General features: G+C 43.9%; 1 long non-coding RNA gene across 2 annotated transcripts; it reads left to right on the forward strand.

Annotated features, from left to right (window-relative positions):
• The first annotated feature begins 11112 nt into the window (after positions 1-11112).
• On the forward strand, positions 11113-48172 carry LOC125616943. Of its 2 annotated transcripts, XR_007347738.1 has the most exons (4): positions 11113-11319; positions 11684-11904; positions 47599-47919; positions 48125-48172. It is a non-coding gene; the product is annotated as an uncharacterized LOC125616943 (long non-coding RNA). The 2 variants fall into 2 exon arrangements; XR_007347737.1 differs by lacking the exon at positions 48125-48172 and having other exon boundaries at positions 47599-48116.
• The last annotated feature ends 23917 nt before the right edge of the window (positions 48173-72089 follow it).

Raw genomic sequence — 72089 nt, forward strand, 5'->3', positions numbered from 1 at the left:
TAGCTATTTTGAGGGAAGATCAAGATGATGTTTTACTCTGGGCTTGATGGCACATACCTGTAATTCTAGTGACTTGAGAGGAGGAGGTGGGAGGATTGTAAGTTTGAGACCTGCCTTACTAAGCAGTTTAGTAAGATCCTATCTCAGTATAAAAAACAAAAAGGGCTGGGGACATAGCTCAGAGGTAAAGTCCTGTGGGTTCAGGATTCCCAATATCTATTTGTGATCTTATTGTAGAGTTTTTGAGATCTAATTAAGGTTTTGGGATTGAGATTCTCTATCCCAATGGCTCAGTCCATGCCTTTGTTTATCACATCTGAGTGGGAGCCTTAATGATTTTGGTTCTAGAAACTCCATAGTCAACGGTGGTGTTCACCTGTAACCCCAGCTACTCAAGAGGCTGAGGCAGGAAGATTGCAAGTTAGAGGCCAGCTTCAGCAATTCAGTGAGACCCTGACTCAAAATAAAATTTTAAAAAGGAGCTGGGGATGTAACTCAGTGGTAGACTCCAAGGCCAATTAGATGAAGGGCCCCAGAGACCCTGTTCTGGTCTATTTCCTTGAATCACTCCAGGCAGTTTGAGGATTTGAGGATGGTGGTGGGGTTAAGTCCACACCTTGCTACCATAGAGCCTGGGGAGAGGCCACAAATCTGGCATTTCCATTTCTCAATATGGGAAATAGAGTCTGCCTTCCACCAGGATTTATGTTCTGGGGAAATAAATCCAGATTTCTATTCCAAACATAGGAAGAAGTTTTCAAGGATGTTTAGCTGAAAACAATGACAAATGCTTTTCCCTGATCCCATTTTACCCTCTTCTGTTGTCTAATAAGCATGAGGTTTAAAAGATTAATCCCATCTCTGAAGGCAGCCCATACTTTATTTAAATGGAGTTTAAATAACTCAATCCCCTTTGCTCATGATTTGTTTAGAAAATCAGATCAAACCATTTACCAGTTGACATCCCTCTGACCTTAGACATTCAAAACACTTTGGTCTAAAGAGAATGCAAGATTCTTGAGTATTCTAAAACTGTTTCTCATGCTCTGGAGAGCTAGAGAAAGATGATAGTAGTATCTACTGTGTGTGATACCTGGAGCCATTTTGATACCATTATGAGGATGAGATTGCAACAGGATGCTGAGGAAGGGAAGAGATTACTGGAATAACCAGACTGATATAATCTGCTGGATTAAACCAACCCTGAAGACTGATTTATTTGCAGATTTACGGTTAGGAGAGCCAGTGTACTTATTGTATAAGCCAATTTGAGTTGGGAATTTTTGTTTTTTGTAACTGAGATCATCCTAACTGATTTAATATAGGAATTTCTGTGTTTATGGCTCCTAATAGACCAACTCTTCATCATACAGACTTTTGGGTGACATTTAATATTCAAACTCTGAAGTAATATCCGAAAGTGATATTCCTTTATAATAATTGTTACTGTCCTGCAAGATGGGAGTGTCTAGAAGATGGATTAAGATGACAACACAATAAATATAATTATTAATAAGAAAGGAAATGAATATTGATTGAAAGAAGGATTAAAATATAGTTTTTAGGGGCTGGGGTTGTGGCTCAGCAATAGAGCACTTGCCTAGCACGTGTGAGATGCTGGGTTCGATCCTCAGCACCTCATAAAAATAAATAAATAAAATAGAAAGGTATTATGTCCAACTACAACTAAATATATATATATATATATAATTTTTATAACTATAAATTTTTAGTTATTTTATAACTATATATGTTTTTAGTTACCAAAATTTTTGAGTATAGTATATTGCAATGCAATTACACATAACATAAATACCGGAGGCATTATTAAGTATTTAGAAAATATTTATACAAGTAAACTATTTATGCCTCTCCCACTCTTTCCCTCCTATTGATCTGTTTTATTACTATAAGGCTTTGAAAAGAGCCTGGAGAATTAGAATAAGATCTTAGGTGGGTGAATTTGCTTTACTGAATCTTAGGTTTCCAGTCCTGTGAAACAATTTTCATAAGTATCAAATTAATTCCTACATGTGAAAAATCATCATGAAGCCCAGGGCATGAAGAGGCAAGCTTTATATTTGTCTCTGTGTTTCTCAGATTTCCAATACTGTCACAAATACCCAAGATAACCAGCTTATAAAGAGAAGAAGTTTATTTTGACTCATAGTTTTGGTGATTGCAGTCCGTGTTCAGTTTTCACTGTTGTGTTGGGCCTGCATGATGAAAGCATGTGGTGACACATAACCACTCATCCATGGTCAGGAAGTGATAGACAGAAAGAGGAAAGGGTCAGGGTCCCAATATTCCCTTCAAGAGCATGCCTTCAATGACCCGAAGCCCACCATCTCTTAACATCTCTTAACAGCACCTGGGGACCAACTCTTCATCAGACAGACTTTTGGGTGACATTTAATATTCAAACTCTGAATTCCAGAGGGTTAGAGGGCCACACCTGTCACTAATGAATTTTAGTACTTATATGAACACTTCATTTCCTATAATGGTAGCTGATTTTCATATTAAAAAAAAAAAAAAAGATCCAGCCATGTGCTTCTTCAGATCCTGCAGCTTCCTGATTAGTATTCTTTATGTATTGGTAGATAACTGAGCGTTTGTGATAACTAACATTCATGAGGGTGAACAGAGGTAGCAAAGCACTTTCACATGCACAATCATACCCGAGACACCCAGGTGCTCTGCAGCTGAGGACAACATTATGGGCACAACTTTGTACCAGTTGACAGCTAGTTAGTGGCAGGAGGAGAGTTGTGATATTTCTATGTGAATCTAATTTGACGTATCTGTCTTTCCTCTGACCTTGGGGAGGTTTCTTGGCTGTGCCATGCCTCACTTGCCTTTTCAGTAAGATGGGGATAATAATAGCATAGGTCTGTTTTGAGAATCACTTGAGATCATATTTATAATGTTCCTACTAGGATCTAGCTCTTAGTAAGCCTTATTAAATGTTTTTAAAACAATAAATAAATATGTTCTTACTCCCTGTTGCTTTCACCATCACTGTGGTGAATTTTTACTTTCAAATATTTCTCCTCTAAAATTCATGACTTCTTGATTTATTTTATTCTTGCCTGCTATGCATGAAAGAATGTGTTATGGTGGAATGTGGTGGGTTTTTTTTGTAAAGGATTTTAGATTAGTCATCGGCAAAACTATGGCCAAATCCAGCCCACCACCCTCTTTCAAAAATAAAGTTTTATTGAAATACAGTCTTTCTCCATTTAATATTTTCATATGCTTCAGTGGCAGAGTTATTTAGTTACAAAGAGAAGATTTGGCCTGTAAAGCCTAAAATAGTTATTATCTGTCTTTTTGCACATAGTTTGCAGACCCTTGCTTAAGATACATATTTTAGAGACATACTTGGGAGTTTTAAGTCTTCAACAGAAAGGAAATAATGCACTTTTTAAATTTAAAGAAGAAAAACATTTCCTTTTTTTTCTTACTGGATGACAAAAGAGAAATATAAATGATTTCTATAAAAACCATTTACCTACATAACTATATCACACATATGGGGTAATTATTATTATTATTAATGTTAGATGATAAAATTGTAGATTGTCATCACCCAATCTCTGCTCGCCAAGAAACTGCAGATTCACCTCTTTTGTATTTGAGGTGGCTCACTTCCCTCCTCTAACTTGACTTGGGATCCAAGGCTGTCCTTGGACAACAAAGCACTGACTCATTTCCCTGTTAGGGCGGATCAAAGTGACTTGGGGCCCAGGTCTTATGCTGGCCCCAGCCCCATCGCACAATATGCCCTGGAGAGCAGTCTCCAAGTTTTGTTCTGGGCTACACCAGCCGCTACACCAACAGTTCTCTGCTCTTTGACTATAGCATGTCACCCTCTTAATCTCAGATACTCGTCTTCTGAATTTGGCTGGTAAGAAATTCAAGGAGGACCGTTAGGATGGATCAGGTCAAATCCATTATGATTTTTTTTTTTCTGGAAAGATAGTTCAGGACACAAGACAAGAGCCTGCCACATAGATACCAGCAGTGTGAGTGCCCCGTGCAGAGCAGTATCATTGTGTATTTTTAATGTTCTGATGTTTTATATTTTGGAATGATCTACGAGACAGTGACTGCCTCAGAGGTATCTATCGCACATCTAGTTCTGGCAGTGAATGGCTTTCCCCAGAGTCCCTGCCTACACAGATCATTTTAGGCAATTTATCTTTAAAGCTTCTTGAAATTATCCTAGGATTCTCCTATAATTCTTACGGCTCTTAGAATCTGTCTGCCCTGGACATAATTCATATCATTTTCTAATGCAATGACATATGTTCATAAATCCGTAATGTCTGTTACTTTTCAGATTGACAGCTTTTGTGCTTATTATCTATGACCTTTTCATTGACTTCTTTCGCAAAGCCACATTATTGCCATCCCAGCTTGGGTAAGATTTAATACCTGATATTTCCTCCATCCATTTATCAGAATCATTCAGAACTCCCTCTCCCCTGCCCCCACACAAAGTATAAATTCGAGGATTTTTCTTTAAAACTTATTGCCTGGAATATTTTTTTCTCTAGTACTCACTTTATTAAAGAGATATCATCACCTAAAGTAGCTGTTCCAACCCCTTTCTGCATCCTGATTTAGTTTTTGAGTTTTTCATTATGAAGCTTTTAAGGAAATGTCCCAATATATTGCAAATAAAAGGAGTTCCTTATTTTATTAGTTCTTTATAAATAGTACTTATAATAAATTTTCCTACTAGAAAATTTATGCATTGTTTCTAAGATGTTTCTATTGAAAGTTTAATAGTATGGAAATTAAAAATTTTAAGCTCTATTTTAAAAAAGACTAGGGGATATCTTTTTAATAGCTTTGAAATCATTGTGACTTTCTGTGACAAATTGTTAAATTTGAAGTATAAACTTCTTAATCCAAGGGCAACAAAGATATGGATCTGAAGGGCTCAGCACTCCTGCCCTTGTGGGGTTTGCAATTTCAGCTGAGCCTGACAAATCTATTTATTTATTTATTAAATCGTATTTTATTTATTTTTATATGGTGCTGAGGATCGAACCCAGTGCCTCATGCATGCGAGGCAAGCGCTTTACCATTGAGCCATAACCCCAGCCCCTGACAAAGTTTAAAAAAAAGAAAATTGTAACATGTGACATGCTAAGGGAGCTTCTGCTCTGGGTGATGGTGTCACTCAGGAGGGCTTCCTGGAAGAGGTCAGAAAAGTCTTAAATCAGAAGCACAAGATGTTGCCGGGTGGGGAAATAGGTTCCAGGAGGAAAGGAACCTGGTTGTGCCAGGTGAAGTCACTTCTGGGTGATCTCTAGCAAGCTCCCAGGAGGGACAGAGGAGATGTCTCCACACTCATGAGTAAGTGTGCTTAGGAAGCAGCTGGACTAGACCAGCACTAACTGGTTTTCTCAGAGACCAGCAGGCAGGTCTAGAGGCAGGTTCGGGGAACAGGAAGAGATCTAGGACCTCTGGTGAAAGAAATAAATAGAGCTGCAGACAAAGAAGCTCAGAGGGAATAGGTACAAGCATGTAGGTAAATCATTAAACAACACGTCTCAGTGTTTGCTCCTAGGTTTCTAACTGGGCCATCAGAGTGTTGGAGACAGGAGAAGACAAGGTTCCTGTAGTAGGACGATTACACAGTGGCTCTGTGGAGTGAGACACTGATGTAGTGCACACGTCTGCAGGCTGAAGGCAATGAGCAGAGGAGAACACTGCTTCCTTTAGTTCTGTGGGTTAAGTCTAATTTTAGGAAGCAGCACAACAGATATTTAATAAAAACGGATGTTTCTAAGCAGATTGTGTGTGTGTGTGTGTGTTTTCAAGCCTTTCCCCCCTTCCTGGTCTCAAGCAAAGCTTAAAAAACAAAAAACAAACAAACAAAAAAAAACAAAACCCAAGTTTTCTTCTTTTAGTGACACGGTTTTCAGTCCAGCATGCATCGCTGGCAAATTGGTCTCCCCTCTCACCCCCAGATCCAGGGTATTAGCTTAAGCACACAGTACTGTAGTGGTTATGAGCAAAGACCCTGGAGCTGCTTGGTGTGAATCCTGATGCTACCATTTATTCATTAGCTTAAAGCACTAAATGGGGCAAGTTGCCAAACAGCCATGTCTCTGCTTTCCCATCTGTCAAATGGGGTTAATGATAACAGTGCCAACTTCATAAGTTTTCACCAGAGATAAATGTTGACCTCCACAGGTGCTTGGAGGAGCCCCTGGCACATGACAGCCATAATCTTCCTAGTGGACAGCCCCATCGGTCAGCTGCGTCTAGGGGCGATGCCCAGAGCACTGAGACATTTCTCTTCAGTCTCTCTCTTCCTTCTTTTCCTCACTGCCCTCCAACCTCACCACAGTTGGCCCCCAGGGCCCGGCTTCCCTTGTTCAGAGGGAAGATGACCTGTGCTGTGTCAGTCTGTGGTAGCAGGAAGCAGACCCCATGGTGAGGGAGGATATCTGGCATAGAGGGGGTAAGAATGAGAAAACCCGGGGTCAGTTCCTCCCTTGCTGCTTACCAGTCACCTGTCTTTAGGGAAATCTGAAAGTACTGCGACTTTCAGTGTCCCCATCAATGATGTTGAGATGTGTACCTCATCCCACCTGATCACCGCGAAGGATGTAGGAGCTGTTAGTTATAGAGGCCTTTGGAAAACTGGGAAGTGCAAACACATAGGGTTGTTTTCATTAATCCAAAGACCCGCCCATGGATAGTATTAGTGTTTCCTGGTCTTAGTGTATTATATAGTCCTTGTAATAGGACTGTCTAATAGTCCTACTACAGGAATCTTGTCTTATCCTGACTTCCCTCCCTCTTTCAAAAAAAATCTTAATTTTTATTTGACATCTGAGTTTACATATTTATGGGGTACAATAATGATATTTAATACCTGGGTACAATTTGTAGTGATCAGAGCAAGGTATTTGGCATATCCATCACTTCAAAGTTTTATCGTTTCTTTGTTTTGGGAAAATTCAGAATCTTCTGTATAGCATTTTTTGGGGAGCAGGGGATACCAGGGATTGAACTCAGTGGCACTTGACCACTGAGCCACATTCCCAGCCATATTTTGTATTTTATTTAGAGACAGGGTCTCTCTGAGTTGCTTAGTGCCTTGCCATTGTTGAGGCTGGCTTTGAACTCGAAATCCTCCTGCCTCAGCCGCCCGAGTCACTGCGATTACAGGCATGTGCCATCGCAATTGGCCCTGTGCCAGCAATTTTTGAATCTATAACTAATTAATTAATGTCAATCATAGTTACCCTCCTGTTTTATGGACCATGAGACATTATTCCCCCTATACCCACCAATGTCACTTTGTCCCTTCATTTCCTTTTTTCTGGCTTTTGTGGAAGGAGTTGGTAATATTTGACCCATAAAATACTACTCAGGCTACAAATATCTTTTATTATTTTAAAATGTTTCCTGATTTGCTATTGTAAGTGGATTATTTTAGCAAATGCCTCTAAAATATCCATTAATTCAATCATACAGTTTTTCTATGCTAATCTCTTTACTAGGTTCTTAATATTGAAACATCTTTATATTCTTAGAATGATCTCTTCTGTTATTTCTTTTTTTTAAAATTTTTCTTCTGTTATTTCTTCACGGCACTTCTAGACGTAAAATTCTGCATCTTTGTATGTATATGTGGTATATCAATATGGCATATATATATGTTGTATGTATGTGTGTAGGTCAATAAATATGGTTACATATACATTATTAGTATGCTGATCCTATAAAGGGAGAAAATGAGCTAGATAGACTCCCCATCTTTTCCTAGGCTCCGAGACAGTGTATGTGTGTGTGTATGTATATGTATATATATATATATATATATATATATATATATATATATATTTCTTTTCTAAAGACCTGGTAGAATCTACTAGAAATGCCCTCTGGACTGGCTGCCTATTTTAGAGGTAGATCTTTAAGTATCTCTTATTTTTGTTATAGTTATGATTCTGTTCAAATTTCCTACTTTTCCTCAGATGAATCTTTATATAATTAATATTTTCCCAGTAAAACAGTTTGCTTTATCGAGGATTTTTAAGCTGTTGCCATAAAGATAAACATTCTTACAGTTTTTGACTCACAATTTTGTCTTTTTTCCTCTTCTTTCTTCTTGACAGGCATGCCATAGGTTTGCTGTACCACTGTTTCTTTCCAAGAACCAATTTAATCCCTCAATCTATTGTCTTTTCATTTCCCATTTTTATTAATAATTACTCTCTCTCTCTCTCTTAATTCCTTCCTTCAGCTTTCTTCAGAATTATTTTGTCTCCCCACCCCCACCCCTCTACCTTCCTGAGTTAAAAGCTTGGTCGATTCATCTATCCTCAACCTTTCTGATTTTCTGCCACAAGCACATAAACCTGTATATTTTTTCTCTGAACGCCGTCTTCGTCTATCCCATGGGTTTTGATATGTATGTATTGCTGTTATTGTGATTCTGTTCTAAGGTGCTTAGAATTTGTTTTTATTTCCTTTCAAACCTAAGATTTATTTTGTAGAATGCTTAAAAACATCCAAAAGGGTAGATTTTGGTTGGTTATCGTCCTTTCATGGTTTTTTCTAATTCTATTCCATTATAGTTCATAAATATGTACTGTTAGCGTCTTACTCTTGGGAATTTGTTGTGATTCTTTCTGTGGCTTAATACATTTAGGGAATGTCTCATGGGGTTTGAAACAATATGTAATTCCTGTGGGACAAAACTTGTTTTCCTATGTATATTTTTTAGATTATAAACATTAATGCTATTAGGGCTTGCTGAGCCTCATTCATTTTTATCATATTTGATCAGCCAGTTTCTGAGAAATGTGTTTAAACTCACTCGAGGTGAGGACTGGTCAGCATCTCCTAGTGTAGCCATCAGGGTTGTCCTTATAGACTGTGAGACTAAGGTTGTGAGACTAAGGGGTTGGATGCATAAGCTTTTATGACTCATATTTGGTGGATTACAATTTTAATTATGATGTGTCTGTTCAGGGGTTTTCATTTTTAACTTATTTTGTGGGAAACAAAGATTGTGAATATCACCTGGTGGGCCTTTCCCTCTCCTTCCCATCTCTGTTTCCAGCCTTCCTGTGCCATTTTCCATAAATGTGGTTACTGGTTGACCTTCTTTCTGGGGCAGCGGAAGTGGTCATAGGATCCCCACAAATCCATGCTGTCCCTACCTAGTGATGGAAAGTGCCTCCCTGTTAAGGATTATTTCTCCAGTCCTCCTGGTGTGACCCTGTGATGATTCTCAGCAATGAAATGCGAGCAGTTGTGATAGGAATCACTAAAGGCTTATTTTCTCTGCTTAGGTTGGATGATCACTCAGTTGGAGATGATTTTGCAGAGAGATAGAGGAAGCAGAGGGCAGCTTCAATTTGCTTATTTTGAGCCCCCGATGATCTAGGGGACCAGAGATGTCTGAGTCATGGTGGTGCTGCCAGTGACTTGCCTGATGTTTGTCTTCTCCATAACTATAAGGGCCCTGCCTACCGAGTCAGCCATTGGTCTCACTAAAACTTGGCTTATAGCAGCCACTTTATTACTATTTATTGCATGAATAAATGAAGTGCTGGCTCTCTTTTCTTTCATATTTACTTTCTGGTGAGCCTATGAACTGATTCTTTTTCTTTCTGGTTTTTTTTTTTTTTTGGTACTGGGGATGGAACCTGGGGCACTCAACCACTAAGCCACATGCCCAGCCCTATTTTGCATTTTGTTTAGAGACAGGGTCTCACTGAGTTGCTTAGTGCCTTGCTTTTGCTGAGGCTGGCTTTGAATTCGTGATCCTCCTGCCTCAGCCTCCCTAGCCGTTGGGATTAAAAGCGTGTGCCACCATGCCTGGCTTCAACTGATTCTTTTAGTAAGTGAATCTCTGCTTAAACCAGGATCTGGGTTCTGTTGCTATAATAAAATTCCAGAGGATGGGAGCTTTATAAAGAAAAGATATTTATTTGGTTCCTAGCTCTGGAAGTTCAAGAGCACAGGGTTGGCATCAGCTTAGCTCTGGTGAAGCCCTCATGGTATATGACATCATGATGGCAGGAAGGTGTACATGAGTGGCAAATGGTACACATGGGAAAGGGATTCAGGGAAGGTGTCAGCCTCCCTTATAATACTCATTCTCATGAGAAAAAATCCAGTCCCATGAGACCTGCATTAGTCTCTTTCAGGGATGGTGTCCTGTGAACTACCTTCTACTAGGCCCCAACTCTTAAAGGTTTTACCACCTCTCACATACCACCACACTGGGGACCCAGCTTTTAGCACACAAGTATTTGGGGGACAAACCACAGCATCAGGCCATGATATTTCTTAATAAGAACCCAAAACAATGAATCAGGGAGTGAGGCCAGAGGAAAGGAGGAACTCTCTGTGTCTTTAAGCTGTGTGTTGTGTAATAAGAATCTAGACAACCTGTGAATGAGAATAATAAAAAGAAGTCACATATATTAGTAATAACAAAAACCACTTGTCTGAGTGCCTGTTTTGTGTTAGGAACCAAACCGGGCCTTTTTCATACATTCTCTCCATGAATCTCCATGGCAGCTGCCATGCAGATTTTATTCTTGCTATTTTATAGGTGAATCAACTGAGGATCTGTGCAGTAAGTTGCCCAAGAATGGGGAATAAGTATGTGGCAAGGTCAGAATTCAAGTCTGCCTCATCATCTTCACCCCAGCTTCAGTTTCTACTATCCTGTATAAAAAGAATCAGCATTCTGGGGTTCAAGGCTCAATCGTGTGATTTTAAGAAGTCATTTAATTTCCCTGAGCTTCAGTGTCCTTGCCCAGGGAATGGGGATAAAGACGGTACAGATTCTCAGTCCTTCACAGGATTTTTGTGAAGAACACATGGGGCTGGGTAATCATAATGTTTTGCAAACAATCACCCACTGCAGATATTGCTTATTTTAATGGTGTACAGGAGAAGCTCACCTTAGTCTTTAAAATTCCAAGGCTGGCTATAAGATTTTTGACAGGCAACCTCTCAAACTTCTCAGAGGAGAAATGATGCTTGAATGTCTCACGAGAGCGATCTCATGCGATGTTGTCTATTTTAAGTATTCAACTTTCTCTCTGGTGTTATTTGTAGGTGGGCCAACATGCACCAAGTTTCTGTTCCTCAAATCAGCTTTTTAATTTGCATTAGGTAGAAGTATTGTACAAACTTATTTTATTATTGCCAAACTTTTTATATGCCTTTGCTGAGAGGGAATATGGGGATGCTGGAAAAGGCCTTGATGGGAGTCCTGGGGATGGAGCCCTGGCCGTGGCACTTAGCAGCCATGAGAACTTGGTGAGCTACTTCCCCTGCCTGCTTCCCAGGTCCTCATTTCTTCAAAGCAATGTAGAGGGCTCTTTTCATAAGGATCCTCTCATTGCGAGACTTGAAAATGACTGCAAAGAGCAAGGGCCTAGGTTTGATCCCTAGCACCAAAGTACAAAGCAAACTAAAGTTGTTCACAAAGAGTCTTGGGTCATTGCGTTAAGCACAACTGAACACCTGCTGTCAGTGTGTGCATCTCAGCATCACGGCCCGCAGTGGAATCTATATTGAGTTAGGTCTGGATGATTCTTTCCTTCTGTTTGCTTTAACACTTCTTAACCTACAATTGTTTGTTTATGACAGCCGTCCCCTCCTTTTCATTCTACGGGTGCAGGTGAGATGCAAATATGCGTTTTGAGCTGTTGGCTGGTTGCAGTTGACAGATGGGAGGCTGAGGAAATGAGGAAGTACATCGTGGAGCTGGCAGCTCTGCAGGCAGGAGGGGTGAGTGGACACCCTAGAAAAATGGGGCCAACAGCTGGGCGAGATGGAAAGAAGATTGGGCTCCAGGAAGAGGACTGGGAGAAGGGCCTGCCCCAGAGGTCTGTGACTCAGGTACTGAAAAGAGCAGTCAGCCGACTGGGTGTGGATGGGCTCACATTAGGGATTTTTTTTGTGGGGGAGGGGGTACTAGGGACTGAACTCAGGGGCAATCAACCACTGAGCCACATCCGCAGTCCTTTTTTTTTGTATTTTATTTAGAGACAGGGTCTCACTGAGTTGCTTAGCACCTCACCATTGCTGAGGCTGGCTTTGAACTCAGGATCCTACTGCCTCAGCTTCCCGAGTTGCTGGGATTAGAGGTGTGGGCCACCATGCCCGGCTGATACCAGGTTTAAAAGAAAAGTCAGGCCTTGCCATTCTTCTGCTCAAAACTCTTCAATGGATTGCCATCTCATTTAAAAACAAAAGAATCTGGAGTTCTTGCTCCACAAGGATTCCATGGTCCAAGCTTTGCTATTTCTTCTTATTTTCTTTAACTCTTTTCCTTGCACCCATGGACCAGAAACACTGATGTTCTTAGATTTTTTTTTTTCTGCCATGCCTTGGATCAAACCCAGGGGCTTGTGTCTCCTAAGTAACATCTCCAGCCTCTTGGAGTTCATAGCAGGTGCTGGGTTCTGCCTTGGAAACACCCTTCCCTTTGTTCAAGCCTCTGCTGCCATTTTGCCCTCTCAGAGGTCTTCTATGATGGGGCCAGCCACACTCCAGGCTTTCTTCCTCCCTTGTCCGAATTATTTTCCCTGTAGTGCTTCCAGCCTCTGGACCTTCTGTTGTGAATGGGACTGTTTGAAGTCTGTCTCCTCCACGGGTATGTGAGCTCCTCAAGGACGAGGGGCGGTGCTTCGTTCTGCATGGTGTGCTGTGTGCATCTTGACTGACACAGTATGGGATGAATGAGTGGAGGGGTGAAGGAACGAAGAGATGGGAGCCAAAGTGATGTCAGACGTGTTGGAACTGTAAACTCTGGGAACTGCTCCTGGCTCCTGGGACTCTCCTTGGACTCTTGTTCCCCCACATCTCAAAGTTCTACTTTTCCCACAATTTCACAGAGAATTTTTGGTGGGATAGATGCATTGAGAAGGAAAGGGAGGTGAGGGGCAGAGGTGCAGGACCCAATCTTTTCTCCAGCAAAGATGCTGTGGAGGAGACCAGCCCAATCCCTGCTGGAGAGCGCCCAGCGCCAGCAGGTTGTGCTGGGGCCTTGCTGGCTTGATTCTGGACAACAGAGGCTAAGCAGTAGCTGCTGGGCTCTTCCCCAGTCCAGCAGTGTTAGGACTGGTGGAGGTCTGTCCCAGGGAAGGGGAGGACACCATGGACCAGTAGAAAGGACATGTCAGACTCGTGAAATCTTAAGCAGAACCCCAGTTTTTCACTTATTTCTGAAAAACTTAGAAAGGTATGATCCTCATCCATTAGCTAAAATATGTGTGGACTTCAAAAATCAGACCATGTAGATGATCAATAATTATTCCAAAGTAACTCAGTGACTCATCCTATCCCTCCCTCCATGCCTCACCCCCCTTTTCTTGTGGTGATGGGGATCATGCATGCTGAGCAAATGCTCTACCATTGACCTGCACCCCCAGCCTTGGTTCATTCTTTTCTGAACACCAGGAAGCATGTCATCACCAACAGCAGCCCTATCCCTCTTTTCTCACTCCCACTCACTGCAGATGTACACCAGCATATCCACACTGTATGTGCTACTCACCTGTTAGTCGATAGCTGTCTCAGTTATTATATCAACTGTCCGGGTATCACAGTGCTTATTATATTCAAGTAATCCTTATTTTGCTTAATAATTGTCCCAAAGTGCAAAAGTAGTAATGCTGGCATTTTTTTTTTTACAATATATGTTACAATTGTTCTATTTTATTTTTAGTTATTGCTATTAATCTTTTACTGTATCTAATTTATAACTAAACTTTATCATAGATGTGTATACACAAGAAAAGATACAGTATATATAGGATTTGGTAATAGCTACAGTCTCAGGCACCTGCTGGGGATCTTAGAATGTATCTCTTGTGCATAAGTCATCTTTCCATGTGTTAGTCATCATTCTATGACTATAACAAAATGCATGTGATAATTAACTTATAAAGAGAAGAGGTTTATTTTGTTTCTGTTGCTCTGGGCTTGTGATGAGATGGCACATCATGGTGAGAGCATAGGGCAGAGCAAAATCAGTCTCCTCATTGCTAGGAAGCTAGAGAAAGAGGAAGGGGCCAGGGTCCCACAATCACCTTTGAGGACCTGTTCCCATCATCTGAGGCCTCCTCATTAGGCCCCACCTCTGAAAGCTCCCACCACCTTCCAATAGCTCCACCCTGGGGACCCAGCTTACCTCTCAAAGCAGAGAGGCAGATGGCTTCCCGTGTACCTTGCTTTCCCTCTGCTGAGGCTGCCCCAGATCACACAGGAATGGGTCAGAATCTCAGAGTCCATGGATAGGAATGGATGCTTCTCCCAGAGACAGTCTCTGATGCACAGGAGAGGCACACCTGGGTGCTGGGGAGAGGGTGCCCAGCAGGAGGGGGAGGCCAGAAGGTCTGTGGGCTGAGAGGGGCAGCGAAGGGGAGCAGAGTTTGCCAGCCAGGTATGGACACTCAACCATGCAGGACAACTGTGTGAACCTTGACTCCACGTGTGCGGCATGGTGGCTGGAGGGGAGACTTGTCCCTGACCCGGGTTAAGCTGAACATTCCCTCTGAGCTAAGGTGACAGCCACAGCCATGGTGGCCCTCAAATGTGAAGCTGCCATTTGCCCTTCCCCTGAGAACCCTGCCCATTGCTGCCTCTTCTGCTGGGAGGTCCCAGCTGTACCATCACCTGTGCTGGTGATGGCTGCTCCGTGGAAGCGTTCCCTGGTTACGGACTGAGGACTGACGGATGTTTTGGTCATTCCTGGTGTTTGGAGGCATGGGAACACTGCTGCAGAGCACCTGCTGGCCCAGCTCTCCTTGTGCCCGTGGGTGGGAGGGTGTTATGGACTGGATGTGTCCCCTCACCCCACTGGCTCCATCCCACCCTGCCAAATTCTAATCCCCAACGTGATGGTATTAGGAGGTAGTGGCCTTTTGGAGGTTACAGGTCCTAAAAGTGGAAACCCCATGAATGAGATTTGCACCCTTATAAAAGGGACCCCACAGAGTTCTCTCATCCTTCTTCCTCTTTCCACCACGAGGGCCTATCGTGAGTGGTTGGCTGTGACTTGGAAGAGTCATCACTAGAACTAGAACATATTGGCACCCTGATCTTGGACTTCCAGCCTCTGGAACTGTGAGGAACAAGTTTCTATTGTTTCATGGCCAGCCTTTGGGACTTTGTTATAGTGGCTTGAGCTGGCTGGGGACAGAGCTTCCTGAAGTCACAGCTCTGGGTTCTCATGTGAGCTCTGCTGTAGTCTACAAATTAAAGACGTTCTCTAAAAGCATCCAAGATAGACCTTGTCAGAACATCCACCTCTGCACTTGGATTCCCACGGATTTACAAGGGTTGTTCACGAACACATTTCTTTTCCTCACTAAAGGGGGATATTATAGCAATTCCTGAAATCAGTTCCTGCTGGGGGTCCATGTTTCTCAGAGCAGTTGGTACTCCAGGAGGGAGAAGATCTGATATAGACCTGTGGGCCGATGAGGATGAGGCCATGTCCTTGGTGCAGGAGGCTGGCCAGGTCTGCAGGGGGAGATGTGGCCTCTCAGGAAACCTGTCTGCCCTTTCTGCCCTTCTCCCCGGGGGCCGTTTTGTTGACCTGTGTAGGAGGTAAAGGAAGCCAACGGTTTGGGGAAAGTCCTGCTGATACAAAACAAACCATTTCAAACTTAGTTTCCAGTTGTCAGCAGGAAGCACCATACGGGCTGGTTGTGTTCAGACCTGCCTCCAGCCTGATGTGAAGAACAGGTTGTCACCTGTTCTTGCTCATAAGCAGCTCAACATTTATGTCTAGTTTTATAGGTGCCAAGGGCCCATTTCCGTTCATTACCTGCTATGCCACACAACAATTCTACCAGGGCAGATAATGACGCCCAATTCACAGACAAGGGGAATTGGGTTTGAAGTGTGTGGTACCTTTCCCAGAGCTAGCTCCTTTCCACTGAATCAAGGGAACATGTTGCAATTCCCAAGTCACTGACTCTTAGGTGCCTTCTAAGCACTGTGAGCGGGGTTGGTGTAAACCAACTCATAACGCAGGGGTTCTTTCCCCCCAGAAGCATGCTCCCTGCTAGATCTAGGGGCCTCTCTAGGAAGGTCCCTGATGATGGCCTCTGCTCTGGTATCCATGTTAACCTGGCAAGGGGCTTCTCCCCTCGGCTATGGCCAAGCAGATTCAAGGTGAAAGATATGAAGAAAGGGAATGTTCATATAGAGGGGGCGGGGGGGGGGCGGGTAACAAGTTAATCCAATCATTTCAGAAACAGCTTGTGAGCATCTAGGACAGCTGGAGCACACTGCCACCTGGAAGCCCCTGTGCAGGTACCAGGCCACACACATAACTCCCTTGGAGGCTTCTTTTCATTCCCTTTTTTTTTTTTTTTTTGGTGGTGTTGAGGATTGAATCCAGGGCCTTGTGCATATGAGGCAAACACTCTACCAACTGAGCTATGTCCCCAGCCAACTCTTTCTTTTCTTTTCTTTCTTTCTTTTTTTTTTTGTTACCTGGAATTGAATCCGAGGGTGCTTAACCACTACACTGAGACATCCCAGACTTCCTTTTTTTAAAAAAAAAAAATATTTTGTTTAGAGACAGGGTCTCACTAAGTTGCTTAGGGCCTCGCTGAGTTGCTGAGGCTGGCTTTGAACTTGCGATTCTCCTGCCTCAGCCTCCCAAGCTGCTGGGATTACAGGCATGAGCCACTGTCACTGCACCTGGCTCTTTTCTTTCTTTCTTTCGGGAATTGAACTCTTTCTTTTTTTTTTTTTTTTTTTTTTTGGCACCAGGGATTGGACTAGGACACTGGACCACTGAGCTACATCCCCAGCCCTTTTTGGTTAGCAAGTGGAACAAGCACAGTGGAACGCCATCCATATAATGCTCAGAAATCCACAAACTAAGAGTACCTCCAGGGAGCATACGAATGGAGTGAAACTTGGAGTGAAACTACTGAAATAAAGGAGGGAGGGCTAATTGCCCAAACAGAAGGAGTGGTCTCCTTGGACAGGGAGGGAGGGCCAGAGGCCAGGGAGGGATCTGCATGAGCTTCTGCTGCTTGGGTGATGTTTGATTTCTTGAACTGAGTCGTTGGTCCATTAGGATTAGTTCTGTTATTATTCTTTAACTTTTGCATCTAACAGTGCGCGCGCGCGCGCACACACACACACACACACACACACACATAATGTGCCTATATATGTAGTATGTAGGAATATCTATATATGCAGACATACGTATATACATTTGTTCTTGATTTTGTATGAATTAATTAGTATTGGAAAAATACACAAATTAAACCACTTCTGAGAGACTCGACCCTTTCCCAGAGCACCGCACTTTCCTGCCTAACTTAAAGGCCCTTCACATTCTGTCCCCTCCAGACTCCTAACATCAGCCACACTAACCTTGCATTGTGTCAGGGACTGTCCGAAGTGCCTTATGTTATCCCACCATATTTAATTCCAATAACAACTCTGCAAGACAGGAACTAACTACCATCATTCGTATTTTATGTGTGCGGACACTGAGGCCCAGAGAGGTGAACTGAACAGGTCAAGTTCGTGCGGCTGCTAGGGGCAGAGGCAGTGCCTGCGCCTGTATGGTCTGATGGGAGAGTGCGAATGCCGGACGGGTCGTCCTCTGGCTTTCCCTCTGTCTGCTGGTGCCTTTCCTCTCACTACTTCACGACCTTCCCACCAGGCCTTACCGTGTGTGCTTCTTGGATGGGAAAGGTCTTTCCAGGTATAGACTACAGAGTATCGCGACCACGAACTTCTACTTAAACAAGGGTCAAATAAGTGGGGCAAACTCTGAATCGTAACACTCACTCTCAGAGCGTTACCATTCTCTTCCCCAATCCTACAACCTTTCTAGTTGTGTCAAGCAACCTGGCTCTGATTTATATATGCCCAGTTTGGTTTAAGGATGTCTCTGGGAAATGGGAAGAAAGTTTTGTGAGCTGGTCTCTATTCCTCAATGAGATGTTAAATTCCTTGTGGGCAGGGACGAAATCCTGGGCTCCTTATGCCTCCTTTCATCCCCAGGTGTGAATATGGTTCTTGGTAAGTTCCTAAAACATGGAGAAAGGAGCAGGTAATTTGAGAGCTCTAAGACTACAAAAGTATTGGCACAGGAACTTGGGCCTTCAAAGCCTTGTGTTCGGGGGTCCCTGGGCACATCCAACTTTGCAAGAGGTGCTGTTTCTCACCCATGTGAAGGACAGAGGTTTAGAACTTCTGCCTGAAGCAGGGGAGAAAGACCTTTAGTGACTTGGGGCTCAATCTCCCCACCCCCAAACCCTCCAACAGGCTGTGTTGCCTAAGACCAAAATGCATCAGCACCCCAGCAGGTGAATTTAACTTCAGCCTCTGTGGACTCAGAGAACTTGCCTGTCTACTGCCTTGTCTGTCTCTGAGAACCCACTGTGCTCTTGTCTAAGGAGCTCAGGAGAAGATGGCGTTGTGCACACGTTTGTGGAAAACAATTTTGAGGGTTGGTGAAATATGTTCCACTTGATCCCTCTCTTGGGTAGTTAAAGTGAAGGGAGCATCTTCCTTTTTCAATCTCATTCCTTTAAACCCTCTAAGGTTTCCCCATTTATACCAAATTAATGCCATGTAACTAGAAGCCATTAATATAACCCCAAATGTAATTCATCTCTCTATTCTTCCTCCTGCGTTAATGCTCTATTGCTGCTATAACAAATTATCACAAATGCCATGGCTTAAACCAGCCCCAGCTCATTATCTGACGGTCTTGGAGGTCGGAAGTCTGATGTGGGCCTCACGGAGCTGAACTCCCTCTGTGAGGAAGATGCAGAACAGATTCTTCCTCTCTCCAGCCTCTGGAGACCTCAGCTCTTGCTCCTTTCTCCACCTTCAACATCCTGACTGCCATGTCTCTTAAGGACACATGGGATTAAATTGGGCTCATCTGGATAATCCAGGATCACCTCCCTGCCCCAACATCCTTGATTGTAACCCCTTCTGCGAAGTCTCTTTGCCAGGTAAGGGAACATATCCACAGGTTCTGAGGGTAAGGGCATTAGTGTCCTTGGGAGCTGAGTCTGTCTACCACATTCTGCTAATTTTTAGGAAGAGTTTGAGGAATGAGGTAGGGAAGTGATTGTGTGACCAGGAAACGTGATGTATGCAAGTCACCTGTGTCCCGCAAACTCACCATGTTTCCCTGAAAGTCCTAAGTCAAGAAAAGCTGCAGGGAAGTTTGAAAGGAAGGGGGTTTGGGGGAAGCTGTAGTCATCCCCTCTTGAAGTGTTCCGATGGGTGGTGGATTGTCATTCCAGAGGAAATGTTGGCTGGTATGTGGAACATATTTGCACTCCTTGACATGAATCTTGTTCTTCTCAGTGACTGTTACAGAGTGGGGCAGACTGGAAGTGTCTGGGACCTAGAACCAGACCAATGGCCAGGATGAGGCAGGTCCCTGGCAAATGCTAAGGAAGGGTCTAAGGGTCGGCACATCCAGTGGGCATGCAAAGAATGGCTACTGGAAATCAGGGGCAGATGTCTCTGTGCCCAAAGGTTGGGTAGTCCAGCAGCAGTCTCAGGGAAGCCTGTGGAACAGGACTCTGATCCTTAGGAAAGGCGGGTGTTGTAATTTGAATCTTAAATATCCTCCAAAGATCTATGTGTTAAAGGTTTGTTCCCTGGGGTGGTGGCTTTGAGTTTGTTTCCCAGGGGGGTGGCTTTGGGAGGTGGCAGATACTTGAGGAGGTGGTGCCTATTGAGAGATTTTAGGTCATGGGAGTGTGCCCTTTGAGGAGTTGCAGGACCCCAGTCTCTTCTTTGTTTTATACCTCAACCACGAGGTAAGCAGATTTGCTCCACCATGTACTCCTGCCATGATGATCCTTGCCACAGGCCCAAAAAGCAATGGGGCCAACTTATCATGGACTAAAACCTCTGAAACTGTGAGCTAAAATAAACCTTCTCTCTTTATAGGTTGATTGTCTCAGGTATTTTGTTATAGTAACAGATAATGAACTAACACAAGTGCTGTAAAACTAAGACAGAACCAAGACCTTGAAGAATACTGATGCAAGACCCAAGACTGAGACAAGGACAGGCTCAGAGAACATTGCAGAAACTGGGATTATAGGGGCAGATCATGGCAGTGCCCCTCAATGGTGGGTCTTTGTCACTGTAGAGAAAGTACAAGCCTGTATGGTGTTTGCACTCAATTCTGCATGGAATGGGACTTCCTTAAATACTTCAGGGTGTTTGCCATCCCTGGTTCCTTCCTCATAGATGCCAGGAACCACCCTAAGCCGTTTTACCAACCACAGATGCTCTCAGACAGTTTTAAATGTCCCCTAATGGGTTCATAATGCTCCTGAGCCTAGGTGGTAAGCCAGCCAGGCCTAGGAGTGAGGAAAGAGGCATTAGTGTTGTTGAGAAATGGATTTTTTTCGAGGCTTCTGTGTGCAGTTCCTCTATTCTCCCAGCCATCTCCCTTCTTCCTTCCTTCTTCTCAACACTGCCCTGTTTTCTTTTCCACGACATCAGCACCAGCTGAGAACCTGCTGTTTTCTGTGGGTGGTTGCAAGAGGACCCTAGATGACTTTCCTTCCTCCTGCCCCTCCCTCCCCTCAGTGGGGCTCTGCATGCCTCCTGGATCATCCTCAAAGCTCAGGTCTCATCATCTCTGCTATTGTCCAGTTAATGAGTCCTCTGGGGTCCTCCCAGCCAGCCCACTGAAGGCCAGGTTTGGCTGGTGCTAGGGCCTTCAGCCAACCTTGCCGGGCCCCCTCCAGCTCTCGTTCCAGCCCTGGAGTCTATGAGGCTCTTGGTTTTAATGGTCCCTTGTACCTGGCACACCTTTTGTCACTTCTTTCTGCAATCTCTACGTCACCGAGGTTCTCCCTATGTTATGGTTTAGACATGAGATGTCCCCCCACCCCAAAAGCTCATGTGTGAGACAATGCAAGGAAGTTTAGAGGTGAAATGATTGGGTTATGAGAGCCTAGACCTAATCAGTGCATTAATCCACAGACAGAGATGGACTGGGTGGTGACTGTAGGCAGGTGGGGTGTGGCTGGAGGAAGTGGGTCATGGGGGTCATGGAGAGACGTGCCTTTGGGGCATATATTTTGTCTGTGGTGAGAGGAGTCTCTCTGTCTCTCTCTCCTTCCTGGTGCCGTGTCCTGAGCTGCTTTCCTCCACCACCCCCTTCCATCATGGTATTTACCTCACCTCTGGCACCCAGTGATGGAGCTGGCCATCTATAGATTGAGACCTCAGAAACCGTGAGCCCCCAAATAAACTTTTCCTTCTCTAAAATTGTTCTTGTCAGGTTTTTTGGTCACAGAAGCAAAAAGGCTGACTAAAACAACCTAAATCCTTCCTTTTGGGTATCTAGATCTTTTCAGGCCCAGTTTAAATGCCACTCTACCCAGACATCAGGAAAGCATACCAGCTAAGTACTGATTCAATACTTTTATTTTGTTCAGTGGAAAAATCTGAGTTAATGGACAAACCACTCTGAACAGCAGAGGGCTCTTATGTACGTAGCACACGACTTTGCCTGCATTAGAGCAATACCACAGGTGTGCAAACCACTGTCACCATCCCTGTGCCTTGATAGGTATGAATTATGTCAGGTCTAGTTGCTGTGCTAATGGACACAATTTCCTGGTGCTTTTAAAAGGAGCAAAATGAGACAGAGAGTCTGGGGAAAGTGTTGTAGCAACTCTAAAGGGAGATACAAATGGAAAATATTATTATTAATCAGTAAACCCGCAGGAGCAGTAACTGCCCCTTGAGATTGCTGTAAGATGAATGCACGGAGGCTCACAGAGGTGCCACCAGCTGTGAAGTGCCACCAGCTGTGAAGTGTCACCAGCTGTGAAGTGCAGTGCAAATGCTTGTTGTTTGCTACCAACTTGCAGGGAGCACTGTTCCTCCAGCTTGTCCTCTCTCCAGAATTTCAGACCTGCATCTCTACTGCTAGGCGTGAAACCCCTCCCTAAGGTTCAATAGGCACCTCAAAATTAATGGGGCTCAAACAGAACTCTTGATCCAGTGTCCACTCAACAACCCAGGCCCCAGATCAAATCCAGGATTCTGTTCTTTTCCCCATTTTGCTAATTGAAAGCAAGACCTGCCCACTCTCCTTCCAAGGCTCATCCTGACCCTGTCCTCCTTGCTCTGTCTTCTCAGCTTCTAACCTGACAGAAGCCACCATGATTGCCAGCCTGACCCCTGCCAGGAGCCCCCTAGTGGTCCTGTCTTCCTCCTTCAACCCATTTCTCAGACAGCCAGAGTGTCCTTATAAAAGGAATCAAATCATGACACTCCCTTGTTCTGTGCCCCCTGGGGGCATGTCCATTACACAAAATAAAAATCCAGATCCTTGCCCAGGCTTTGAAGGAGCCACCTTGTCAGGTCCCTTCTGACCTTCATGGACTCCCCCCCCTACCACTCTCCTTCCTGTACTCCATCCCCACCCTTTCTGTCCACACTGTGGACACTACACATGTTGATTCCTCATTTTCCATGGCTGGCTTCCTTGATGCAGCCAATTCTCAGCTTAGATGTCTCCTCAGAGAGGCCCTCGCTGATCTCCCAATCTAAACCCTCCCTACCTGAACTATCTATGAAATAATCGTCACCAACCACATCATGCAATAAACCATTGACGTTCAAATCCCGTCTTGTGATACAACTCCATTAGTAGGGTCACCAAGGTGGTGCACCATTACTTCTTTGGCATTAAACAATATAAGAAAAGAATAAAGAAAAGGTTTTTAAACATAAGCAAAAGCACAAATTGTAATAGGGATATCATAATTAAGGATATCAACCTTAATGTTGCCCTTCCACTCAACATTGATGACTCCTCTTGGTGATTTTAGAATCTGGGGGAAAATCCACACTAGATATGACTCTGGATGAATTATCCATGGAAACCAAGAAACTGATGATGAATTACCAATGTGGAATCAGAATTCTTGCTGTAGGGATGCCCCTGACACATTTCATATGTTCATTTCCATAGTTATTTATCTCCAAACATTTGCTTAGCATCTCCTCTGACAAACGCAGAGGAAATCATGATAGATAAAACCAATCCCCACTCCTTTCCCCCGCATCCTCTCCACTCACCCCCTCTCTTATGTTAAATATAATCCATGAATAAATAAAACTTTCCAAGCTTCTTCTTGAATGCCTGTCTTGTTTATTTGGGAGGAAATTGCAATTACTGGGTAGTTGAACTGTCATCATTGTGACTTCAAATTAATGGGGCTCAAACAGAACTCTTGAGTTCTGTTTAACCAATGCATGGTCTTTGGGAAGATGCACCTCAGCCTTTTAAGGAGAGAATCCACTGTCCCTGTGGAAAAATCACCCAAGTCCTTACATGCCTTTTGAAGTCTTCTGGAAAATTAACAGGGCAAATAGGACTGCTTGGGAACCTCCTGCCTTCAGACATCCTCCTCCTGACTCAAACGCATCTACCTTATGTCAGAGACCAGCCCTCCAAACATAGACACTCCCTCCCCAGCCTTGCTTCCCTCTCCCTGCCCATCTCCAGTGAGAACTGGTAAATCTAGGGAATAATGTTTGATGAAGGTAATTTATACACATGTATGAATGTTGGATGATCTTAAATCCTCTCAGTTGTACTTTTCTTTTGAGAAAGAACATTAATGGAACTCTTTTTAGGAACAAATTATTAGGAGAATTCGTTTAATTCATATTTTAGAGCAGGATGGTGGGAGGAACCTCTTTGTTTCTTTCTGCTTACTAGCTGTGTTACCACAGGCAAGTGCTAAATTTCTCTGTGCTCAGGTTCTTGTGTGTAAAAATAGCCATCAAAAAAATACCTACCCCATAAAGCTGTGTCAGCTCATTATCATCACCACCATCACCACTACCACCACCATCATCACCAACATCATCACCACCACCACTACCATTATCATCACTACCATCATCACCACCACCACTACCATCACCTCCACCACCACCATCACCACCATCATCACCACCACCATCACCATCATCACCATCACCACCATCATAACTACAACCATCATCACTATCACTACCATTATCATCACTATCATCACCACCACCACCCTTACCGTTACTACCACCATCACTATCACCTTCATCATCACCATTATTACCACCAACAATATCATCATCACCACCACCAGCAGTAGCCACATCATTTCCCCACCTTTCTTCAGAAGGTCTTAGAGCTAGTATTGGATTCTAATAGCATTGAATTCAATTTTAGGTAAGTTTGCAGTTTACTAATGTCTCCACCAGGGGGCAGGCCATGGAAAAGAAACATTGCCAAAGTTAAAGTTAAAGGCAAGAATTTACCCAATTCTTAACATTTTGAGCTTTATATATGTAAATTCTTCCATACTGCTCCTGACAGAAACCAGCCTTTATGTATCTGCTAGATGGTTGATTTTTGCTTTATTTCTCTGTCAGTGAGTTTCTCTTGTTCAGTGAAATGCGCATGATTTTGAATATTTGAATCCAGTATTCCCCCTTTGTTCTACATTCTAAAATATTTTGCAAACTGTGGGAAAATGAAACTTGATATGAGTCAGTTGCATTTTTTTTCCTGCCTGAAAGCGATTTTGATTTTAGGCTTCAGACAAAGGTGAAAGACGTGCAGAACAAGATTGCTGACTCTGCAAACACCCAGCATGCAGGACACCCTTTCCTCCTCTCCTGCTCAATGATGGCATCGAGAGGGCGATTGTCCTTGCTAAGACAAAGGCAGAGAGAGAACCTTCCCAACAGGGCCCTTCAGTGAGCTTCTGGCAATCAATGGCATTTGAGATAAAACCAATTTGGTGGAATAGAGAGGGCTGGAGAGAATCTCAGGTGCAGGCACAGTTGGAATGGAAGAGTAATGTCTCGTGTTCCACAGCACCGGGCCGTGAACTGTGGTTGACAGCAATTAATTGAATGTTTTAAAATTGCTAATAGAGGCGATTTTGAATCCTCCCAAAACAGAGAAATGTTTTCTTGAGGTGATAGGTATACCGTCTACTCTTGTCTAATCACTACACATTATACACACAGATGGAAATGTCACACTGGATCCCAAAAGTATGTATAATTACCATGTGTCAATTAAACATAAATATATTAAATGTGAATTCGGGTGGAGTTTAATATATTCAACATCAATGAAGATGTTCTTCGTTCTTCTTCCATCACTCTTCATTCACAGTAGAGTGGACAGGGCATCCCATTGTAAGGATAAATGTGCAGTGATGCCTCATGAGAACAATTCTATCCCCAGAGTGTTTAGAAACCTGTGGGGTACTTTTTGGTAAGCACAGTGTTGGGGCTGTGCCTGGCACTTACTAGGTCAAACCCCAGATTGCTAGCCATCCTGCAACGTGTGGGGTTTTCTCTCATGATGAGGAATTGTCTCCTAGCCTGCATTATTTTTGAATGTTTTGTTGGTCATTCATGTAGATGAAAAACCTAATGATAATAATCTCATGCCAGACCTGAACTCCATTTTCTATCTAACAAATTATTATTTTATTAACTTAAATTTATTTTTATTCACTGTATAAAACATTAAGTCATACATATTTATGGAAAATCATGTGACATTTCCAGCTGCTTGTTACATTATGTAACATTGAAATCAGGTTTAATGCAAATTGTATTGGTACCCTTTTAATACTCCAGGTGTATAACTACCAGATAAATTGAAACAATGTTGTGTTCACGTTTCTGAAAACTGCCTCATCAAAGACAACTCTGTTATGGGATTTGAGTTGCTGGTTGGCATGCACTGGTCGCTGTCCAGTTCACAGGGAGTTGACAGGTGAAGGCAGGCATGTGACTTCTTATGGATGTCTCCATTTAGACAGGCATGAGCACTTACACAGATGTGTGGCCATCAGCATGGTAAAATACGTGGTTCAAGTATTTTATCTTTAAAGAGGGTTCACTGATATAGACAAAGGGTTGCTTTTCTTATTTCTGTTGAGGTGGGTGTTGGAGGCACTGTGTGCCGGTTTGGTGTGAAAAGCTGAGCTGGGTGGGATGAGTATGTGTAAATCTGTGTCTTTAGTTTTTTGTCATTATTGTTTCTGTTGTGGTTGATAATTGTTTTTTGTTTTTTTTTTTTTTTTTTAGTGCAAGAGATTGAACCCAGGGATTTGCTCTGCTGCGAGTAGACCTCCAGCCTGTTGTTTTTCTGATAGTGGTAACTGACACAGGCCAATCCACTTCCACTCTTCCACTCTCTCTAGGTCCACACATTGCCAAAAGCATAGATTTGGGGGAGACATGTCACCTAGAAAAGGCAGCACTATGGTTCAGGAACGAGGTAAGAGTCACCAATTGACACCCATGAATTCAGGCATGGATGAGTCTTCATTTCTATCCCAGCTCACAAAGGATTTTAGTTTTTTAAATCAATCTTAATTGTATGGCCTCTAAAATAGACTTAGAAATGATATCCTGTGACTACATCTTCTTCCTTTGTCAATATTGGTTAATTCAACAAATACTTATTAGCTTCTATTTTATGCCAGAGGTTTGGGGTGCTGAGGATACAGTGAAGAACTTAGATCCTTTTTGATAGAGCATTCTCCTAGGGATTTCTTCTAAGGAAATTATGGGGAAAATGTGCGAAGGTGGATGAAAGATACATTATCAGAACAACAACAACAAAAATTATCTAGATGTTAAAAAACAACAACAAAAAATCTAGACATTAAAGAACAGAGGACTGATTTTGGAATTTAATTACATTTTATACTAGGAAACTATGCAGCCATTAAAATTAAATTTATAATTACTAAGATGAAGGAATAAACTGGCATACTTAGTGAAAAAGCTGATTATATCATTCAATTCAAAACTTCTATATTTTACATGCATGTATTTATTTTTGTTTTTGTTTGGAAAAATCTCTGGAAGCACATGCTCCAACAATAAGTTGCATTCACTAAATTTCTCTTTTTAATTTTTTCCCAAATAATCGTGCATTGACTATGTAATTTCAGAGTTGATATACTTTTCCTAAACATTTAAAGGAAACAAAACTAATGTATATATTTGTTGCATTAGTTTACAAGGGTGGCCATAACCAAGTACCACAGACTGGGTGGTTTAAACAACATAAATTTATTATTTCACAATTCTGGAGGCTGGAAGTCCAAGATCAAGGTGTCTGCAAGGTTGGTGTTATGGTTTAGATATGAGGTGTCCCCCAAAAGCTCATGTGTGAAACAATGCAAGGATTTTCAGAGATGAAATGATCAGATTATGAGAGGTGTGACCTAATCAGTGGATTGATCCATTGGTGGATTAATTGGGTGTAGGATGTGGCTGGGGGAAGAAAGTCACTGGGAGCATGCCTTTGGGATTTACATTTTGTCCTTGGTGAGTGGAACTCTCTCTTTGCTTCCTGGTTACCATGTCCTGAGCTGCTTTTCTCTGCCACACTCTTCTGCCATGATGTTTTACTTCACCCTGGGCTCAAAGCTATGTGTCAGCCAACCATAGATTAAACCTCTGGAACCATGAGCCAAAATAAACTTTTCCTCCTTTAAATTGTTTTTGTCAGGTCGTTTGGTCACAGCGATGAAAGTGCTGTCCAAGACAGCTGGTTTCTTCTGGGGCTTTTCCCCTTGCTGGTAGATGGCCACTTTCTCTGTGGGTCTTTATAGGATCCCTCTTGGTGTGTCTAGGTCCTCATCTGTTCCTAAAAGGACATCTGTCCTATTGCATCAGGTCCACCCCACTGACCTCATTGTAACTTATTCTTCTCTTCAGAGATCCTGTCTCCCATGCAGTCACCGTCTGAGGCACTGGGAGTTAGGGCTCCAGCCTGGGAATTTTGGGAGGACACAAGCCAGCTCACAAGGCTTGCCTTCTAAATAGGAGAAGGAGGCCCGTAGCTCTCACATGAAGTTCCTTCTGCTTTAAAAACATGCTCGCAGCATAAAGATATGATCATGCCAATAATTATTTTATAGGATGATAAAAATTATTTTACAAATTTAGACATCGATTTCCAAAACGGCTCTGGTGACATGAAGAGGACTCAAGGGCATGCTGCTTGCAGTCTCCTTCCTTGGCGGGCTCCTGGTCTGTGGTGTTGGAATGGAGACTCCCTTCCTTCACCTGAGGGCAACAGTTGGTCAACCCACAGTAACTGGGCACCCACAGGGCATGGTACATTCTACTAGGTGTGGGGCACATTAAAATAAACAGAAACTCAACTCATGCCCCTAAGGAGTTTTTAATTTCCTGGGGGCACAGAAATTCTTCTTGCTGAACCCGGAGACACCAAAGAACAGGGAAACACTTCTGGTGAGATTGAGAGATGGGCAGTCTAACGTTTTTGTGGAAGTGACATGTTATGTAATTAAGTGACCTTAATATAATAATGGCACAGTCATGATGGGCCCATTGGCCTCTTGACTCTGGCCAGTACTTTCCCGTTAGACCACTCCACGGCTGCCCGCCATGAGCTCCATCAACTGCAATGCAAAGAGTGTTCCAGTGTTGAGGGAGTGGAAGAAAGTGTCCAATCTGGCCATCACTAAAGGCATTTCAAATGTGTTTTGAAGGAGGGAAGGGACATGATTGAGAGGAAAGGATCAGGTGTGTGGTCATGGCCTGGCCATCCTCTCAGTCTAAGAGTTGGCTTGCAGAGTGGGATGGAAAACAAGGGTCTCCTTGAGGCCAGGATGGGATCTCAGCCAGGCCTGAGTGAGGAGCAGAGGGTCTCCCATGGGAAAGGGCCAAGTCTGCATAACTCAAGGGGAGGGGCTTCACAGGGTTGCCACAGGGCTGAGATCACAGCAGAGAGGTGACAAATGAGCCCCCCTCAATGTTCCATAGCTGGTTTCAGTGCTGTGTATGTCTTGGCATAGTTTGTAGAGGTTCAGAGTTTTCTTGTGGGGACACTAAGAAGTCCTTAGGTATGCTTCCATGATATCCAGGGAAGTGGAGTGGATTAGCTCCTGGTGGCATATGTGTGAGCATGTATGTAAAGTAGCATGTGTGTGAGGGAGGGAGTGTGGACAGCATGTGCAAGTGAGTATGTGTATGACTACGTGTGTTGTGTGTGTGTGTGTGTGTGTGTGTGACAGAGAGAGAGAGAGAGAGAGAGAGAGAGAGAGAGAGAGAGTAATGTAAGAGAGTGTAAATGCCTGTACATTAGCTATGGAGGTCAATGTATTTGTTTCTTGTTGCTACTGTAACAAAATTACCACACATTTTGTGGCTTGCAGCAACACACATTTGTTATCTTGCAGTTTGGGAGGGTAGAGATCTAAATGGGGCTCACTGGGCTAAAATCAATTTGTGAGCTGGGCTGTGTTCTTTTTGGAGGCTCTAGGAGAGAAACTGTTTTCTTGCCTTTCCCAGCTTCTAGAGGCTGCCAACATTCCTTGGCTTGTGGCCCCTGCCTCCATCTTCAGTTAGCACCATGACTTGCTTAAAGGCTGCTCCTGATTTGGTGGCCCTGCAACAGTGTTGGAGGTGGGGCCTGTGGGTGTTTGGATCATGGAGACTGAGCCCTCATCAATGAATCAATGCCTTTCTCTTGCTGGTGCAGGAGTTCAGCCTCCTTCCCTCTCTTTTGAACCTCCCGCTTGCCCTTCCACTTTCTGCATCCTTGGAATTGGCATGAGGTTCTCACCAGAAGCCAAGCCGATGCTAGTACCCTGTCTTGGGCTTCTCAGCCTCCAGAATCATAAGCCAAAATAAACTTCTTTTCCTTATAAGTTATCTATTCTCAGACATTCTGTTATAGCAACAGAATCCAGATAAAAGAGCAACAGTAGGTGGAGTCCTTCTCCTATTGAATACTCTGATCTGTTCTTCTACCTCTCTCTTCCACTTTTAAGAATTCTTGTGATCACACTGCCTGCCTGGACAATGCAACATAATCTCTTTATCTTAAATTCAACTTAATTAGAAACTTTAATTCCATCTGCAGCCTGAATTTTCTTTTGAATTGCAACCTACCACATTCATAGGTTCTTGTGATTAGCAGGAGGACAATATTCTGCCCACCACAGTCACCACTGTAATCACTAGAAGGTCTTTTATAAAGTAGAAGTCCTCTTCCCCTTTGTCCAAATGTGAACATGCTGGAGGGGCAGCAGGAAGAGGGCTGGAGGAGCAGGTGTATTTCATATGACTCTGATTGAAGCTCACTGTTGAGATTCTCTGGTTGAGATGCCTGAAGCAGTCGGGACTTGTCTTTTCCCAAATAGCAGTGATGGAAGGGGCTGCTGTGATGAACTCTCTAACCCATTCATTTTTCATTCACAAGGAAACGGAGAGCCAGGCTGGAGAAAGTTCTCCTCCAAGGTCTCCCAGCTCATGGGGGTGGAGCTAGCCCCCCACCAGCATCCTCTGAACTCTGCCCACTGCTTGCTTGTGCTGCTGGCCCGCTCATCAATGTTACATGATACATTATTTCCCTGTCTTTTCCAACCAAAAGAGATGTGTGTTTTTGACCTTCAGAAGGCATTGAATTCTCTTGACTAACGTCGTGTATGTGCATGTGTCTGAAAAGCAATTACAATTGTTGGATCAGATGCTTACACGGTGGTTTTGCTGCATTTTCTGCCCAAGGCGTATAATGAGACAGGAGGGAAAACTATGTAAATGTGCGTGGCATTCAATCTGGACAGTCCTGATATCAAGAAGATGCAGATAAATTGGAGGAGGTCCAGAGGAGATCAGCTAAATGATGACGAAGGGGAAGAAAAGATGGAAGGAGCTAAGTAGGGGTCGCTTCACTCTGCAGTCATGTGGTTGGAAGAAAGCAGGCTCCAGGACTCCTATGAATATTTTCAAGCTACAATGAAAAGGGAACAGAATGGCTTTCCCATACTGGTGGGTCTAAGGAAATGTGCTGGGTGTAGTTACAAAGAGAGAAGATGCCTTCATCCTAACACAAGGCCATCAAATCATTTTACTTAACGCTCTGCTGACTGTAACTTCTGGACATTTCTGTTTTTCACTTTGCTAAGGTGACCAACTGTCTTGGTTTACGTGGGACTGAGGATTTTCCTGACATGTAGGACTGTCAGTGCTAGATCCAGGATAGTTATGAAGCAAAGTGGAACAGTGGGTCACCCAGCTGGAGAATAAAGTAGACCTAACCCATCTGTCCACCTTGGGGACACTGGCATACAAGAGTGAGTTACTACCAGTCCTGTTTGCATGAGGATTCCAAATGGCCTTGGGGGAAATGGTAGAAGGATCCCTAGTAGTCATGGTGGAGTCTCAGAATACCTAGTTGTGCAGTTCTGCTTATCTGGAGAAGGCAAAGCTGCTGACCTTGGCTGCAGTGAAGGGAAATCTGGATTTTTCAGAAAGAGAGGGCATGCGGCTTGAGGTCACTTGGTATGACTCATCCTGGGGCTCTTGTTCAGGTGGATTAACTAATATGTTTGATGCAGCCTTAGATAGTGTCCCTCACGCCACCTCCTGCCTAAACAGAAACAGCAAGGCTAACTTCTAGGGCCCTGAAAAGTTATACCCACCGAGAGAGGCCAGCATGCTTACTGAGGGCTCTGGGAGCCATGCAAGAAGGGTTTGGACACTGGAATTGGTAGCAGGAAGATTACTGGTCCCTTTTTAGTATCAAAAGTGGCAGCCATGAAGTCAGGCCATCAGATAATGGGAAAAAAGAATAAAAACAGAGCAAAATTTTATAATAAGAAAGAATGTGAGGCTTCTCCAAAAAGGGAGGATCTTTGGCAGAAACTTAGAAGCACAGAAACAAAACTTCATGAGTCTTTTCCTCCGTATCAAAGAGGGTCTGTCAAAGTCTAGAGTCCTTTTCTTCCAAAACAGAGAGAGACTGGGGTCCCCAATGCTCTGTGGTTGAATAATCCACTGGAAGGATTAAACAAGAATCAGAATCAAAACAGATTGTTGACGGGTGGAAAGAGAAAGAAGGGAAAGAGGTTTAGTCCAAGGCAGCCTCCTCATGGATGTCAGACCTGAGGTGTGGGTCAGGTCAGGTCAGGTTCCAGAACGGGCATTTCCTTATCCCACAGTATGGTGAGGTGACTGTGAGATAAAATGACTGGCTGACTTCAGCAGAAAAGCAATTTTCCATAATAAGGAGCTCATAGAAGAATCAGGAGGGCTGAAGGAGGCAGAGCTAGAAGGCAAAGTGGGAAATGCCTACAATCCCACCCCAGTGAGGGCATGGGTGCCCCAACCCACCCTGCGTGGCCAGGTGGCCAGCGCAGCTGAGGAGCTGGAGGCCTCTGATCACACCCCTCTGCCGGCTCTGTTGCAACGTCTTCCTTTATCTCAGTCCTCCTGCCATCGTGACACACACGTGCTGAATCCTCTGCCATTCTGTCTTGGTGGCAACAGTGGCTGCTCATTTGAAGTCCATGTGGATGTGTCTCGTCCCAGGAATCGAGTCCAAGTCTATCATAGGTGGCTGCCTTCACACCCTTCAGAGACTCATAAAGTAGAAGAATTAGGCTGGACAGTCAGAAAAAATGACAGTTGCCCTTTAGAGTGAGCCCTTCGGTGGTCCTCTGTCAAAATATACAGGTCCTGCCTGTCCTACACTCATGCTTCCCACCTAATATAAGACAACTGTCATTCGTACCATTGGAAACATGCTGTCAGCTCTTAAAGTAGATTTGGATCAAAATTCCATTTTTGGGTGTCCATCTTGTGGTTCGGGATTGCTGGGCCAGGACAATTCTTCATCGATTCCCTCCTGATTCCATCTCAATGCTCTGTAACCTCTGGGGAAATTTATACAGGTAATCATTACCATATATCCCTTATACAATTGTGAGAAAAAGGGAGAAGAAGGGGGGGGGAATGGTTAAAATGTTAGCATATATATTTCAGCAAGGAAAAATAGTGCTGATTTCCATATCTGGTCAAGAGGTTAAATTTGGTAAATATTGGGCTGGGGATATAGCTCAGTTGGTAGAGTGCTCATCTTACATGCACAAGGCCCTGGGTTCCTTCCCCAGCATCACAAAATAAATAAACAAATAAATTTTGTTAGATATTGTCTTCCCTTCTCCACTACCTTATGTCATTTGAAGTCAGCCAACACCTTATCTGGTTGGAGTTCTGCATCTGATAGGACGATACAAATCTTCATTCCAAGAGTTCTTGGTGGGGAGCGGGTGTAGCTCAGTGGCAGAACACTTGCCAAGCATGCGTGTGGCCTAGATTCAATCCCCAGCACCAAATGAACACACAAAAACCCCCAAGAAGACCAAGCATTCTGAGATCTTGCTGGTCACGCCTGAAGAGGGTTTCTGCATTTCTCCACTGACGTTTGCCATTGAATATGGTGGCACTTAGGAGATAGCACAGGAATCCCCTGGTTTCCTTCATCTCCAGATTGGCCTCAGTTTGTAGCAGCAGCCCTATGTCCCCCTTGAAATCAGGGACAATCAAAACCATCATTGCATCTTCTTTTGTGTGTGTGCGCGCGCGCCCGTGCGTGTGTCTGTTTGCCCAGCTATTCTGGGTGACGATCATGTAGGATCAGTAAAAGACACCTGCAGCAGCCCACTGACTTGGTTCTTTTCTGTAATGTGTGTTCCTTGGATAGAAGCAACAAGGTTGGTGTTGTTGACCGAAGCATGGTTGGTGAGAAAACAAGATCATAAGTGTCCAGCTCTCTCCATGGGGACAAATGCTGATACTTCAAGATGAAGGGGGGGTTCAATACTGCCAATCTGCCACCAGGGGTCAGGCTGTTGCCTCCAGGGAAGGAGCTCCTTGCAAGTGGAGCTTCAGCCCTGGAAGCAGCCAGGTTAGCCATGATGAAGGCAAGTCCACAGCTTCCGTTCCATGAGCAGGTTCCACTCCAGCCTCCACAGCCACTTTGTGCATGAATCCAATGAACGATCACCTGGGCAGCTGGGGAGGCTGCCTGAGAGCTGCAGGACTGATCACTGTATCTGCTCATTTCTTCCTCACTCTTCCCACTCGGAGTGAAAGCCTTTTGGTGAATATGTACTTCAGACATTTTTCTAGATGTCCATTCACATATCTCCTTCTTAAACCTCTCTGTTGCTACTTTTCCAATCTTGTTCCTTCCAAGGTGTGGACCAGCTATCTAAATATTAGCCACAGCCCTCTGACCAAGAATCTGAAAATGCTTTACCTCAGCCATCTCACCATCCTTCTAGACTGGACAACAGAATGTCCAGGTTCTATCCTCCAGAATGATGTCCCTTACCCACAGCCCTTAGGGCCATTCCAGAATGAGGACACAGAGCCAGTAGTCTGTTTCTGGCTGGTGCAAGCACAGTGAACAGGTCCCTCTGAAGCCAGGCTTGACTTTTCCCTGCACAGGGAAGTCCCCCATGAGGGTGTAGGTGTCACTGGAGGGAAGGATGGTAGAGTGGCAGGGTGAACCCCCTGCTCATGAAACAGCTGGTGTCTTCATAGCCTGTTCAAGCCCTCACCTGACTACCTATGCCACCTGATAAGGGAACTCTGTGGTTATCTGCTTTTGTTATGGCAGAAAATTCTAGTTACTTCATCGCAAGAAGCCTGAAGCTTGGCCACTATGATCTTGCTGCAACTACTGCCACTCACATCCTGAAACCCCTGGGCTGGACTCTGTCTTTCTTTTTTCTCTTTTTCGTACTGGAGATTTAATCTAGGGATGCTTTACCATTGAGTATGTCATCCCTGGTCTTTCTTGTTTTTTGTTTTGAGGCAAGATCTCACTAAGTTACTTAGGGCCTCACTAAGTTGCTGAGACTGGCCTTGAACTTGCAATTCTCTTGCCTCAGCCTCCTGAGCTAACTGAGATTACAGGCATGCATCACTGCACCCATCAGAACTTTGTTTCCACTGTCATGAAGGATTCACTCTCATCCCTGTTTGTATGCCTCACTTGCTCTTAAAGCAAAGTGCAATGACAATATGAGATCCAAGTGACCTAGGGCTAGCTAGCGCGTATGCTAGCCAAAAGCAGATATCTTGGCATTTTCAGCCTCTGTATCGGGTGGATGGGTAGACAAGCTTCCTAAGGAGGATTGCCCCCAGTTATACGAAGGGGACTTAGGCTCTGGATTGTCAAAATATCTTTTATATATGTTCCCTCACTCCTTTTCAAAAAATGCAGAAAATTAAAAAAAAACCATAAAAATAAAAATGTAATCCAATAGCTCAGAAACAATACAACAACAACAAAAGATTAAAATATAGGCAGGTATCTTTTCCTATGTCCTGTAATGAATATTTATCTTCCAGGAACATAGATAGATTCTAGGAAGTCAGAAATGTCATTTGTTTTATTTGCTGCTGTCTTCACATTAATAAATGAATGTCTAAATGAATGATTATTTTTAAAAGCTTCAACTCATATTATAGTCACTTTTCATCATCCACAAAGATTCTTTATGCATCAGTTAAGATGCCTCATGTGTGCTATCTTGTGGAGTTGTCATGAAACCCTGTAGAGTTCATTCCCAAGGTATAAAGGTTTCAGTGTCTGGTGTGAGGCTGGGTCTGCAGCAGGCAGTCTGCCTCATTGACATCATGCGGGGTGTGGTTTCAAATGATTTTATTCAAATGAATTCTTGGCAAAGAAGGACATGAATAAATAACATCAAGCGGTGGGCGGATTTTTTTCTTTTGAAATGGCGGTGGGGTATCTTATCTCTTGAGGGGAGACACTTCCTGCTGGCTCTAGCTATCAGAACAGGTTGAAAGACTTCAAATGATTTCTTTGAAAGGAGAGCCTCTTGGCAATGCAGGAAGGCAGGATGGTGACTTGGAGTTTATAGGGAATCTGTCAGTCTTGACCTTTCTCCTCTGGCCCTGGGATCCCATACAGGGCACCACCAGAAATAGAAATGGGAGGTGCTCCTAGAAGGCATCCGCTGACTCTTGCTATTCCCCTGCATTGATCTAGCCTTCTTCTCCGTCTCCATTTCCTCTTCTATCTCCTTCCCCTGCATTCCCTTCCCCTCCTCCTCCTTTTTCTCTGAGACAGGTCTAACTAAGTTACCCAGGTTGGCCTTGAACTTGAAATCCTGCCTAGTCTGAGTAGCTGGGATCACAGGCACATGCCACCATCCCCAGCAAAACCCAGGCTTCTTATTAGGAGAAGAACGGTCTCCTAGCAAAACTCCACCTCATTGATTTAGCAGACTAATGCACACCCTTCAATCCCTCCAAAACACAGGAGAGGGATTAAGGTGCTAAATGATGCTGACAGTGAGTTGCTGCTTGCAGCCCTGGACAGCAGGAACACCTGGGTACTCACCTGCTATGTGCACCAGGAGTCAACTGTGTGAACCTCCTGGCCTCTTCATGCCATTTGTGCTTATTAATTAATTAAATCACTTAAAAATTCCATGAACCACTTTATTTATGAAATTGAACACTTGCAATGTGCCAGGCCCTGGTCTTCACACCTCAAATAAATAAGTGAACAAAGAAACAAAGATCCCTTTTTCCCATGTAATTTATTATGTATGCAAAAATAAAAAATTAAAAAATCTCGGCCAGCATGGTGGCACATGCTTGGTAATCCAAGCAATTGGGGAGGCTAAGGCAGGAGGATTGCAAGTTCAATGCCAGCCTCTACAACTTAGTGAGGCCCTTAAGCAACTTAATGAGATTCTGTATCAAAATTAAAAATATAGAGGGCTGGGAATGTAATTCAGTGGTTAAATGCCCCTGAGTTCAACCCCCAGTTCTCCCCACCAAAGATATACTCTATCACAAAGAGAATGAAATCGAACATATCGATAAGACCCAACAAGTGTAAGTTATGTTTAACCTGGTGGGTTTGAGACAACTTTTAAAAGATTGAAAAAAAAATATTGTGAGGCTCCGGAAGGATTTCAGTCTCAGAATACTTCACAAGTGTTCTTAAATTCGTGTTCCATTTTAAAGAAATCAAAACTGGAAATGTATACAAGAAAAAATAAACTGACAGCAACAAAGAAATCCAATCAGGAAACCCAAAGAAAGGTCTTATGCTTATGCCAAAAAAAAAAAAAAAAAAAAAGTTTTACATTAAAATAACATGTTTAAGGTAAATATTTATCTTTTTCTTTAAAAATGAATTTCTACTGTGAAATGGCTTTTTAAATTGGCAACAAACAGCTAGTACCACCTGGAGTGGATTAAAGGATTTATAGAGTCTATTTTTTTTTGTACCAGGGATTGAACTCAGGGGCACTTGACCACTGAGCCACACCCAAAGCTCTATTTTGTATTTTATTTAGAGACAGGGTCTTACTGAGTTGCGTAGTGCCTTGCTTTTGCTGAGGCTGGCTTTGTACTCACAATCCTCCTGCCTCAGCCTCCCAAGCCACTGGGATTACAGGTGTCTGCAAACACACCCAGCTTTAGACTCTAGTTTTTAAGATCCACTTGAATCAGAATCACCAGGTTGCTGAAGTTTGAACTGGAAGTTCTGGGCGTGGCTCCAGCACCTACAGCTAAGCAGACTTCCTGGGGACCTACTTGGGACAGTTGCCTGCTGAGGGCTCTTACCAGTTAGGGCAACCCAGAGTCCTTCTCATTCTGGACCTTTGACTTTGGAGAGCTCAAGACACCAGTTGGTAGGAAGGTTGCATTCCACCTTCAGAAGGCAAAACATGGAAGAGTCTTGTTCTGAATTGTGTCATAGCAGAGACCTGCTGTTGAGAGAAGTGAAGTTCATGTGTAATTCCTAGTGCCCAAATTAGATGTTCCCAGGAGATTAAGAAGGGTCTTTAATCTTGAGCAGTTTATGATCTTGAGACAAATTCAGCTTGTTGAGTCACTGGGCGATACTTCTCCATAGCATACATACAGTATTATTACAGTACTGTAATCACATGCTACAGATTCTGTAGTTGACAGTGTCAGGGTGGCGACCGCCTGAGGGTGATGACCTTCCCGGCCTGACCAGGACTCAGGGGTTGACTGGGATTGGGACTTTCAGTGTTAAATCTGAAGCAGGCCTGGGCTAACTGGAAAACTTGGCCACCATAGAGAAGGATCGACTTGGGAGCCACCAAAGCTGAGGAAGGCCCTGTAGGAGAGGGAGACATCTGAGTGGGTGTTCAAATCTAGAAGAATCTATAGCAGCCGAGAGCTCGGAGAGAGAGGGAGCATTCTAATTCTCATGCATGAGCAGCCCCAGAATCCCCAGCACTGTTAGTTTAGATCCAGGTATTTTAAACAGCATGTTTTTAGCAATCACTTGGCATGTTGCTACAAGAAGTGCCACCGAGCTAAGTGGTTCTGCAAGTTGAAGTGGAAACAGTTCAGACGCGCCCCCACCTTGGAGTCCGGGTTAATTAGCTCATGTTTGCAGAAGCCTTTGGGTGTCTGCAGCACATCCCCAAGCCCAGGTATTATTAGCCAGTTAGTACCACTTTAAAGAAAGAAAAAACACATTTCTGCAGTTCCGTCAGCCCTTGTTTCTTCAAATAGCTAGACTCCTGCAGATTTCAGTATGAGCTGTTCACTGGAACTGAAGAGGCCACTGTGTCCAACCACGTGTGTGAATGTGATTTCAATCCAGCCCAAGGTCTGGGCCACTGTCTGACTTGCAAACAGTGTGCAGTTGTCTTGTTGAAAGGCTGCCACTGTCCGGTTCATAGCTCATGTGTCTTTTATATGCCATGCATGTATTATCATAGACCTTACGGTACTACATGCTAAGATATCTCCCATCTTTTAATGAGAGATATGCTAATGTCACAGGATAGCTGAAAACCCTGGACAGCAAGCAGCCCACCCTCTTGCTGAGTTCAGGCCTCCTAATGCTGGTGGGAGGGGCACAGAGCAGCGTTTTAGCACAGGCCCCTCCCTCCCTGACCAAGGGGAGCACTTGGCCCCACCTCTGACCCTGTTCCTATTCATGGGCAGCTTACAGCTTAGCCAGGCAAAACCATCAGAGGGTGGCCGGACTCTTAAAAGCATGTATATGTTGTGTACTTTTGTGTGTGAGTGTGTATGTCGTGTGTGTGTATATACATGAGGTGGGTACATATGTGAATATGTGTGTGTATGTGAGTTTGTGTATGTGTATCTGTGTGTGTGTATGTCATGTGTGTGTGTACATGAGGTGGTACATATGTGAACATGTGTATGTACATGAGTTTGTGTTTATTTGTGTATGTGTTATGTCATGTGTGTGGAATGGGTATATGTATGCATGTGTATACATGTGTGGGGAAATGGTGTCTGTGTGTGTATGTGCATGGCCTTGTGGAGGGATCTCAAGTGTGGACAGTTGTGCTCTGGGCCTTGGGGGGTGCACAAGACATCTCCTTGCTCCTTGTTCTGGTAAGAGGGTGGGTGACAGTGCTGGGGAACTAGAGAAGGGGCAGAGGCCAGGCAATAGGCACAGGCTTGATGGGAGGTGTTTCCACTCGTGGGCTGGCTTCTCTCTGCTGGTTAGAGTGGGAGGCAGAGGGGATAACAGGCTCATTTTGCTGCTAACAAAAACTAGCCTGAGGCATCCTGCCAGTCTGAGGAGCTGATGGAAGCAGCTGACCTGGCCGCTGGTGCCGACCAGAGACATAGAAATCCTGGGCTTCTAGATGCCCCTGGCCTAGGATCTCAGGAATGCAAAAGCACTGATGAAGACAGTTCCTTCTAGGGTCATGCTCAGATGAGCTGGCCTGCACAATGTCAGAGCTTTTCTGGATCGTGCTGCACTTGGAGCGACCCATGACACAGGTCTGATGGATTTTCTTCATATCTTAGAGAGCCCAGGAAGTTGAGCCTTGAAAAATCAATATGGCAGCGAACACATACTAGCCATTTACTACTTATTAGTGGGGAAGGGATGGAGTCTTACTAGGTAAAGCAAAGGCTGAAAAACCTAGAGAGTAGAAGAAAGAAGCGGAGATGTGGGTGTCCAGCTGCTCCCATGAGCCAGAACTGGAACACCAAAGACCCCTTAGAAGGACACATTCTTGAGGTTTCTCTCCTGACAGGTTTTGGCAAGTGCAAATGGGTGCTCTTGTAGAATACTGCACAGCTGGAGCAGTGTGGTCTTAGAAGGGAGAGATGTATAAGTAAGGGTTAGGAGCTATTTAAAAGCTACATCATTCTGCTCTCTGATATTAGGTCTTTTAAATAGTCACACCAAATACAGACTGCCCCCGTGTGTCTTACAGTTCTGCATCCCCAGATCCAACAACAATGAAAAATTTGTCTGTACTGAATATGCACAGACTTTCTTTCCTTTCATTATCCCATAAACAATGCAGCATAACAACCATTTGCATAGCATTCATATTGCATTCGGTCTTACAAGCCATCTAGCGGAGACTTAAAAGTACACGGGCAGACTGTGTAGGTCATGTGCAAATGCTACACTATTTATATGAGGAACTTGAGCATCCACGGATTTTGGTATCCACAGGGGTACTGGAACCAGTGACCTGTGGATTCCATGGCACAACTTAACTTGCACGGTCCCTGGCCTGTGTGTGTGGTCACGCAGGCATTCCTCACATAGGACGGTGTTGGCCGTCTCCTGATGGGGCTTCGGACAAGTTGGCCTCTGGCCACCCATTTCCTTTTGCCTTAGGAATGATAGATTCCATTGATCTTCTTTGGTGCTGATAACCATCTGATCATTCTTCCTTTCCTCTCTGTCCTTCAACCTTTCTTTTACTTGTGTTGGCAAAGAACCTAGGAATGATCCTCTTTTTTTTTTTTTTTTTTGGATACCTGGGATTTAACCCAGGGGGCACTTAACCACTGAGCCACATCCCCAGCCCTTTTTAATATTTTATTTCAAAATAGGGTCTTGCTGAGTTGCTTAGGGCTTCAGTGAGTTGCTGAGGCGGCTTTGAACTCGTGATCTTCTGCCTCAGCCTCCTGAGCCTCTGAGATTACAGGAATGTGCCAGTGGAATGATCCTCTTTGGAAAACTTATTTTGCCATCATCTCGGTCAGCAAAGTCCATTCCATATGTTCCCAACACTCATTTTAAAAACAGGAACATCACACTGTGGTCTTCCTTATAAGCATTTGTGTTATGGATGGGCACTACCTGTCAAATCTCTCTGCCCTGACGGACATGTTCTGTCTCCACTGTCCACCGTAGCTACTAGCCACAGGCCACTTGTGAGTGCTTTAGCTGTGACCCATGTGATGGAGGAGCCACATTTCCAATTGTGTTTAACTTAAAGAGTCACATTGGCTGGAGACTGGAGTACTGAATGGCGTAGTTATAGAACATGTATGTGTCTCCAGGATTTCCTCCTCCAAAGCCCAGTTCAGATTTTTTTCCTTAGGTGATCCGAGCACATTCCTTCGCTGTCTTTGGCTCCTTGGGTTCTGCAATTCCTCCAGCTCTCAGTCTCCTTCACACAATGAGTGCGAGGGTGGGTTGGGAAAGGCTTACTGAAATGTCAGCAACAGGGGTGAGAAAATTTCATTTCTCCACCAGGCATTTTCTCTGTTGACCCAATAGGTTTACTTACTTATGAGCAGAGGATAACAACAGCTGAACCCCAAAATGAAATGCCTGAGTCACAAGTGGATCACATTTCTATTTCAATCTAATGCGTATTTCAACTAATGCAAGTTTTGAGAATTATGTATACTTGAAGGTACTATGTCATCAACATTTTAGGAGAAAGCCCCAGGAAATTACAATTACATAACCAGAGCGGAATTCGAAGAGTTCCGGCTTTGCACGAAGAAAGCAGCTTGGGCTGGGTTCAGGCTTCCAAGAGGCAGCCTCTCTCCAGGGTAGAATAATCTGGTTGTAATTGGGTGATGCTGGCAAAGACCTGGATGAGGGAGATAATTAGCAAGGGCTGATTTACACAAGAAATCACAATAAAAGGACAAGGAACTTCTAGGGCAGAAAAAAGAAACATCAGATTTATTAACAAAGTCAAAGCCAGTTTTGAAGTCCCCCCCAACCCCCCAAAGTGACTGGGAACACCATGCAGATGGTGCTGGACACCTGGAATAGGTAAGAATCTGAGAGCACATCTGTGACAGGAAACTAAGACGGAGGAGGTCTAGCAGATTCTGTAAGGCACAGTTCCCTGGTGTGGGGGAGAGTCTGTGGTTAAAATAATAGAAGGTAACTCTTCATTTATTCTTCTTTCTAGCTGTATTAGTCTGCTTCAGCTGCTATAACAAAATAATCATAGCAATTTATTTTCTAACGATTCTGGAGGCTGAGAAGCCCAAGGCCAAGGTGCCAGCCTATTTGGTTCCTGATGAAGACTCTCTTCCTTGTAGACGGACAACCTTTGTACCATGTCCTCACGTTACAGAAAGAGAACTTGCATCCCTTTTGCTTCTAGAGCCCAAGACCTGAGCACCTGCCTTGACTGGGCAAAACAAAGGGACCGATGTGTCACCTTCATCCCAAAGAAATAATTTGTGACAAATCTGATTTTCAGGAACAGAGTTGTCTAGCAAAGCAATTGGAAGGAACTAGATGCAGCAAGAGTGACCCTTTCCCCACCTCTTAAGCCTCATTATTTCTATTTTGTGTCTTCTCAGAATTATAGGTTCTGTTGGTATAACATTCATAATGTTTCTCAGGACCCCCATGGAGACCAAACCCTGCAGATGATCAAATCCTTTATAAAAAATGGTGTAGTATTTGCATATAACCTACACAATCCTTCCACATACTTAAATCATCCCTAGGTTACTCATAAAACCTAATATAATGTAAATGCCATGTAAAATAGTTGTTTGACTGTATTGTTTAGGGAGTAATGACAGGGAAAACGTCCATACATATTCAGTGCTGATGCAATTATTTTTTCAAATACTTTTGTTCTGTGGCCAGTTGAATTCATGGAAGCAGAAACCTTGGGTACAGCAGGAAGTCCACACCCCTCACTAATTTTGGAGGTCCCACGGCTAGGCAATACACAGTCTCCCACTAACTTTGCCACAGGTGACACCTCTGATGTGGGGGCTATGATCATGGTTGCCTAGGTGGCATTTGAGGGATCTGAGGCCACTTTTTCTGAAAACACTGACTTTTCACTTGGACCTGCAGATGCACGATGGATGACAGACACAGGACCAACAGGCTTGGCATCTCTGCCTCCATATCCTGTCTGTCTCCTTCGCTGCCGTAACCCCTGGGTCAGGTTTGACTCGGTTCTGCAGGCAGACATGTTGATCACTTGAGAAATGTTTTGTCCAACGCTATAATACTTGACCTAGACCTCATTAGCCTCTCTCCTCCCGCTTCCAGGCTAAAGACGTCTGTCAGCCACCATGACCGGAAACACCAGATCCTGCAAGGAGTGGCAAGAGCTGGCTCTTGAGTTCCTGGAAGATCTCCATTCTGGGCTCTCTTTCCCTGTCATTCCCTTCCTGTATCTGTGACCCTCAACCCCCCAGAGTTGAGGAGCTGATTCATGAGCAGAACTCCCTCCTCTCCACTCTTCCCTCTCAGACTCTGGTTTTCCGTGAGATGAGCTTCCGGGTTCCATAACCGGATGAACAGAACAAAGCCAATGGTACTGCAAGGTGACCAGGGACCAAGGAGAGCTCTTAAGTACTCACTAGATGGATGTTTGCCTGAATAGAGGGCATGACAGGGGAGAACTATCCCATCGTGGGGGGTAGGAAGAGAGGTTGAGGGAAGGAGCTGGTTTTCTCCATGAGCCACACCTGGGGAAAATGACATAGAGGGCTGCTGAGCTTTCGCAGCTCCCTGATCCTGAAGAGGGCAAAAAGTGTGGTTAGGAAAGTGGGGGAAAGAGAGAAAAAGCCAACCTTGAGCCCCCAGGACAACAGCCAGAAAGAGACCGAGGCTGACCAAGGGAGAGGCTTGGCCTTCAGAGTGGAGTTTTGATGCCTCTATAGTATGGGTGTAGTGAAGGCATCATCTGAGAACCTTCCGGAAGCCAGTGGGCCTACCTGACATCTCATCTGCAGAAGGAAGTTCCAGCCCCATAGAGTGGGCAAAACAGGCCCTTTCAGGGAAACAAAACACGGTGTTTGATTGTATCCTGCTTGATTTGAATGTGCTCCCACAAAAGCATGAGTTGGAAACTTAATCCCCAGTGTGCCACCGTTGGGAGGTGGGTCCCGTTGGAAGGTGTGTAGGTGACAAGGCTTTACGCTCACCATGGATTGATGAAACTGTAAGAGAGCTCAAGGCTGCCAGTTGCAATTCCTGCTCTCTGTCTCTCTCTCCCTTTCCCCTTCTCTTGGTGCTTCTGGTATGTGATGCCTTCTACCATGCTATGATGTGGCAAGAAGATGCCAGAGACCAGTTCCTCCATCTTGGACCTCTAGTCTCCAGAACAGTAATAAATAAATTTATCTTGTCTATAAATCACCTAGTCTCAGGTTCTCTGTCACAGTAGCACAAAACAGACTAAGACACATCTGGCAAATTCCTCTCATTTGTTGTGCATCCTGGTTATATGCACAAGTAACAATGATCTAAGCAGAACAGCATGTCTCTTATCCTCTTCTCACACACCGTCAGACACCTGCTCTGTGCCAGGCACAGAGAAGGCTCTGGAGAACACTACAGATCAATGCCAGGAGAGGCTCTGACACTTTGCTGAGAAAACAGTGCAGTGGCACCCTGTGAGGTAAAGTTACACAGCATGTTTTGAGGATTTGATGAGGGAAGAAATCACATGGGCATAGAGTGGAGAAGAGGGACATTTCATGGAAGAGACGTGCCCGGTGCTGGGCCACAGAGGAGCTCTGAGATCTGGGTGGGCAGTAGTGTCTGGGGGACTCTCCAGGCAGAATAGGGAGAATGATCGCTTGGTGAGAGCCTAGAGTACAGAGAAGGCCAAATGGGTGCCTTCCATTGGTATGAAAGAGAACAGAATAGGCAAATCTACAGAGAAAGTGCATTCCCGGGTGCCTGGGGCTGGCAGATGGGGAGTGACTGGAGAGAGAGCAGGGCTTTTATGGGGGCGGAGGTGAGGCGATGTTTTCTAAAATTAGATTGCGGTGAAGGTTGCACTAAATATACCAAAGCCGGTGAGCTGTATGATTTAAGTGGGTGCATTGTATGGTCTGTGAATTATGTCCCAAATAAGCTGTCAAAAAAAAAAAAAAAAAAAAAAAAGGGAGAATCTAATCACAGCCAAATAAATATAGAATGATAGGGTCTGTAGAAAACTCAGGATCTGGCAACACTGAACAATATGTCGTTAGGCAGAGGTGGGAACCTGACACGTTGGATGGCTTCCTGTGTGGGGTGGTTTCACGGGTGCAGCTTTGCCACAACTCGTAGAGCTGTTAGGAACACTCTTTGAAGGTATGACAGGTTTTAAATAAGTGAAAGAAAAGGTGGAGGGGGAAAGTCAAGGGAGAGAGAGGACAGAAAAGTGTGTGGACAGGGCGTGCCGGGTCCAGGGCTCCAGGTTGGAGACACTGGTACTTAAGGAAAGCCAAGGTGAAGGAAGGGATCCGGGCTCTGTATGCAGGAGTGCAGAGGGCAGCGAGCGGCCAGAGGTGGGAGGAGCCTCCGGAGTGACGTCAGCGTCTGGCACTTGCAGTGGGGCAGTGGGGGGTGCAGGTGCTGGGGTGAGATTCCCCCCAGCTCACGGTCAGCCCAGCCGAGCAAGTCTTGCAGAACCTGAGAGTCTGGGTTGGGAGACACGTGGACAGAGATGGGGAGGTCCTCAAGAGGGGGCTGGAAGGAAGGGAAGGTCAGCAGTTTAGCCTGGTCGGGCAAGGGGTACGAGACGCGTCCTAATCACAACATGAGGGACCTCAGGAGATGGCAGCCACAACTCCTGGTGCCTTGGAGGTTCCCAGGTCACTATGGGGCCTTTCCAAATTCTTTCTGAGCTTGGTTCCTTGAGCAACCTGTCTCTTCTTGGCTCTCTGGACTCCATATGTGGTCCCATCTGCTGTCCTCCCTCCTACAACTTCCCAGGATAAGCCATGGTGCATTTCTCGGGGGCTCAGCCCAGGGCCCTGGGGCCAGACCTGAGAGGATGCCTTCTGTATCCCAGTTCTGAAAAGTCTCCTGAATGTGTCCTTCTCAGGTGTTTAGGCTCCCGACTTCCCATCTACCTGGGAACCTTACCTGGCCCAACCTTTGAGAAGACAGAAGAAGGTTTCTGGGGGAAAGGGACTCCTAGAGGAGGCCAAGGAGGGTGAATGGATGTCATCGTTTCCAGGGGGAGAAGCAGGTGTGCAGAAGCCCAGGTGGGAGACACCATGATTGGAGCAAGAAGCGAGTCCCAAGAAGTGGGCAAAGCCCAGGTTGTTCCAGTAGTTTGGACTTGATCCTTTCCCCTAAGGGTAACTCAGGCACTTGAAGGTTTTGAAGCAGGTGGTGATACAGTTTCTCCCTGCATCTAATGAGCATTTACTAAATGCCAGACGTCATTCTGTCTTTTCTACACATTATCTCATTTTATCTTCTTGGTGATTCTGTGGGGTAGATATCATTAGCCTACCCACCCACCCACTCATCCATTCATCCATCTCTTTAAAACTGAGATACAGCTTCAGGCCAATCACTATATTCATGCTTATGGGACAATGAGGGAATGGAGGAGTCCTCACTCCCAGAGGGTCACACCAATTCCTCAAGGGCTGTAACTGGAAAGGGGCAGGGTCGGGATACAAACTCAGTAAAGCAGACTCTGGGGCCTCAGTTTCTCCGACAGGCCGGGTGTTGCCTAGCTGAGCCTTAGTCTTGGGGTGAGACTGTAGGTCTCAGGAGTGTCCCAAAGGTAGCAAGATGAGGGTGAGCTAGGGTTTTGATGTGAGAATGGATCCTGGGTAAGAAAAGAGGGTTGGTGAGGTTACCACAGGTGAAATGAAGAGGGTAAATGGCACATATACGAAGGATCTGGGCCGTCCTGGGCACCTGCCACTTCTCTGCTTACTTTCTTGCAAACAACTTATTTTTTGAAAGGGATAGGAAGATGGGCAGCCACATGTCCCACTCCTAGGGATGAGCTGTGATTGGTTTAAGCCATTTATGGCTGAGCTAATACTATTTTCCTGGTACTCACACTTCCTGGTCCTACCCTTTATAGTTGGTGCAGGCCCGTGACCAGGTTTTGATCAGTGATACAAAAGGGAGGTCTTTTGAGGGTTTATGAAAGATATTTGTGATCCCCCCAATGAAAGACAAGAACAGAAAGGGGAGGTCCTTCATTATCTAGCTGCCTTGCTGCATCCTGACTTTGAATGCAGTCATGATTCCTGGAGATACGGCAGCCAACTTGTGACCATGAAACTGCAAAGACAAAAGTCCCAACAAACGGAGGATGAGCTTGAACAGATGAGCTAATAACAGCAAAGACTCCTGTCTGGACCTCTTAAAATGTGGAAGAAAGGAAACCCGGAGTGTAGACTTTCCCACTAACTCTAGCTGACCACATGCTAGCTCCATAATAGACCCAGTGGGGAGGAGGCAGGAAGCAGAGGTGAAGCTTTGTGGAATGCGGGGCGGTGGTGGGGACATTGCTTTGTTTTCTGATTGTTTCATGGAGTATGAACCTTGAGGACACAGTCACCTTTTCTTTTCTGCCCTTCCCTCCCATGGTACTCTGTCATCTCCTCCTTTTCTATAGCCTACGCCAAGCCCACATGTTCAATGACCATTTCTTTTCTTTTTTCTTTTTTCGTAAACAGAGAAACTTGCCCTTTGTTGATTCTCATTGTGCTCCCATCAAACTGTCAAAGATGTTGAAGGACAGAGACCTGAACTCTGCCACTGGGCTCAGGAGGACACCACAGACACTGACTTGGCTTATCGTTTTGTTTAGCGCCTTGAAAGAAGGTTGGTGATGTAGAAGGTTGGATGATCCTTTGAGGAGAAAAAGAGATGGAAAGCAAGAAACGTCAGAAAACACTCAGACGGGGAGGGGATCAGTTGCAAGAGTAAAGTGGCCACGACGTGGAAGAACAGGAGACAGGAGGAAGGAGAGCTTGGTGCCTGCCATGCACCCACAGGTGGTCCTCAGCCAAGCCCCAGCCTCCCCCTCCTCTGCCTGCCTAGCCAGCCTCTCCTGGCTGTGAAGATGTCCTGAGCCGTCCCTTGCCTCCTGAGCGATGCAGACGCTGCTGGGTCCCCGCTCACCCCTGATGCCTCCCTGGCTTCATGTGAATAGAATCCTGTTTTTATTTTTTATTAAATTTTTTAATATTTATTTTTCAGTTTTCGGTGGACACATCTTTATTTTATGTGGTGTTGAGGATCGAACCCAGCGCCCCACGCATGCCAGGTGAGCGCGTTACTGCTTGAGCCACATCCCCAGCCCCAGAATCCCGTTTTTAAATGCACTTCAGAGGATGGTGCTGTCCTCAGGGTGAGGACGGACTTCAAGAGCCTCCAGACCCAGGTGGGGAATCTTGGTTCCCCTCTGCTGTGGTTTGGATGTCATCTGAGCTGTTTCCCATTGGTCACAGGCTGGAGGCTTGGTCCTCGGTGTACTGGCAATGGGCCATGGGACCTTTACGACACCATTAGACCTGGAGGGCACCATCCCTGTAGGGACTCACGTGGTTCTTGTGTTCTTGTGGGAGCAGGTTAGTTCCTGTGAGAGTGCCCCCGCCCCGCCCCCGCGCTCTTGTTTCTTCTCTCCCCATGTGAATTCATCTTCTTTTACTTCCTGCACATCCATGATGCCATCTGCCATGTCAAGACACAGCCCTGGGATCCTCTTCAGAGGCCACCAGATGTGGCTGCCAATCTTGGACTTTTAGCCTCCAACTGTGAGCTAAAAAACAAAACAAAAACCTTCTTTTCTTTATAAGTCACCTGGCCTCAGATATTTTGTTGGTATAGCAACATGAAATGAACTAATCTCTCTAGGGGTTGGTTTATGAATGGGCATGTGACACAGTTTTGGCCAATGAGATGAGAGGGGAAATCTAAAAAGGGTCTAATGGGAAATTTTCCTTAGCTTTTGAAAGGCCAGGGGTGTGTTCCTTTTATTTATTTATTTATTTTAGATTCTACTGTGCATGTGTGAGGGCAATGTCTGGAACTATGGCAACCTGGTAGGGACCATGAGAGGAGCCTACTCAAAAGGAGAAGCTAACACACTAAGGGTGGATCCCAGCCAGGTCTGGTGGTGCACAACTGCAATCTCAGCAACTGAGGAGGCTGAGGCAGGAGGATCTCAAGTTTGAGGCCAGTGAGACTCTATTTTAAAGTTAAAAAAAATAAGAAGAGCTGGGGATGTAGCTCAGTAGTAATGTGCTCCCAGGTTCAATCCACCCCCCCATGCCAAAAATTATGGGTTCTTGGCTTTGGAACTTGGCTTTCATATCAACCAACTCTGGAAGTATTTCCCTTTTGAATTTATTAACTTATTAACCAGAGAGAGGGAGAGGGAGGGTGTTTCAGTCAACCTTTTTGCTGCTGTGACTGAAAGACCTAACAAGAACAACTTTAGAGGAAGAAAAGCTTATCTATGGGCTCATGGTTTCAGAGATCTAAGTCCACAGACAGCTGGCTCTATTCCCTGGGGCTCGAGGTGAGGCTGAACATCATGGTAGAAAAGTATGGAGAAGGGAGTAGTTCACATGATGATCAGAAAGCAGAAAGAGACTCCATTCTCCAGATACAAAATGTATGCCTCAATGATCCATCTCCTCCAGCCACGCCTTACCCACCTTCCGTTACCACTTGGTTAATCCCATGAGGGATCAGTTCACTGATTAGGTCAAGGCTATAATCCAATCATTTCTTCTCTTGCATTGTCTCACACATGAGCTTTTCGGGGACACCTCACATCCAAACCATAACAGAGGGAGGGAGAGGGAGAGACAGAGAAAGAGAGAGAGAGAAGGAAAGAAAGAACAAGAGACTTGGCTAAGAGATACACAAGGTGAGCCTGCAGCATCTTGTTGTGCCAGAAACCAAAGAAGTGCTTAAAAAAACCCCACAAAAACAACAACAAGTAAATCCCCACGATGGTGTGGGTGCGTCAGAGGGATACAGGAATCTGTGGGAAGAGCACCTAAAAGCCAAAACTAGAATAGTCTGAGCAGCAAAATTATTGAGGAGATGGTATTGGACAGGTGAGATTCAAGATGGCAGATCAGAGGCAACCAGCCCTGAGATAGAAGCAAAGAAACAGGTGTTAGCTGTCTGTGAGGAGCACTGGGATTAACAGGAGGAAGAAAGTGACCTGGAGAAACCCAGGGATTTGGAGTCATGGGGTAGTGGAAGGACAGAGCGCCCAGGTCCTGACTGCAGGCCTCATGGCTGGGGAGGGAGAATCTCATCTGGTGCAGTGTGGGTGAAGAGGGGGGGTCCCAGCGAGCCTCCCCAGCGTGGGACTCAGTACCTGGTGGACATGCTGTCTAAACAGCCCAGAGGCATGGGAACTGCAAAGTGAACTGGCTCAGGGACCTTTCTCTGTACATTCTAGTACCTTCTCCCAGAGCCGTGGCAGGCAGTGGTGTTGACTAGTGTCCTGTGGCCTGAGCCCTCTCCTCTGGGGGGTGAGGAACCCTTGCATTTTCCTGTCTCAGACCCTGCAGAAGTTTCACTGCAATGGCTTAGTGGGTGGCCACCTGGTGAGTCAGTGACACCTTGGCAATCCTGCTGGGGTTCTCTGTGATGGGAAGCTGGACTGTGAAGGAGAAGGGAGCAGAAGGCACTTCCCTTTAAAATCAGGCGTCCAGGAAACCAGCTGTCCGAGTCTGCGGGAGTGAACAATGGCATGGGACTTTGCAGTGGGAGCCGAGTCTGGGAACACCAGGGCTGTGGGAGGAGATTGCTCAGGACTCGGTGCCCCCCCGCACCCACCCCCATCTCCCAGCACAGATCTCTGGGGCTCCATCCCTCTCTTCACTCCTGGGAGTGACCTAGGCCCCACAGAGCCAGCACTTGCCCTGTACTTGGAATGCACAGCCCACAAAGATAGGGAGGAAATCTTTGCTCGGCATTCTGCACCTTGTTCTAAGGCACAATCAACAGGAATCCCAGCTAGCTTCAGCCACAGATCACTCTAGCTCGTCACTTGGTGAGCACCACATTGTAAAGAATCAGGGTGAATAGCCCCTAGCCTCTGCTCTCTGTGGGGTACACAGCCTGAGAAATCGGGAGAGAGGTTTTAATTGCTCTGGGCTGTGATCATCCACTCTCCTTTCCATCATTTGGGTGTCCTGATAGGGAGAACATTTTTATTTATTTTTTTTATTTATACAGTTTTATTGTTGTTGCTTTCTATTTTTTTCCTCTTTTTAGTCTTTCATTTTCTTTTCTTTGTTCCCCCTCCCCTCATTTGGCTTCTTTCCCTCCTCCTCCTCCTCCTCCTCCTCCTCCTGCTTTTCTTCTTCTTTTTGATGGGGGGCGTACTGGGGATTGAACTCAGGGGCACTTGACCATTGAGCACATCCCCAGCCCTATTTTGTATTTTATTTAGAGACAGGGTCTCACTGAGTTGCTTAGGGCCCTGTTTTTGCTGAGCTGTGTTGAACTCTCCATCCTCCTGACTCAGCCTCCACAGCTGATGGGATTACAGGCATGCTGGCTTTTTTGTTTTCATTTTAAAATTTTAAGTCTTTTTATATTGTTCTTTCTTCTCCCTTTCTCTCTCCTCTCTCTCCCTCCACGGTGCTGGGGATTGAGCCTGACCGCATGCACTTTGGGCAGGTGCTCGGCACTGATCTGCATTCCCAGTCCAGCCAAGAGGACCTGCGCCTGGCTTCAGTCCCTCTGGAACCTCTATGGATACCTCAACTTAAAAAATAGGGGAAACAAAAGCCACCAGTCAAAGACCTATTCCCAGATGGAAACCGCCAGGGAGCTCGGTCACCCACTCCTGGACAGTCATTCTCCCAGTGACAGCAAAGAGCAATGACACAGCTGCTGTGAAAACTGCCTGGGCCACGCCCACACACTGTCAGATCACCTGTCAATGACAAGATGAGGCGTGAGCACTACACAGGGGGAGCGGTGATCCCGGCCCCCACCTCACCACCTGAAGCACCAGGAACCGTGTCAGTGTCAAAACAGACAACAGCACTTCCGGCCCCTTACCACCAGCCGGACAGTCAGTGTCAGAATTGTTTTCAAGTAAAGGCCAATACCAACAGGGCCTGTGGAAAGTCCCCATCCCTGGACAGGGGCTTCCACTCCCATTGTGGACAGCACCCCACATACTCTACTGTCCACAGCACATCTCCTTCCATTACCGAAATGACTCCACTCTTAGAAAACCACAGAGAAGGTGGGTCACTCAGGTTCTGAGATGGTTTACATTATGTCAAACTCACAAATCTCAGCCACAGGGGGATTCCTCTATGAAGTCCGATTGGAACTGAACTCAGTACTACACCACAAACTGGCACCTCAAGACCTGTCATCAAGAGAAGTTTGCTTGTGTGAGGCCTCACACAAAAGTTGAAGAGATAGCCATCTCAGCAGGTGCTCCAATCTCAACACAGAGGCACAAGGAACATGAAAAAACAAGGCAGTCTGACACCTTCCAAAAGTTCATAATTCTGCAGTACGAGAACCCAAAGATATGGAACAGGATGAAATGCTGAATAAATAGCTCATAAAGGGTGGTTTTTTTAAAAAAAGCTCAATGAATTCCAAGAGAATACATATAAACATGTATTAAGAAAGACAATTCAAGATATGAATGAGAAATCCAGTAAGTCCAATAAGAGATAGACAATTTGAAAAAGAATCAGACAAATGTCTTGGAAATGAAAAGTTCAGTAAGACAGATTTAAAAACTCAGTTGAAATTCTCACCATCAGACTAGCTCAAGTAGAAGAAAAATATCATAGTTTGAAGACAACTCTGATGAAATATTACATTTAGCCAGAAAAAAAAGGATGAACAGAGTATATGAGATTTTGGACATCATTAAAAGATGAAGCATACATATTATTGAGATGCCTGGGGAGACCTCTAGGCTGAAGGCATAGAAAACCTATTCAATGAAATAATAGCAGAAAATTTCCTGAATCTTGGGAAAGTCATGGACATTTAAGTACAGGAAATGTTAAGAATTCTAAATAGACATGAATAGAAAAGAAACTCTCTATGACATATTATAGTTAAATTGCCAATATTAAAGTACAAAGAAAGAATATTAAAAACCACAATACAGAAATGCAAAGTCACCTTTAAGACAAATCCATTAGACTAAAAACATATTTCTCAGCAGAAATCGTAAAGGCCAGGAGGATGTGGAACAATGTAGTTCAAGTCTTGAAAGAAAATAACTGCCAAACAAGATTGCTATACCCATAACTTTCAGAATCAAATAAGAAATAAAGACCTTCAAGGTAAGCATAAACTAAGGGAATTCATGACTACAACAGCATCAAGAAGATATTTAAGGGACTGTTACCCCAGAAGACAAAGAAAGATAAATACAAGAGAGGCACATGAAAGAATAAATCTTACTGGAAGAGAAGACATACAAATAAATAGGAAAAAATTAAACATTATCAATACAGTAAACCATCAAACTTCTATGCTGAGTAAGAGAGTAAGAAATGAACATAGAATATTCAAAACAACCAGAAGAAAATCAACAAAATGACAGGAACAAATAAAAATAACAACTCACATTAACAGAATCCATATTAACAGAATAGATAAAAAAGAAATTTTAAAAAGGAGACCATATAATCATGTCAATAGATACAGAACAAGCATATTGCAAAATTCAACTTCCAAATTTCTAACAGAAACTCTCAGCAGCCCAGAAATAGAAGAAAATTCTACCAACCTGATGAAGGGCATCTATGGAACCCATAACTGACATCTTATATATTGAGGAACGTAGAACGCTTGACTCTGAATATCTGGTACACAATAAGGGTTCATGCCATTCTATCAAACATTATACTGGAGTTTCTAGCCAGAAAAATAATGCAGGAAAGAAAGAAATCTCATCTACATTATTCAGTAAGAAGTAAATCTTGGGCTGGGGATGTGGCTCAAGAGGTAGTGCGCTTGCCTGGCATGCGTGCGGCCCGGGTTCGATCCTCAGCACCACATACAAACAAAGATGTTGTGTCTGCCGAAAACTAAAAAAAATAAATATTAAAATTAAAAAAAAAAAGAAGTAAATCTGACTTTATTTGCAGATGACATGTCATCTGAATAAAATTCTATGGAATCTATAGGAAAGATTCTGAAACCAATGAATGAGGTTAACATGGTTGCAGGATATAAGATTAATATACAAAAGCTAATAGCATTTCCACACATTATCTACAAACAGATATTGAAAACTTTAGAATATACAATTTACAATATTGAATTTGGAAGATACAATTATACAACTTTGGAATATACAATTTACAACACTTGAAGTTGTAAAAAACCTGACACTGAAAACCATATAACATTGCCCAAATAAATTAGAGACCTAAATAAATAGGGAGATATATCATGTTTATGGGTTGAAAGACTTAATGTTGTTAGGATGTTAATTATCTCCAAATTAATCTACAGTTATAATGCAATTTCAATCAAAATCACAGCAGGCTTCTTTTGGGATAGAAACTACTAAACTTTTAATTCCTAAAATTCATATGCAAATGCAAAGAACCCAGAATGACTTTGAAAAATAAGAGGGAAGCTGGAGAACTTATACCAACTGACTTCAAACTGATTACAAAGTTACAGTAACCAAGACACATTGTAGCATTCCTACACAGACAGGTAAATAGACTGGAAAGTCCAGAAATAGGTCACTTATATATAGACAGCTGATATTTGACAAAGGTACAAAGGCAATTCAGTGGAGAAAAGATAAGTTTTCTTCATAGATGGTGCTGGAATAATTGTACATCCACATGCAAAAATATTAACTCTAATCAACACCTTATATCATGTACAAAAATAACTGAATGGATCGCAGACCTAAATGCAAAGTTATAAACTTTCAGAATAAAACATAAGAGAAAATTTGTAGTATCCCCAAACTGGAAACAACAGAAATGTTCATGGACAGATGACTGGATAAGCAAACTGTAGGTATAATTATACAAGAGAATATTATTACACAATAAAAGGGAGAGGACTATTGAACTGACACCTGCAATAACATGGCAGATGAGATATGATTCCATTTGTTGTAATTATTCTAGAAGAACAATTATAGCAACAGAAAGCTGTCTAATGGGTTGAGCAGGATGGGGAAGAAAGAGGGAGGGCACGAGGAAATTTTCGAGAAGATGGATGTGTTCGTTATCCATAATTGATTATGTGGATGTTTTTATGCATGTACACGTGTGTCAGCATGTCAAGCTACACACTTTAAATTTATGTGGCATATTGTATATCAATTATAACTCAGCCAATCCGATCCATAGGAAATACTCACCAGTACCATAAAAATGTATTTGTAGGGATGGTCATTACAGAAATATTGATAGGAGCATAAAAATTCAGAGGCAGATTAAAACCCTTAATAATGGGAAGATATGAAGTAAAATGTTCTTTGACACTGTAAAAGCAAGTATCACACATTTATGTTACATAAGATTTGTGATAAACTTACTGATCCAGAGAGAGCTACACAGTTTGAAGAAAAGCAATTGTAAGATTTTGAAGTATAATCATAATTCAGCCACTACTTCCCACTCACACCCACCTGTAGATAAAATCCTTGAAGGAGATGTAGTAAATTATCCAGTGGGTTGTAATAGGCAGGAATACTGTAGGTATTTTTTGTATTCTTATTTATTCTTTTGGCCCCTCCCCATATTCACCACATTTTATAACAGCTATAATCAACAATTTTACCCAGAAAATAACTGCTGTGAGTGTGTGTGTGTGTGTGTGTGTGTGTGTGTTGCTGGGGATGGAACCCAGGCCTCACACATGTTAGGAAAGGGTTCTACATCCCTCAGCCAGAAAACAAAAAAAATTTGAGACAAAGTACTGCCCATATTGGTGAAAGTATCTGTTCATAGATCATTAGCTGCTAGACGCTTGCTCACGTTTGAGCCTACGCATTTGTGGTGGGTGGCAATTTTGGCCGCAGTGGTTTGTTCCCTCCTTGGAGGTGGAGTGTATTGTCAGACTGCCCCGTGTCTCACTTTAGTCAGTGCAATGTGAGCAAACCCAGTTAAGGATCCAACAGAGTACAAGCTTAAATGTACAATTGTGAGTTCCGCCTGGCCCCTTGTGCCCCTGCTTTTTGCAAAAGAACATCATGAGGCTAAGGGCTGTTCCTTCATTCTGGGTCTCCCAGAGTGAAAGACAGCTGTGGTAGACTTGGAGACCTTCTACCACCTAGAGCAAAGTCACAGCTGACCTGTAACCCTGTGAAACAAGAGCAGGAGATAAAGGGTTGATGTTGGAAGACCGAGATTTGGGTTTTTCTTGTTACCCTGCAAAAACTGATCAATGCCTATCGATTATCAAATCTTATAAGGCATAGCATAGCAGCATGAATACTATTGAATCTTGAATCCTTGAAAAGATCAAGAGCCTTTTGTTTCCTATATTCCACATCAGGGTGCAGAGGTGAATGGATGAGTTTTGGGGCCTTGAAGCTGGTGTTGGGGGTGACCCCTATGGGAGAGGGGCAAAAAGAGGACTTTGGAAATGGGGTGGTGGGATGAGAGAATGGCAGTGAAGGATAAAGAGGGTAAGAAAGGAGTCATGCTGCAGAATGGTGGTGGAAAGGTGGGGAGAGAGGAAGACGCAGGGGACAGCAGGTGCAGCTAGAGGAAGATGGCGGGAAGTTCTCCTCCCCGCCAGGTATCCTTTCCCTTCTAAAATCAAGGGTGCTTTTGCTTCTTCCCCAAATTCTCCACTTATTGCCAAAAGCTCAGTCCTTGTTTCCAGTTCCAATCCAATAACAAGGACATGGTTTTGAGAAAAAGAAAAAATAAGGTTTATTGCTTTGCTAGCAAAGGAGAAACACAGGGGACTCCTACCCTGAAAGCTGTGATTCTGCCCATCATGGGAAACAGGGAGGGGTTAGAAAGGTGATTCAGAGAAAATGAGATCAGGTGGAGAAGATCAGGGAGAAGAAGATTGGAAAAAAGGAAAAAAAAAAAGTAAGTTTCAAAGCCCTAAGGGATATAGTCAAAGCATTAAGTGAACCCCTGTTACACTCTCACCTCACTTCTTGAGTCAGAAACTCGGAAATACCCTAATGTGCGTTTCGATGACCGTGTCTGTGGATGTTCAGGGCACCAAGGGGTCCACATTTCTCTCTTATGCAGAGAAGGGATCCTTTTTAGGCTGTTGCGGGCACATGGCTTTCCCCTGCTGCCTCTGAGTCTTCCCTTCTTCTTAACCCAGAGGTTTCTGACCCTCAGATCTACTCTTTGCTCTTCTGTGGACATAATTCTCCCCAGGGAATCTGCGAGTGTCTTTAGCTTTGTCCCGTTGTTGGAAAGCAGATAATGTGATGTCCTCAACATAAGACATTTTGCTGAACACTGAGATGTAGGTGGCAAGAATTTAAATTCATAACTAATAACCGGCTTGTCTTTATTAAAAATACTTTAAAGAATTTTTTTTCCAGAAGAAAAAAAATCTATCTAATTATGCACAAGAGAAATTCACTTATAATTAATTCACTAGGAATTAAACTGAAAAAAAAGGTAAGGATGTTAACAATCCTTTAAAAAATAATTCAAATTAGAAACACTAATTATAGACACGCCTTTATATAACATGAGACACAGCTCTCTGAGGCATGGGGAAGAGGGTTAGCTATGAAGCAAACTCACAGAGAACAAAATTTCTGATTTATGGTGGAATTTGTGTGAATGGGAAATTAAATTTCCTTCAAGAAGGTACTGTCTAACCCTGATAATAATCTGTTACTGGAGAGATCACAGGACATAAGACTGACATTCAACTCTGGAACCAGGGTCTGAGGGTTGGCCATCTTGGATTTAGGATGTCAGTAAAGAAGGAGCCCAAATGCTTGAGGTCCTCTGATCTGAGTAGTCAGAATCAACTAGACAATACCAGACTGCATGGTATATGTGCATAAGGTGTTATGGGTTGAACCATGTCTTCTCTGCCCAATTCATATGCTGACGTCCTAACCCCCAGTAGCTCAGAATGGAACCTTATTTGAAGGCAGGGCATTTTAAAGGGGTGACCAAAGTCAAATTAAATTTGGGATGGGCCCTAATTTCATATGATTGGTATCTTTATAAGAAAGAGATCAGGATACAGATGATCATAAAGGACAAGAGCACATGAAGACAGAGGGAGAAGGTGACCATCTACCAGTCAAGGACAGAGGCCCTGGAGACATGCACCCTGCTGACACCTTGATCTTAAGACTCCAGAATTGTGGGACAAGATGTTCTGTTGTTCAAGCCACCCAGGCTGTGGGTGGTGCTTTCTTATGGCAGTGTTAGCAAAGTAACACAAAGGGTAAAGGGTGTAATTTGATAGATTTTTAATTTTGATTACACACATACTTGTTAAAGAATTATAGCCCAAAATGATTGGAAAACACGGGGTTAGTGTAAGCCCACAGGGCTTCACCTTCAGGGATTGAACAGGATAGCCCTCTGCTCCCCTGAGGTAAGGACTGGAAAGACAGGAAGTGGGTCCTCTTGTTGCCAAAAGATCAGTCCTCGTCCCCGATGCCAACCCAATAATGGGGACACAGTTTTGAGAAAAAGGAAAGAGACAGTTTATTGCTTTGCTAGCAAAGAAGAAACACAGGGGACTCCTGTCCCAAAGGCTGTGATTCTGCCTAGCCGCAGGAACAGGGGGCTTCTATAGAGGTGATTCAGAGAAAATGAGTTTCGGGGGAGAGATCAGGAAAAGAAGATCAGGGAGAAGAAGGTTGGGAAAAAGAAAAAAATAGGTAAGTTTCAAAGCCACAAGGGATATAGTCGAAGCATCAAGTGAACCCTTGTCATACTCACTTCCAGCGCATGCAGAGGGCTGCTGGTTTCCCCTCAGTGGAAACCCCTGGCCTGGCAGAGGGAAATCTCTTTTATCACGTTTGTGTAATTCAGTGTTTCTATTTTACCAGGGTGACAGGAAAAAAAATCTGTTTCAGAACAAAGCAACGATCTATAAATGCAAATTATTTATAATGATCGTTTTAAAGGGAGCAACTTATTACCCAATGACCTCAGCCATTTGGAATTCACCCAGGAGCCTGGCAGAAAGCAAAAAAGTTCACGTGTCAGGAAGACTCAACGTCAAAAGAACCCATGCCCTGAAGTTTGCTTTCTTTATTCACAGAAAAGCTCCTTTGTCCCTCATTCGGTCTCTTTATTCTTATTTTAGACCCTAGTAGTGTTGCCAAAAGCTCGGTCCTTGTCCCTGATGTCAATCCAATAACAAGAACATGGTTTTGAGAAAAAAGAAAAAGAAGGTTTATTGCTTTGCTAGCAAAGGAGAGACACAGGGGACTCCTTCCTGTTCCAGAAGCTGTGATTCTGCCCATCAGCAGGAACAGAGGGCTTTTAAAGAGGTGACTCAAAGGCCACACATGCTCTGTTGGAGTTGTAATTCACTGGTTAATTTGGGAGACAGCCATTTCTGAGACCTTCTGGTACCAACCCCAAATCTGGATTACTTCATTCCTGTGGTGGGTGAAAGCTAGAGGTGGGTGAGCAAGAAATGAAGGATGGAGACCAGGCAGAGATCCACACGAAAGTTTGTCAAAGCTGACAAATAAAGGCCATCTCTCTATAGACAAGAGAGAGGCCCCAAGATGTTCAGGGGTTCAGCTTTGGTGGGGTAGGGGTTTGGAGTCATAGCTGTGGCACTGTGGTATAGACTGGGGGTGCTTGCGTCAGAGCTAGGTGGGTGGGAATAGCATGGGATTGGCTTAGGTTAATGGCACCACGGGGTTTTCCAGAGCAAAGGGTCCTGTCCTTCTGGGATTGATAAGGTTATGGAACCACAGGGGGAGGTCATTAATGGGGGTGGGGGGTAGTTCAGGTTAGAGGAAGTCCAGGAAAGTGAAACTTATCTCTTACGATGGTGGTTAACATTTAAGATGCTGCTCAGGTGTTAAATCAAGACCCTATAGTGGGTGTGTGCTCAAGGACAGATAAATCTGAAAGATAATCATGTTTCACGGGACAGAGAATTAGGGAGGAGAGGGGAGATAGGAAGAGAAAGTGTTGGTAAAGATAGCACCCGGAGCCCGTGAGGCACTGAATGGCGTGTGCGAACCCTCACCTCCAATCCCTGTGAATGGCGCGAACTTTGAATGGCACGAACTTTGAATGGCGCACCTCCAATCCCTGAAGTGGCCAATGAAGAAGTAACAGCCTACTCGCCTTGCTCCTCCTCATCCTGTGTTAAGCCCATAAATATCAACCCCCTGTTTGTGCTCACTCTCTTACTCTCTCTCTACTCCTCTCACCCTCTCTCTCTCCTCTCTTACTCTTCCTCCCCCTCTCTTACTCTCCCCCTCTCTTCCTCTCTCTCTCTCCCTCTCTCTCTCTCTCTCTCCCCCCACCCACCCCCTTCTCTTCTGCGACTGGCCGCTACAGTCCTGCTAATAAAATCTTGGAAACGGTTGTTTTGGCTTGTTGAGATTACGGAGCTTTTCCACCGTCCCTTACAGAAAGAACCGTCCATTTTAAAATTAAGTTGTGAAATGCCAGATTCGTGGGACCCAAGTGGACCTCCAGGAACCCAATCCGATGCAATCACACAAGAGTCTTTATTGCAAGCTCAAGCCTCGACTCACAACCGTTTCTGATGCAGTGGTCCCGAGGAGTGAGTCCTGGCCTTTAGTTCAGTGAGGATTTATAAGTTTCTTGGGGGTACTCTATGCATCACAACATCACACAGTAAATCATTTCACACCGCGGGAAAATCAAACAACAACTCTTAACATTGATTAGCACATTCACTGGGGAGAACAAGTCGGGTAAGGGTGATTGGTTAGTTTCAAGTGAACTGATTGAAGTCTTGAACTGATTGGTTTAGGCTGTGAGGGGTTGCAAGAGTGTCTATGTTAAACTTGCAGGGTTTCCTAATCATGTTATCAATCTCCAAAACTACTGGGAGGATCACATGGCATTTCAGGTACCTTCTCTGTCTCACTCTGATTGGTTGTTGCTATGGTCCGGATTAGGCCTCAAGCATTCTTTTGGTATTTCCAGGAACTTGTATTTGCTGAGTTAAGGACATCTGGTACAACAAATGACTCACACAGGGTAGCTGTGTGCCTAGGAACGGGTTTTCCAAGGACAAGGTGCCGCAGTCTGGCTAGGCACAAATCACGAGCCACTGAAGCAGGAACAAACTTTATTTCTGAACTCCACCAGCACACTCCACACACGCTCCTCGGGAACTCTCCCGAACGCCAGGCGGCTCCTCCAGGAACCACCAATCGGAAATCCCTCCTCCGGCACTTCCCCAACCAATGCGAACTCTCCAGGAATCCCCACGAGAACTCCAAAGTATTGCGAGAACTCCAAAGTAGCAGGCCGAGGCGGACAGTAAAGGTCTAATATACAATTGAATCAATTCAGCATCATCTTAATGGCTTGCCTCTCAACCAATATTATTGGCAAAATGCCAGGGGCCATTCCAACTCGCCTGTGGCTCTCAGCATCTCCCCCCTTCTGTTTAATTAAACAACAAGCAATGTGGCTTAGGGACCATGCCTGTTAGGTTGTCCAATACCACATATGGTCCTTACCCGTCATAGGATGAGCTGACCTCAAGGCGTCAGCCTCCTGTCTTAGGTTGGTACCACTGCAATTGGATCTTACCCATCACTGACTACCGGTCCAGCATACAGCCATACTTGTGGATAGGCCTATGCATCAGTGGGGGGGTGAGGTTCTTTGCCTCACCTCTGTTGGCCCCCAAATTTTAGACCATCACTAGCAGAAGGGAGGAGGATGCAAAAATTCCACGACACCAAGCCAATTAACGGCTCCTTTGGAAAAATTGTACCACCGGTGACACCATCAGCAAAGATACTCCAGCACTACCACAATTTGCTGCACCAACAGATAGTTCACAATGCATACAAGTGATACATAGTCCAGGCAAGTTCTGCAAGCAGTTCAAAGCAGAGGAATCTATCAATATGTCCATTTCCTCCCAAAGTAAATTGACTCCTTGATTGAGCATTACTTGTTGAGTTATTATTCATTGATGCACCAGTTTATACAGTTTACTGTGATAGCTATTATAGAAGCTATAGTTTGGTTTTATCTTTGTCTTCACCGGCACTAGGATGAAGATAGGAATTCTGGCAATGATGGCTAAAAAAAAAATTATGTAACATTCCAACAGGCACTAAGAAAACAATTTTCTGAACAATTTACATTATCCTGAACAGAATTATTAAATATAATGAAAAGGAAAGGTGAAAGTAAACAAACAGATCTGTTAACCTCCTTATTTGTTCACATATTAAAACAATCCTCAACAGCTGTTTACCCAATTTAAATTAAACCATTTAAATCACGTGAATAAAAAAAAAATTCGGATCCATTTTTTCATGAGCGCTCCTCATATGTGATATATGGACATATGCATATACAGACAAACAACACAAAACACAAGTGTGCACACATAACATACAACACATAAGATAATAGTAAAGGCCTTGTAGCTATACACAGGTGAAATCTCCATTGCAATGTTTAAACAATCCACAGTCAAAAAATAGAACTGATCAGAAAAATATTAACCTAGGTCTGTATGAGCTCAAAAAATAAAATAGAACTTTATGATGTGGGAAAAGGCAATAATAAAACAGATATTGAAAAAAGACATCCTGGTTACCACCTGGGTTTGACTCTTCTTTGGATATCCCATCCTTTTTCCTGTAACTTGCATAATGGGTCTGAAGGTATTCCCACAAGCAAGCCCCAAGGTTTTTTATATTTGAAATAGGCTTTAATGGTGTTCATTATTCATTAGCCTTCAGGTGTGGGAGAACCACTGTTGCAGATGTAAAGAATAGCCAAGTTGGACCTCTGGATATCAGCTGTTATGGATTTGAGTCAAATCATCTTCTTTTTGGTCTGTAGAAATCGCTTTGGTTAGTCTCTCTGGAATCCAAATTGGCTGCTGTTCTCCCTCTGGAAACACACAAAGAGACCTTCGACTCCAGATAATCACTGGGTCAGGACCTTTCCATTGTCCTGTTAGAATATCTTTCCAAAGTACCTTAGGATTATGTACATTTTTTGAACACATATGCCTTTCTGCAGCACTAAGCCCTGATGAATCCAAATTTAAAAAGTTTAGAGCAAAAAGCGTTATTTTTAAGTTTATCTTTGGGGGATATATACCCCTTTCCAATTCCCTCTTTTTGCTTTAATAAGTACATTTTAATAGTTTGATGAGCTCTTTCAACTATGCCTTATCCCTGTGGATTGTATGGAATTCCTGTTATGTGAGTAATGCCAAATGATGAGCAAAATTGTTTAAAAGAGGTAGAAGTATAACCAGGACTATTATCTGTTTTTAACTGTTTTGGAACGCCCACAGTGGCAAAGTTTTGTAAGGAATGAGCTATAATATCTTTAGTTTTTTCTCCGGCATGAAGGGAGCCCATCAAAAATCTGGAAGAAGTATCAACTGTAACATGCAAATATTTTAATTTTCCAAATTCTGGCAAGTGTGTGACGTCCATCTGCCAAATATGGTTAGGTATCAGTCCTCTAGGACTGACTCCAAGATTAACTTGTGGTAAAAAGGTCACACAATTTTGACATTGTTTTATTATTTGTCTAGCTTATTCCTTAGTTATTTTAAAATGCTTTTTAAAAGTATTTGCATTGACATGGAAGGATTTATGAAAATTTGTAGCTTCTTCTATTGTGGAGGAAATATGTATNCTACTCGTATTTGAATTTTTGGTGGACGGACCATGGTTGAGGATAATAGAACTCCTAAATAATTAATTGGAAAATTTAATTGTACTTTATCTATTGCTATCTCTAGATTATAATTTTTTAATAGTTTTGTAAGTGTGGCATAACATTCTAGCAATGTGTTTTTATCTTTGTGTGCTAACAATACATCATCCATATAGTGAAATATTTGTAGTTCAAGATTTTGATTTCTAAGTGGCTGGATTACTTTGTTAACATAAATTTGACAGATAGTTGGGCTGTTAGCCATCCCTTGAGGGACTACTTGCCATTCATATCTCTGATTGGGACCTTCATGATTTAGTGCAGGGATAGTAAATGCAAAACTTGGACTATCCTCAGGATGAATTGGAATTGAAAAAAAAAACAATCTTTAATATCTATAGCTAAAACATACCAGGTTTTTGGCAAAGCAGACAATTGAGGAATCCCTGATTGAGCAGGTACCATAATAACCATCTCATTATTAATGGCTCTTAAATCTTGCAATAATATCCATTTACCAGATTTCTTTTTAATGACAAAAATGGGAGTATTATAGGGAGATACGGAAGGTTGTATATGTCCCTCCGCTAATTATTGTTTGACCAGGTCATGGGCTGCTTGTATCTTTTCTTTAGTCAGGGGCCACTGAGGAACCCATACTGGTCTTTCTGATTTCCAAGTAATTTTTATTGTCTCAGTGACCCCCTCTGAAAACCCAATCCATGTCTATTTATTCTTTGATCTATTTGTATTGGTGCTGCTATACCTTGTTCTTGTTCTCCTAATCTTTTTTCTTTCCTAAAACCTTGTCTAGCCCTAATAGTGGGCGCATTTGGATTGATGTTATTTGTTAATGTCAAACCTAATTGATCTAGGACATCTCGTCCCCATAAATTTATAGGAAGCTGATCCAATACATATGGCTGTATAGTTCCTTCACATCCTTCAGGATCCTTCCAATCTAATACCATTGCACTTCTATGGGGATTAGTTGCTACTCCTAGGCCTCGAAGCGTTTGAGTGGCCTGTTGTAATGGCCAGTGTTTCGGCCATTCTTAACAAGATATGATGCTAAGGTCTGCACCTGTATCCAGTAGTCCATTAAATTCATGTCCTTGAATATTTAGTTTTAGCATGGGATGAGAATCTAAATTTAAAGACAGAATAGCCAAATCTACACCTGTGGAGCCTAATCCCCTGGAACCTCTTTCTATAGTACGACTGGAAAATTTATCATGCAGGCTGGGTATTATTAATAACTGTGCTATTCTATCTCCTGGTGAAATTACTGATATACCCCTTGGAGAGCTAGCTATAATTTTTATTTCACCTCCATAATCGGGATCAATTACCCCAGGACTTATCATAAGTCCTTTTAGAGTAGAAGAACTGTGTCCCAATAATAAGCCTACTGTTCCTTGGGGAAGAGGCCCTTTTACCCCTGTGGGAATGATTTGAACTCCCATCTCTGGAGTTAGTACTGCTCTGGTGGAGGCACAGATGTCCAACCCTGTGCTCCCGCTGATGAGAGATCTGATGGATAATGTGTCCTGGGCACTACCCTGATGGTGTCACTAGGTTCCTCCAGTGCCCCGTATATTTGTGGACGTGGGCCCTGGAGCATTGGGCCCCCCTGTCTGTTTTTTGGTGATGGAGCCTGATGCTTTTCTCCATGATATCGTGGGTAAACACCTGGTCCTTGTCTGTTTTTTGATAGTCCCCTCTATGGTGGTTTGAGAACGGCATTCATTAGCCCAATGTCTCCCTCTATGGCATCGTGGGCAAATACCCGGTATTCTACTCCTTTGATACCTAGCTTTGTTTAACCCTCCTCCTATGGGGCAACTCCTTTTAAAATGTCCTGTTTGTTCACAATTGTAGCATGTTTTCAGCCTGGCATCTAAAGCCTGTTGTACTGCAGCTGCCAAGACTTGCCCTTGTTCATTAATCTCTCTACATAATTTAATATATGTGTTTAAATCTCCATGTTTCTATGGTCTAATGGCCTCCTTGCACCATCTGTTTGCTTGCTCAAAGGCTAGCTATTTAATTAATGGCATTGCTTGTTCTGTGTCCCCAAAAACTCTGGTAGCTGTTTGAATAAGCCTATCTACAAATTTAGCGTAAGGTTCACTAGCTCCTTGTATTATCTTAGATAATTGACCTTGTAAATCTCCATGACCTTGTAAATCTTCCATGCCCTAACTGCATCTGCAGCAATTTGTGAATATATAGCAGGATCATATCTAATTTGTTGCTGCTGATCCTCATAAGGCCCTTTTCCTAACAACATATCTAGATTTCTTTGAGGGTAACCGGCTGCTGCATTTCACCTAGCCATCTCTGTGCAAAATTCCTCATTGGCTACCTTCCATAACAAATATTGTCCTCCATTTAGCACAGATTTACACATGGTAGCCCAATCTGCTGGCGTCATGTCCAAGTTGGTAATGGATTCGACCCCATCCTTACAGTGAAGAGTGCTTGAGGACCATAGGTTGTTACAGCCTCCTTTAACTGCTTCACTGTTTTGAAATCTAAAGCATGGTGAATTCGTTGCCCTCCTGCCTGCTCAAGTACAGGGCATGCTAATCTTTGAGGTCCTGTCTCAGGATCCCATCTACCAACTACGGGGGTTGAGGGCCACTCAGCTGTCTCCATAGGTGGAGCTGTTGGTTGAATTACGCCCTCTGGTGATAGAATGGTGTTAGTAGCAGCCTCCTATTGTAGCTTTTTCCCTAATAGCCCCTTTTCCTTTAAATTTTCTTCCTCTGTCTGACTAGCTCAAGAGACCTTCTCTTTTTGCTTGATCTAAAATGTCTTTCTCCATGGTCTGAACCTCTAACAATTTACTTAACACTCTTTCAGTTTGTTTTTTACTAATTTCTAATCTACTATAAAGATAGCGCAACCCAACAAGATAACACAAAACAAAACCGAAACAGAATGAAACAAAAACCGAACAAAAAATCGTTGTATCAATTTTCCTATTTTCTTGACATGTGCATTTGTGGTCTATTTCTATCTCTTCCTCAGGGGCGAACAACTTCAAACCTTGAGCCAACCATTTTTCCCAGTTTGCCTGAGAAAGTTCTAGGGATAGGCAGCTTGAAACAAAAACAAAACAAATCAAAACAAGAACACATTGTTTTTTGAAATGGTCACCCATTCTCTCGCCTTCCCTTAGGGGCGAGCAATTTCACTTAGCTCCGAGCTTCAGGCGTTCCCCGCACGGGCTGCCAAATGCCGCAGTCTGGCTGGGCACAAATCATGAGCCACTGAAGCAGGAAGAAACTTTATTTCTGAACTCCACCAGCACACTCCACACACGCTCCCCGGGAACTCTCCCGAATGCCACAGGGCTCCACCAGGAACCACCAACCGGAAATCCCTCCTCCGGCACTTCCCCAACCAATGCGAACTCTCCAGGAATCCCCATGAGTACTCCAAAGTATTTCGAGAACTCCAAAGTAGCGGGGGCGGCCCAGGCGGACAGTAAAGGTCTAATATACAATTCAATCAATTCAGCGTCATCTTAATGGCTTGCCTCTCAACAAATACTATTTGCAAAATGCCAGGGGCCATTCTGAGTCTGCTGTGGCTCTCAGCAACAAGGGTCATTCCCCCCACAACTTTGGACAGGCCCTGCTGTGAGATAGAGGCTGGTTTTTCAAAAATGCAGTCACATCAGTTCCTCAGTTGCAGTGGCAGAGTAGCAAGCATAAAGCATAAAGTGGACGCTGTTACAGTAGCTTAAAAAATAAATACGATTTTTAACTTTAAAACATTTTGAAAAGCATTATCTTTGTTGGCCAAAGTCAGGAGCGGATTCCCTCCTTTAGTTGGGCTAATTCATACCTGTGATGAGGTAAGTGTTTCAGGACACTCAGAGAGAGACCTGGAGTCCTTGAAAAGTCACTTTGCTTTTATAAAGTCCTTGCTCAGCATCTGGACAGCCGTCTTAAGTAACAGCTGCCATTTTAAGGAAAAAATTTTGCTTTTTCCTACCCAAGGGCATTTCTGAGAAAGTCTCACCACTCCCTCATACCAACCCAACCTTAACCGCCTGCATTAGGACCCCAGGGCTCTGATTCCTGAGCCTCCCCATAAAGTCCCACAACCCCAGCCTGTTTGTGTGTCTCTCTGCCTGGTCTCCGTCTTTCATTTCTGCCTTACCCATCTCTCATTCCTCGCTTTCCCTTCAGCTTTCCCCTTATTTTCTATTAAAATGATAATAATATTTTAGGTATAATCACATATGTTTCTGTTGGTACAAAAATTCATGCTTGATGCATCTGTAATAAGGGTTCATTGATTCTTTGACTGTATCCGTTGTGGCTTTGAAACTTACATATTTTTTCCTTTTCCCCAATCTTCTTCTCCCTGATCTTTTTCCCTGATCTTCTCCTTTCTGATCTCCTCTGAGAGTCTTTTCTCTAAACTTCTCTTCCCTGATCTTCTTTTCCTTGATCTCCTTCCTGATCTCTCCTCCCTAATCTCGTTTTCTCGGAATCACCTTTATAAAAGCCCCTTGTTCCTGAGGATAGGCAGAATCACAGCCTTTGGGACAGGAGTCCCCCTGTTTCTTCTTTGCTAGTAAAGCAACGAACCTTCTTTTTTTCCTTTTTCTCAAGATCTTGTGTTCATTACCGGATTGGCCTCGAGGATGAAGATGGAGCTTCAGTTACACACCTGACAGATGGGACCCCCCAACTCGTAGTAGAGTCTGGAGCTCTAATATGCTCAGGAGGAGATCATGCTGGCACTTTCATGGTCCTCTGGGGATAGACGTGGCCTACAGCAACAGTGTCCAGTCACGTCTCCATGATCCAATTGGGCAGGCTTAAGGGGCCTGCCTCTTTACCATCTTTGGAACTGATTTCTTATAAGAGTCTTGCAAGCCTGGGTTGAATTTCTTACTATGCTATGAAATTTACATTTCTGAGCCTGGTATATGCTGCTCTTATTCCTTGAAGACAGCACTTAACAGTGTTAATTCGCCTTTCATGTTTTTTCTTTTTTTCCCCCAGAAAGAGCGAGGTAGGGAAGAAATCACAAGCAGTGAGGATAAGTAGTACTAGTCTCTTAAAGGGGAATTTGAATTCGTTTAATTTCTGGTTGGATAGAATCAAACTCAGCAGCCTGGATCCCTAGTTCACAGGAGCCTGGAAACTGGAAAGATGAATTATGCTGAGAAGGGCAAAATGACAGCTAATGGGCTAATGAGAATGGTGACAACCAACCTATTACAGGTTGACTTAAGAAGGTGGGGATCTGTCTCCTGGGGCAACAGCCCACCACCTCAAGGGCACTGCGGGTGTCAGACCTGGATAAAGGATACATTGAGCAATCAAGGAGGTAAACCATGAGATCACTGGACAATGACAAAGACTCTCTGTGATCAAACTTTAGTCAGGCTCCCGTGAGCCCTCTTCTCAGCCAGCCTTGGGCCTCGGCTCCTGCTCTAGCCACCCTTGTCTAACTCAGTGGCAGCAAGAATCCTGATAAAGTCAGTTTCTGCAGAGTTCCTCACTCCCGATATCTGATGGTCCTGGCCTGCCTTCAGCAAGAATCCAGTCAAGTGGGCTGAAAGTCTCCTGTCCTCAAAGTCTCCTCCTGGGAAGTTCCCACCCACTGCCGGCTCCCTTGGCTAGTTGGTTGTTAGTCCCCAGGCACTGTTTTATTGGAGTTGGACTTCATTTCCCCACTGACTTGCAGTAATCTTGACATCAATTACAACCGTCCGAAGTTAAGTCACCCTTACCATTTTAATGTAATGTCAGGATGATTTTTTCTTTAATTACACATCAGAAGCCAATCTTACTGCCAAAGCTCGAATGGAGACACTGAGCTATTTGCTACCTTGATCCCAGTTCCTGCCATTTTCCTCTGGGTAGCACAAGTCGGAGGGAGAAGCCAGGGAGATGGTCAGTATTTTGATTTGGTGTATCCCAAGGCAGGGCTGAAGCATTGTTTATTGACACGTGTTCCTGCTGAACACCAGGCCACATCTCACCCTGGTGTGGGGCTGTGTCACTATTGATAATAATAAAAAAAAAATAGAAATCTAGAAATTGTTGTAAGCTTCAAGAATGATGGAAGAGGCTTCTCTCATAAGAGAGGCGGGGCCCACAAATTGGTAGGAGGTCAGAGTCTGGGAAAAGCAGGGACTGAGCCAGGTTCCCAGTGGCAGGAGTAAGTAAGCAACTTTTCAGAACAGCGATGATGAACGTGCGAGTTTAAGGTGCTTACCAATCCCCTCTGACCACCCTGGACCCCCCAGTAAGGCTGTTGGACACACCGGTCTTGGACTAGCAGCAGTGAAGTGGTGGGTCTGCAGAGATCCAGCACAGGACGGGGGTTTGAGATCCTTTGTCAGGAGGCAGGGAGCAGCAGGGGGGTCGAACATAGCAAGCTCCATCCATCTCAGAGGGGAAAGCAACAAATCCTCTCTCCCTGTAAGTGCTGAAGCAGAGTTCTCCTGCCCTCTTTGATCAAATAACTCTATCAAAGAAAAGTTTGGGGTATGGACACTCCGTTCCATTTTATGGAGTTTATTTATAGTTATTCACAGTGAGTCAAAAAAAAAAAAAAAGCAATTGGAAAACATCAGTGTAAAACAATTGCAATCACTAATTAAAAAGAGGGAAAACTCACAACCATTTCCCCAGGGAGCAACCTTAAAATATTCAATTCTTGGTTGCTGGACGTGTGATTCCAGGCTCTGCAAGGAATCTTCCAGTGCTTCTGCAGACCAGACCAAAAGGATGAGTGGGACACCTTCCACCAGGGCCATGGGCCCCAGCACTTGCTATTTGAAATTTTTATTGTGGTAAAATATATGTAACAACAAGTTTTCCATTTTACTCATTTTAAATTGGCATCGAGTATATTCAGTTTTGTGCAACTGTGGTTCCAAAATGTTTTCGTCACCTCAACAGAAATTTTGTACCTACTAAGCAGTAGCTCCTTTTCTTCCCTGTCCCAAGAGCCCAGTAACCTACATCTACTTTCTGTCTCTCTCAATGATCTATTCTAGGTATTTCATTTAAGTGGAATCATATAGCATTTGTCCTATTGTGTCTGGCTGATTTAATTTGGGATGGTTTAAGATTCAGCTCTGTTGTAGCATGTAGCACAACTTCATTTTTGATGGCTTAGTAATATTCTACTGCATAGCTAAACCCTATTTTGCTCATCACTCTCTTTATGTTGAGTTCGAACCAATGAAATCATTCAGACACTCAGTGCCTTTTTTTTTTTGTCTCCCAGAACTAGCTGAGCACATCGTTCAACACACCAGCATACCTCTTTCTTGCATTTGTTTCAGTCCAGAGGGCACACTTTAGAGTCCTCTGTCTTAGTGGGTTGATGAATCAGCACCCAACTGAGGACCTGAAATTGGGCCAGCTGTGTATTTGGAGTCTCAGTTGGGAAGCAGACATTGAACTAAGTTTTAGCTTTCCAGTAATTTCCTCTCTTGTAGATATATTTTAGTACTTTTGTGCTAAATGTTTCTAGTTCATCTATATGTATATACTTAATATATACACACACACATATATATATGGAATGCGTTTATTTGCATGTAACAGATTTATTTTTCTCACACAATGAGTCCAAAGGTAGGTGGCTTTTGGCATTAATTCCGCCACTCAAAGTTTCAGGGCTGGCATCCTTGCAATTCTTTTTGTTTTTAACTCATGATCTCAAGATGGCTTCACCACTCCAAACATCCCGTCTACATTCATAACAGAAAAGGGTGGGAGAATACTCCGGAGCTTGTATCCAGGAGATGGGTGCTTTCCTGGAGCCCCCGCCTCCCGGGACTCCCTGTTATACTCCCTGTTGTTAGAATACTATCCCACAGCTATGCGTTGTTGAGAAAAATCTGACTTTAGGGGACAGGATTGTCACAAGTGGATTCAATTGATCCTGATCCACTGCCTGGAGGTGGGCACGTTATCTTCTTGAATAAAACTGGGATTATGTAGTCAAGGGAAGAAGAGACAAAGAATACGGATATAATACTATGTGCATAGACACATCAGACAGTTTATTATGTTTCCTTAAATGTTTTCTTCCTCTCCTGGGTCTGTTCTTATCCTTGATCTTCTACGAATATCAGAAGTTGTTTTGTTGTCTGTATTTCCCTCTTGAGTCTGGGGGGTGAGTACCCAATAAAATAAATGGGGTGATGTTACCAACAGACAAACTAAAAAGTTGCCTTCTTCAGGAGAGTGTGTGCACGAGAGGGCTGCGAAGGTGCTGGCCTCTTGTATTCATCAAAGTCTGGTTAGGCTAGTGTAGGGGAGGTGTCAGGCTGGTGTCAGGCTGCAAGTAAA

The sequence above is a fragment of the Marmota marmota genome, unplaced genomic scaffold (genome assembly GCF_001458135.2).
Source record: "Marmota marmota marmota unplaced genomic scaffold, marMar, whole genome shotgun sequence".
NCBI lineage: Eukaryota > Metazoa > Chordata > Mammalia > Rodentia > Sciuridae > Marmota > Marmota marmota.